This window comes from Oryza glaberrima, chromosome 6 (assembly GCF_000147395.1).
Source record: "Oryza glaberrima chromosome 6, OglaRS2, whole genome shotgun sequence".
Classification (NCBI taxonomy): Eukaryota; Viridiplantae; Streptophyta; class Magnoliopsida; order Poales; family Poaceae; genus Oryza; species Oryza glaberrima.
The window spans coordinates 16,555,449-16,624,597 of record NC_068331.1 but is presented as its reverse complement, the minus strand read 5'-3'; the positions used below and the strand labels follow the sequence as shown (position 1 = coordinate 16,624,597).

Genomic DNA, 69,149 nt, shown 5'->3' with positions numbered 1-69,149 from the left:
CATAGTATAGGAATCGTTGGTACTAGGATATATGCGAGGTTGTAGTAAAAAAGATGGAGACGAGTACTTTTATATACAGGTTCGGGCCCCTGAATTGTCAGGTAATAACCCTACTCCTGTTGGCCGAAGCCGGTCGTTGCTCTTATTCACCATAATCACACCAGTACAATATTTGGGGTAGCCTATATAACTGTTGTCGACTTGGCGGTCTGAAGTGTTGACTCGTAGTCGACAACAGGGTAGCCTTCCTCCTCGAATCCGCATCCGGCGAGATCAGAGATAGCGCTAGATTCCTCTCTTTGGTTCCCATAGGTACCATATGGGGTTTTCCTAGGCATATCTCAGATGTCGATATCTGGCAGCTTGTCTTGGCGTAGGCTTGTATTGGCTTGTGGCTTTGTGGCATCTATGTTGTCCATGTCCCTTCTCCTCCTAGGAGGTCTTATATTTATACCAATAGGTGTCCCCTTATCCAAGTAGAACTAGAAAAACCAATATGGATACAATCCGAGTAGTCCTTGTCGTTTCCACGTAGAACTCTGGTTGCCTTTCCTTATCCGAAACTCCCTCCATATCCGAGGTCAGTTTCCGTATAAAAAATGGTATGTGGTGGGTCCTGCCGAGATTTAGTCAACTACTATTAGGTATGTGGTATCCATAACCCTGATAGTATTATAGATCTGACGATCTAGTTGTGAATCATGCCCCTAGAGGGCCTCCTGCCCACCTTATATAGGATAGGGGGAAGGATTACAAGATAGAAACCTTAACCAATATGGTATCAGTTTCCTAAATCTACTTTACAATATTATCAAACCAGGACTTTAGGCCGTTCCATAATATACAAGGAAACGTAATACCCAAGTCATGATAACCAGTTGGATATAAGTTATCCCCTATAACCAGTCGGATAACCATGCCGTATGGGTATGGGGTACCCATAATCTCCACAATAGCCCCTGAGACCTTCACAGTCGAAAAGATAATCTTCACTCGAACTAGATTACTCCAAAGTCGAGTGCTACAATCATCTTCGCCATGACCTCCCGAGTATTTTTACCAAATCCGAAGACTGTGGAGGGCTGAAAAATAATTAAATGTAAACTTAGGTGCATCGACTAGATGCACCTAATAGGTGTAGCCCCCGACTATGTGGTTAGTTGAGCAAACTGAACATATAGTCAAGGAGTAAATAATCCAACCAATTGAGTGGTTTTGATAATTATAGTCACCACTATGGAATATTTAAATTTTTTAGATCATGGGTGGAATTATGATTTTAATATTATATGTGATTTTTTCTTTTACCTGAATATGCAGGGGAAAGAAGAATGAAGAATTAAAATATTTTATGTGACAACATGCTTCTAGCTGATGAATAAACGCTCAGCTACCTCACATGGGGCAATCAAAGAATTCTATCTATCCTTTAGATTCTTGCCAAGATTCATTTATTTATGAATCAACCAAATAAAAGCCTATAAATCATATTTGCTTTTTCGTTCTTTAATTCAGCTTGCCTTTCTCATCTTATGTGAGTGTGGATCAAAATTGTTTCATCCATTTTGCATATTGCTATTAGTCTATTAATTAATTTATTTTTTCATCTACTTGTGGTAATGTTTTATTTGTTATTCCCACACATCAAAACATAAGCATTCTTTATCACTAAGGTGTTCATTTAAGTTATGCTTACATGACCAGTATTTTTATTCCTGGTTATCTGCATCTAATATGTACAATTTGGTAATTTTTATCTGTGATGTACAATTTCGTTCTTCAGCAAATTGGATGGTTTATGTCGCAATATTTGTCCATATTTTCCATAGTGAGCATAACAAGATTACAATAGACTTATATATAAATATATCAGTTCTATTTTTGGCTACTTCCATGGTCCATGCTATATATATGATATATAACTGAATATTGCTCTTTAAATCACAAATATCAAAAGTCTTTTTTTTTCTCAATGAATACTCTGCAATCCCGCAGCAACGCGCAGGGTATCCATCTAGTTTAACGGCTTGTCCTAACTGCTTCCGATATTATCCAAAACCCATTACCAAAAGTCCACCTGGTGGCACGTAGGCTCCAATTCAAAATAACCACACTGCTATGGATTGGAAAAAGTCCATTTTAAATTCCTCAACTATCGGTCGTTGTGGAGATTATGGGTACCTCATACCCACATGGCATGGTTATCCGACTGGCTATAGGGGATAACTTATATCTATGGAATATGTAACAGATCATGACTTGGGTACTACGTTTCCTTGTATATTACGGAACGGACTAAAGTCCTAGTTTGATAATATTGTAAAGTAGATTTAGGAAACCGATACCGTATTGGTTAAGGTTTCTATCTTGTAATCCTGCCCCCCACCCTATATAAGATGGGCAGGAGGCCCTCTAGGGGGCATGAGACAACTAGATCGTCAGATCTATAATACACTCGGTGGATTCAAATCCCCAAACAGGAGTAGGGTATTACCTCTCATTGAGAGGGCCTGAACCTGTCTAAATCCTTGTCTCCGCATCCATCTACTTTTAGGTCTCGTGCGCTACCCTCTTTTATTTTTGCCGAATTCATGTTTCAACAGTCGTGTTTGAATCACATCCCTTGTCCACAAACCAGACACAGTGCGTCCCCCAACTATTGAAACTGAATTAATTACCTCCCTACATTGGGTTGCAGCACACGGTGTCACCCTCTCTCGCAGTCTCCCCTTCTCCCCTCCCCTTTTATTCCGGAGTAGTCGGACTTGGAAGATCCATGGCTAGCAGCGGCGGGCTGGGTGCTTAGGGGAGGGGGGGAGGGATTTAACTTTTTACCACTTTTAAGATGTGATGTGTCAATTAAGAATTTACCACCCACAGTTTATGACATGTGAGTCTTCACATGTCTACGACTTGTGGATCTATGACATGTTCCTCTGACTCACAGTCTTCCACTTGTAAGAATGGCAAATAGTTAAATATCATCGGGTGGGGAGGTTAGTGTTAGTGATATGCCCTAAAGGAAATTATAGAGATGATTGTATCACATACTATGTTTACATATTTATCCGACATTGTTCCTTAAAATAGATAACTCCTTATTGGTTAATGAATATGTGATTCTTTAATGAGACTCTTTATATTGTTTGTTACTATTTCTAAAGGATCCCTGATCAAATATCATATGTGGAAAAAATATGTTTATATGATCAGCACATGTATTAATTGATGATTATGTCTCATGGATCATGGTATAGAGATACCAAATTAATAATATGGACACATGTTGGTGAACATGTTGTTGGATAGACCCAACATGCGACACTGCAAGAGCCATATGTGTTGTGTCATCAGTAATCTTATAGAATGTTGGTGTTGAATCCTTAGACCAGAGATTATCATGGTTCTCAACATATGTAGTAGCTTACTTAGGGACTGCTAAACGCTACTCCATAATTGGGTAGTTATAAAAGTAGTTTTCGGGTATGCTATGAAACATGTAGTGAGATATGAATAATCAAGATGGGATTTGCACCTCCTATGGAGAGATATCTCTGGGCCCCTCGATGTTGTAGATTATGGAAGTGCATGGCCATGCCAAAGGTGATTGAGGAGTCAATCACAAGTTATATAATCTATCAACAGGTTCGAGTGAATGATTGAGCTATTAGAGGATGGCACATATCTAGCCTTGAGCTTAATCGATATCGTGAGGTAAAGGGGTTCATAAAAGTATACACTAGAGGTTCAGCCGATATGATCTTTATGTATGCCCGGTGGGTCAATACGTTCTGCTAGGGACCGCTGTTGACGCGTGGACCGAAAAGGAGTTTTCGGGTTACAGCCGAGTATATATGAACCTATAGGGTCACACGCTTAATGGGCTGGAATAAGGGGATTGGATGGAGATCCAATATGAGCTTACTTCGGATAGGGATCCGAATAGGAGTCCTACGGGCCTTGGAGGCCCGAATGATGGATCCTATATATTCGTGAGGGATGTGACCGGCGGAGGCATAACATCACGTGAGAAACCCTAGCCGTCACTTCCCTCCCCGAGCAAAACCCTAGCCGCGCGCGGGTGCTAGCACATCTGCGCGTGGCGTTCCGTCCCTATACGTGGAGATACCGGTAGAGGCGCCGCTGGTTTGCGGTGCTGATCGGCGTGGGAGTACGGCGAGGAGAACGCACGAGGAGGAGAAGGTCGAGCCGGTGCGATCGACTACTTCCTCTACATCGACGCGCACTACTTCGCGAGAGTTCCTTCGACTTCTCAGCGTCTTCTTCCGCTGCACAGCGCGTCGAGTGGTAACGATCTGTGATATAATACATGCATGGTTCCTGGTTTACGCGATAGAAAATTTTGATTTATGCTATCGTAGCCTACGCGTATCCCAACAGTTAGTGGGGTTGGAGAAATACCTGAAGGGAGGAGAGGGGTTGGAGAAAGTGGCGATGAACTATAGCGAGAATTCGAGAGAGAGCGAGAATGATGATCAATTGGGCAAACTGTACTGGGGTCGTGATAGGTGCAAACACACCTCATCCTATTGTGTGTTTATCCAAACCTTTACACAACATATAGTTATAAAAAAAGAAAATCATTAGTTGCACAAAATTATGTCATAAGTTACACATAATTAAAATGGCAACTACAATAGGTGAGGAGTGAAATTTGCATAGAAATACTTCTTTTGAAAGCAGTTTAATAAAGACCATTATTGGAAAGCCTGGATGCTTGTTGCCGTCTAACGCAATCTCACACCGTCATCATTTGTCATTTGAATCGAAATCGACGGAGATGGGGAATCATCGAATCAAAGAGATGGCGAGATAGGAAATTTCGAGTGTTTAGTCAACAAAGTCAATACGCCCAATGGGCCTATTATTCAGCAGCGGCAATTGGCCCAACAGCGAGCGCCCCTTGGCGGTTTTGCCTGTCGTTTGTCAAGCTGTTATCCTCCTATTTTGAACTAGGAGCAGGGAGGAGCTGGGAGATTAGGCGCCAGAGGAGGAGGGGGGCTAGCGGGCGACGCGAGGTATTGGCCAGACCACTTCGTACCGAGCCCTCCGCTACTGGCGGTGAGCGAGCTCGATCAAACGTGATTAAGAAAATCCGGTCAGGTTGATGCTTTGTCTCCCCTGGTTGATATCCTAAATCCGTTTAATTTGCAAGTCATAAATAAAGAAACTAGAAATGTGAAATGTATCGGTCCGGAAAGCATGATGCCCCGTACAATAATCAAGAGAAAACCAGAAATTAAAACGCGTACGTGGGGTAAGCCTACCTGGTGATTGAGCGTGAGCGAAGCAGCAGCACCCACTGCATGCAGTCAGCTACAGGGTTGTATTGTACCACCACGTATACGGGCGCTTGCTCGGAATCCAATGGAAACGAGATAGTAGCAGCAAGCCAAGCTGCAGAGCCAGCCGTACGTACGTGCGTGCCGCGGCATGTCACGGCCAGCGTCCAGCGACCCGTCGCGGCGAGGGAGCGAGCGTCGTGTGGCTATATCCGGAGACGTCGTGGTCGGCATCGAGCCCCCATCCACCGATATCGCAATCACGTGTCGCCGACCGATGCGTGCGTCGTCAGACGGTTTTGTACCAGCGGTTCTATTTATGAGCAGGAGCTGTTTGTCCCCGCTCGTGGCCGCGACGGCTCGCTCGCGCGCGCGGGGACCGCCTCCGCCCGCTCCCGCCTGTGTCCGCGACGGATACGCAGAGCAAACAAGTTGTGGCTGCCACGCCCCCGGTTAAATGCCAGAGAATCTCTCGTCAATTCCGCGCCCTACTAACCTTATTTCAGTACTCCTACTTTGGGCAGGGTATATGGCTGTCAAGATGACTCACTTTCCAAGTGTACTTTTCACTAATGTAATTTAGGTTACATTTATTTCTATATGGTTTGTACCTCCCTACTTGTTTTGATATATGTAGTCGGGAACAGCAGGTAGGTAGTTAAGGGCCGCTGTCAGTTGATATATTTCTAGCTCGCTTTATTCGTTTTCTTCCTCTTATATTTATTGCATCCCCTTTTATGTGTCTGTTTTAGTTTGAGCTTTGAACATTAAGGTAGCCTTCGATTATTGTCTAGCTTTTACAATCCTATAATTAGAAAAAAAAACTATTGTTTACTGATCTATCGATGTCATTTTCACATGTCAAATCCTAAAACTTGAACATATATATGTAAATATATAATTTACGATTTTATCTTAGTTGTTTCTACGATTGGCAAATCTCACGTTTACAAATGCTACTACTGTAAGTACTAGCTAGTAGTCCATGTATGTACAACTAGGATGGTAGATCCAGCCTTTCCAAGCAACCAGTAGATTCATACTTCGAAACCGCCCAGGCAATTTGCAGAACTAGCGGCGGCCGGCGGCTCGCAAGAAATATCTCGATTGATTGGCTGAAAAATTCTTGGCCAGACATCGTTAGGACCTTGTCTAGGTATGTAGGCCCGGTACATCCAAAGCTCTCGTTAAAGATAAGCCTGATGCTTTGTTATTCTTGGATCTTTGTGCTTTATTTCTTGCATATGGATCGTGCCTATGTAGCAGGTTGCAAGCAAATCTATTTTTACAATTGTCTGCACTGTTCACGGCATGCAGCAATACCCATGCATATCTCTCTTCTTCACCTGCTGTGCTGTATCATGTCATCTGTATGGTTGTTCTGCGCCAAGTTGCTGCTGTGCACACTTGCGTATATTTCAATTTAATTTAATTATTAAGTAATATAGCGCATACTTATTAAGATATCCTCATCCAAATGTTCTGGCAGTTCACTTAAACTAGCATTAATATTATTCTGACAAAAAAAAAAGCAGTTTTGGGTGTGCAGGAAACAATGGTAGCTAATAATGTTCTCAAGTCCTTTTTTTTTTAACTCAAAGACAGTGGGGGAAGCCCCCACGATTAAATTATATTAAAGAAGGAAAATAAAATACACACAAAAAAAACAAAAGAAGAAAGCTAAGATTACAGATTGTGATTCCATGATTGAACCATGGGTCTATAAACTTCTCTAAACCTAATTAAATGTAGGCTCAAATCCTCCTTCAAACCCTTCCTCTAATTGTGAACTGGTGGCTGAATACCTTGAAAAATAAGGCCATTTCTTTCCTTCCATATATTCCAGGCTGCCAGTAGAAATAGTTCCATAAAACTATGCTGAGAAAAGGAATTTCTTTGAACCTGCAACATTTGATGTTCTCAAGTCCTTGCTTGCCATGGTATTTAATTAGCTCTATGCATGTATATATGGAAATAAGAAAAACAAATATCTTCATTTATCCATTTCTATAGAACAAGTGGGAAATGGCAAATGTAATCTCACTACAAGAAAAAAAACGATTTTTCACTGCAAGGCTTATAAATTTTACAACGGACCATATTTTTAGCTGCGATTATCCGCTTGCGAAATTATGTAGAGGGACCCGATTTTTCCCCACCTATGAAAATAAATTTTTCCAGACGGACGATTTAAAGGAGCTGTCTACGATAATATTTTTATTTTTGTTGGCAGACCTTTTAAAAGGTCCGCCTCCAAAATTTAATTTTCGCATATGAACCACTAAGACCACCGTCTGCAAAAACCACGACCGAACAACACATAGAAAAATAAATTCCCACATCTGTTCTTATCACCATGTCTCCACAACCACTCCATATCTAACCTTATACCTCCCTCTCTGCCTCACCATCAAACCCTCTTCCTCTCCCTCTCCTCAGAGCTTACAAGGAGGAGGAGGGCAGTCGGTGGCTCGGCGAGGAGGGGCCGGCGGCGGTAGCGGCTCGATGAGGAGGAGGGCCGGCGGTAGCAGCGGCTCAGTAAGCCGGGAGGAGAGCCAACGAGGAGGAGCGCCGGCAGCGACAACGGCTCGGCGAGGAGGATGCGGAGGGCCCATGGAGGCAACGGCGCGGCGAGGAGGACGAGGGCCACGGCGGGGGATTCTCGACTCAGCGAGGAGAAGCGGCGGTGGCTCGGCGAGGAGCAGCGGCGGTGGCTCGACCGGCGAGGATGGCCAGCGATAAGGAGGAGGGCCGGCGGCAAATCGACTCTTCCCCTCCCCTCCAATCCCTTTGGCGATGGTGGCTCTATGACGAGGAAGAAGGGCGGCGGCTTGGTAGAGACAGCGACGAACACTGCACGCAGTAAGGGTGACGTACGGTGACGGCGATCATGCGGGGAGGGCGTACGTTGTCAGCAGTCTCTAGATATCCTCCGTTGTTTTTCTTCCTCTAAATCCATATCCATAATTCATTTTCTTTTCTCTTTATTTCTGTGGAATATGTGAATCTTGTTCTTCTTAGTTGTATGGTGATGTTTTATATGTGAATTTTGTTCTTCTCATTTGTGTAGTGACATTTGATTTTATTTGCATTGTGCTTAATCTGTGGAAATGGTAGCTGAATCGGGATATTTTCAAATGTATTTTAATTTTTTTTACCCAAATTTTTCTTCCTAGGTGGTCTGTTTTAGGTGCCTGCCTACGAAAATGTGATTTTTGCAGGTGGACCGCTTAACGGAGCTGCCTCCGAAAATGATTTCAAAGGCCTTTAGGTGCATGTGGAGGTTTTGCCGCCTGCAAAAATATGTTTTCCAGCACAATGAAGTATTGTCAGTATTAACCAATTTTATTGCCCAAAAGATATAGTTTTATAAAATGGTATATATCTGAAGAAATTCCAAGTGCTGAAATATCCTTTGTCCGAATGCACAATACATATGGAAATCAAAGCATTGCATTCAATAACACATTCTGTGATTTGAACTGATTTCCTGTGAAAGCGAACCTACTTTGTGGTGAAATACTGAGGTATAAGCTCATGGTTCCTAAACGTTAAAATTGGTGGATATGCAAGCAGTTCAAAGGAAGAGAAAACTGACCTTATTTTCTAACGAACCGACAAGAGAAGTGCCAATTATACTAACAAGATATATTAAAGAAAACAACAGAAAGGAAAATACCAGGAACAACAAGGAAAAAGCAAAATTATCTGCCTAGATCACTTTCGACAACTTTTGCAATATTGGTTGCAAAATGCATGAAAATGTAAGTGTGGTGATGGCGAAACATGAAAAAATAAGCACCATGCAATTTGTGGCAAATGAACTATACCTCTCCCATCACTGCAAATGGACAATTGAGGGCGGTGTCCCAACTTGCGTGTTATCGGATTGCCCCTCTCGTTCAAGACAGCAAACCTCCAGCTCTACTTGGATATGAATAAGGTACTAATTATGGTCAATGAAGTAACTAGGCAAGCTAAATTTTGCCTTGACCGGTTAGGAATCACTGGTGGAGAAACTATCTTTACTCCCAGTTGGGGACCCCCTTTAGTCTCGATTTTTCAACCGGGAGTAAGGATCCGGGACGGGTTGGTAACACTAACCAGGACTAAAGAGAGGGGATCTTTAGTCCCAGTTATTGTTACCAACCGGGACTAAAGAGACAATAACGGCGATAACAGATGGTTCCCTTTTATTTTTCTTTTTTTTTCCTTTTTATTTGCTCCCCTTTTCTTTTTCTTTTTTTCCTTTTTATTTTCTCTCGAATCAAGTAGGCAAATCCCCAAATCAAAAGTAAAATCCCAAATTCACATCATCAAATCCACATCACAAATCATAAAGTTACTTATACACACAAATCAAATATATCACAAAATCCTAAAAAAATTACACACAAATCAAATACATCACAGATCCAAACAATGAATCACAAATTTGTACATCTCAGTGAATCACAAATTTAAAAAAAAAGAAAAACAATGCCGCTGCCGCCGCTCGCCACGGCCGCCGGGCGCGGCCCCGCCGACCTTCGCCCCGCCACACGCTGCGCTGCCGCCGCCCACCGCCCGCTGCCGGGCGCCGCCCCGCCGGCCTTCACCCCGCCGCCCGCCGCCGGCCTTCACCCCGCCGCCCGCTGCCGCCAGCTGCTGCTCGCCACCCACCACGGCCGCCGCGACCCGCCCCCCGCCACGCGCAGTGGGAAGGGGAGGAGGAAGGGGGAGGAGAGGAGGAAGGGGAGGAGGTGGAGGAGAGGGGATGAGCAAGAGAGGATAGATCTGAGGAGAGGGGAGAGATTCGATATGTCTAAGTTGTAATGGTGGAGGAGAGGATAAGTGATAGGGATTATATACTACGCGTTCAATTTTAGTCCCGGTTGATAATACCAACCGTGATCTTTAGTCCCGGTTGGTAATACTAACCGTGACTAAAGTGGTGATCTTAGTCCCGGTTGGTAACACCAACTGGGACTAAAGATCAAAATTTTTGTAACCGGGACTAAAAACAATATTTAGTCCCGGTTCTTTTTGGAACCGGGACTATTGTAGATTTTGCCAAACCGACCAAAGATAGTTTCTCCACCAGTGAATGTTCAACCTTTGAGTCCATACCCACCTTCTTTTTATTTGACTAGGAAAACTGCCAGGGCTTTGCCCAGCAGTGTAATTTTATAAATAAAGAAAATATTTTCACGGTTACAGAGATTACATGCGGGTCATACAGAAAGACTATAAGGTTTGTACCCAATTAAAAACAGTTTGCTTTAAAGGATCATTCATTCTGCACATATGCAGAAGAACTTCTTTGACAAAAAGAGATCTCCATGCCTGGAAGGAGGGCTGAATGTTCTGAAATATGATGCCATTCCTTTGCTTCCAGATGTGCCAAGCTGCCAAAAAGAAAATTTCCAGGAAACCCTTCTGAGCAAATTTGAGTCTTGCTAGGGTGATCATTTGGAAAAATTCCAAATTATTATTCCACTCAATTCCTAGGTATTGCCAACACCTGATGCTGAAAGGACATAAGAAGAAGAGGTGTAGCCTTGTCTCTCTGTAGTTCGCATTGCACAAAACACATGTGAGATCATTATTTTCTTTGGCACAATGTCTTCTATCCAGCATATCTCTTGTATTGAGCCTATCACAGAACATTAGCCAGGCAAAGACTTTGATCTTCATGACACATTTTGTTTTCCATAGCCAAATCATGGGCCTGGGGGGTTGCAATGCAGAATAATTTAGCTTATAAAATTTCTTAGCTGTGTACTTATCTGAACCCCAGATAAAATTCCAAGCATCCCCCATCCTTGATTGTAAATTCAAACTGTCCAGAACCTCCTGAAGCTGCAAAAATTCAGAATAAGCCTCATCTGAGAGGGGTAGGGCAAAAGAATCTTCTAAGGGTCTTGAACACATGGCCTTGACTGAATCAGACTTATACATGGTCACAGCAAAGAGATTGGGGTAGCTGATGCATTTAAAATCATCATTCCATAGATCATTCCAGAAAAGGGCAGTTCTTCCTGTCCTGATTTCGCATTTTGCTATCCCCCTGAATATGTCTGCAAGAGATGTGATGTCCCTCCACCAAAACGAACCCTTATTCATCATCAAGTGTGGAACTTTAGAATCATAATATGATTGTGAGATTAATTTTACCCATGGTAAATCAGCACCATTATAAAACTTGACCATATGCTTTAGAAGAAGGGATGTGTTTTGAACTCTCAGATTGATAACTCCTAAGCCTCCTTTCTCCTTAGGCATGCACACCCTATACCAGGAAGCTAGAGATTTCCTTGTAGAAGAAGGGTTATTCCCTCTCCACAGACAATTCTTACAAGCTGTGTCAATGGCCTTGATGACTGTAACTGGTAGCTACAATGAGGACATGTAGTAGGTTGGGATAGAAGACAGGACTGAGTTGATCAAAGTTAATCTTCCTCCTTGAGGCAAAAAAATGGAGCTTGCTGTCAGCCTCCTTTCAACCCTGTCTACCAACGGAGCAAAGTCTACCACTCTAGACCTGGTGGTTCCCAAAGGTAGCCCCAAATAAGTGAAAGGAAGAGAACCGATCTTACATCCCAAAATGCCAGCTAGTAAATCAGCTTTGTCCTGAGACATATTAAGTGGGTATAGACTTGATTTATTATAGTTTACCTTGAGGCCTGTGGATTGAGCAAACATATTCAAAATAGCCTTGAAACAGAAGACTTCTTTCTGAGATGTTTTTAGCAAGATCAAGGTGTCATCAGCATACTGTATGATTGGGAAACCCTCCCCACTGCTTTCATTAATTGGTTTTGACAGAAGGCCTTGATGAAAAGCTTTGTTGATTATTCTTTGCAACAGCTCTGCCCCCAACACAAAAAGCAGAGGTGAGAGAGGAACTCCTTGTCTGACCCCTCTTCTGCATTTGAAAGAATTCCCTGGCACCCCATTCAATAGCACAGCAGAAGAAGCAGTAGAGAAAACCATCTGTACCCACTCAATCCATTTTAGAGGAAAACCCATATGCTGCATAACTGAAAGAATTGCAGAATGCTCAATGGTATCAAAGGCTTTTTCAAAGTCTAACTTCAAGAGGACGATTTCTCTTTTTGATTGCTGACACTGGTGAATATATTCAAAAGGCCAGGTAGGACAATCCTGTATGGTTTTTCCTTTGATGAAACCATAATGATTATCACTCACTAGTTTAAGAATTACCCCTTGAAGTCTGCCAGCTAGCAATTTAGTTAAGATTTTCAGACTTATACCCATAAGGGAAATGGGTCTGAAATCATTAACAGTCTCTGGGGAAGTTTTCTTTGGAACCAGGGTTATAAAAGAGCTATTAAGGATTTCCAAATCAACATTTCCAGCATGAAAATGAGCTGCCAGTCTATAATAGTCCTGAGCTATAATATGCCAACACTTTTTCATGAAAAAGCCATTGAAACCATCCGGCCCTGGTGCTTTGTCAGCTGGAATAATGGAGATGAGACTATCTATTTCCTGAGTTGAGAACATGTCAACCAAGCTGCTCAAATCTATATGTCTGTCAAAAAGAGAATCCAAGTCAAAAGCCATCTGTGGGGAATTAGATACACCCATCCTGTTCTTAAAGCTGTGATGAAACAGAGAAGCTTTCTGCTCACTAAGATGTATAATCTGTCCATCATGATCTAGCACTTGTGAGACAGTGTTGATTCTGAACCTTTCAGTGGCTATTGACTGAAAGAATTTTGTATTCTCCCCCCCCCCCCCCAACATCATCCATCTATTGGTTCACCTTTTTGTTTCCAATAAATCTTCCTGAATTCCAATAATTTCAAAATCTATACCTTAACTGTTTCTCTAAAATTCCACTCATAGATTGAGAGCATTCTGTTTTCTTCGACTAAATCCAGAAAGTCCACCACTTTGTTGCAGTTTTTTAGCAATCCCATCAACTTAGACAGATTCTTACTCCAAGCAAGGAGCTTTTTCCTAAGCACTTTCAATTTGAAAGAAATGCACTTGGCAGGATCATCGAAACCAGGATCTAAAGACCAAACTACCTGAACAATATCGAAAAACCCATCCATCTCTACCCAATAATTTTCAAATCTGAAAATAGGGGATTTGGGGATTTTTGTGTCAATTTTCACTACACATGGCACATGATAAGAGATGTTTCTGGTTAGAGGCAGCACTAATGTGTTTGGATAGTCCATTGTCCATGAGGCTGAAGTGAAAATCCGATCTAATCTCTCAAGAAGTGGATTTTGCTGCATATTACTCCAGGTGAATTTTCTGCCTTTAAGAGGGATTTCCAGAAGGCCAAGGATGCTAATGATATCATTGAAGATGAAAATGTCATTCATATCTGCACCATCTTTCTTTCTGTCTTGCACAGATCTATAGAAATTAAAATCACCCAAGAAAAGCCAATTTTGCTGATTAGCAATTTGCACAGTTCTGAACCAAGAAACAAAATTTGCTCTTTCAGGGCCACTACAAGGGCCATAGACACAAGTCAAGGTCCATTTCTAGGCACAGTGTCTTGAGGTGAAGTCAATGGTGACTGAAAAGAGGTTAACCTCTACCACTGTCCCCACAAAAACTCGAGATGACCAAATAATCAGGATACCTCCTAAAGCTCCACTGCAAGGGGCAAAAGCAAAACTATCTAAATTCTTTGGGGAAAATTTCCTGATATCAAATAAATCAAAGTGATCTTTTTTAGTTTCTTGAATGCAACAGACCTGACAACCACTATCCTCAATTTTCTGCCTCAAAGAGAGCAACTTGGATTCAGCATTCATTCCTCGAATATTTCAACAGAGCACATTCCAAGATTTAAAGTTATTCATGATAAACTGGATAAAGGAGACTGGAATAAACAGAACTAGCACAACCAGTCCGTAATAAAGGAGCATCCCAAGTATTCAAAATGTACATAACTGAAACATTTAACTGATATGACACAAAAGTTTTTGCCCAAATACAGACCATTACATGTTCGATAAAAATCTGATTAAGGTCTGCAGAAACACACAAAAGGTCTAAATTCATTTTTCCTCCATATCAGGCCTGGGCATCTTCTTCCTTCTCTGGCCTCCCAGGCTAGACTCAACTACCTCCTCAGGAGCTAGCTCGCACATGTCCACTCCCATCTTTTGCAATAGAGAAATTGAGCAATCAGATGGTGAGGAATCAGAATGGATATCATCATAGACATTAGCATTAAAATCAGTTTCCTTTATGCAAGTATCATCAAATATTTTTGCTATACCTGCCAATTCTTTGAGTTTTCTTGCAGACTTTCCCCTTGGCTTACCAATGCCCATTCTAGGATCTACCTTTAGTTCAGAATCTCCTTTGATATGCTGAAGTCCTGTATGGATTATATAAAAGAGTTTTGCCATCCCTTTTCTTAACTGGGGCTTTTGGAAGCATCAAACGAGTAGCTGTTTGGCAGACTGGACTGGAGGGTGGGTGAACCGCCAAAGGCAAGACTTCAAGAATTTCCATGTCTTCATGGGCCTGTGGCTGGGGAGGACAATTAGACTTATGAAAGTCCAAGGCCCAGGTAGCATCCACCTTATTCACTTGGGGAGAGAAATCGAACATAGTCTTCTTTGGCAGGACTAGAGTTTTAAAGGGGCTTGTGTCATAAAGAGCAGCAGGAATAGGGTGACTAGCCAAGAACTGATGCATAGAATTCCTTTCTTTGCACAGGAGGTCAATCTTCTCATTCATGCCTTTCATGGGGTAGAAATAGGGAACCCTGGGGTACTCATTTTTAGCAATTTTCTCCAATCTTGCTAAAAACCTCTAAATCTGTGCATCCTGATCAGATTGTTGCACCTTTTTCCCCTTGTCTGCAGCAGGAACAAAGGGGACCACTACATTTTCATGTCCAGGGTTAGTAGCAGCCAAATCAATTAGTCCATCAGGGTTTGCTTCCATGATCTGGCCCATAGGGTGATCTTGGCCCCAAGCATCTTCTACCTGCTCATTTGCTGCATTTTGCTGTTGGACTAAATCATCCCAATCACCCGGACCTACTTAGGGTTGACCCATTTGCCAGATGTGGCCACCATCAGGATCTTCATCATCAACAGCAGCAGGATTAGGCTGTGGGCCAGCAGGGGGAAGATTCTCATCTAGCGGCATATTGATGAAGTCACCTTCCAAAAGAAAAACAGAAACTGTCCAAGATTCACCACCACCACCCATTCTCACTGGGTTATGCAGCACAATTTTCCTGGGCACAGAGTCATTGTCTTTGAACTTAGCTCTAATGAGCACCCTCCCCTTCATTTGATCTCTTTCAAGTCAGTAAGAGAGTTGACCAAAGGAAGCTGTGGATAGGTTGAGATGGTACCCACCTTCTTTTGTTATAGTTTTTGAAGTGTGACAAAAACCTATATCGGTGCGGTACAAACAAGTATATCTTTCAATTGTATTTTGGAATGTGACAAAATTATTATGAACTTCACTTGAAAATATGCGCCATATTGCTGGAGTAGTATTGCCTATCTGATGCATAGTTTTATTTCTTCCATTTCAAAATAATTGTGTATTTTCTTCTCCATGATAAAACAATACCTCTCTACTGCTTTCCATTCCAATTGTACATGCTTAATTATGGAACATAACATAAATTATAGTTACCGAGGCCATATTGGTGCTCCATAAGAGCGATCACTACTGGTTTTAGAACCGGCACTATTTTGCCGATATTGAATACACATTAAAAATAAAGTCTTATAGAGACATAGTTTTAATAGCACTTAGAATAATATATAAGCATCTTAAAATGCCTTATATGCGTCCATAGTGAATTGTCTTTAAAAATAAAGAGATACTTTATAAAACTATCTCTATACCTTGTGGTATTTTTGTAGACTCGTTTTTTAGGTGTACAAGAAAGTAGGGACACTTTCTAAAGGCACTAACAATTATAGCGAATCAATGTGAAAAAGGAGATATATAAAATATATTAACCCTTGTTGTTACCAATCCTTGAACTCACAACTTTTGTAGTAAATCATTTTGAAGTAAATTGCACTGACGATACACAAACTTACAAGATGTGTGTAATTTGATACACAAACTTGCAAAACGGTTGTTTTAGTGCATGAACTTGTCTGGTATGTGCGAACCAAAGCCAAATGAGTATGCTCGAATGTTTATTAGGATGACATGTTGGCACACATCTAGACATGCATGGGTTCAGTCAAATGTATCATAAGGATGGCAATTATACAAACAATTATAGATGAAGGATGCAATTAATTGAAAAGGTGGAAGAACAATAATAAATACCAAGTAGTGGTTTTTTGCACGTGTAGTATGCCTCATGACCCCTTACGTGTGTGTCTGCCATTATAATTAAGTAGGTTCTAACTCAACATTATTAGTCACGGCCAGCCATTTCGACCTTTTTCTCACACGCATTAAACCAATTTGTGATCTGAAACGAGTGTTTTGTAAGTTTGTGTACTGGGTTGCACCCACATGTCAAGTTTACTTATCATTTTTTTCTTCAATGCACTAATTAACCATATCAACCTCCCATATCATGGATGTAAATAGGTGCCTTGCATTTTTTACATTTAGTTACTAAAATATATTTATATTAAAACTGTCGATGATATGGGCCCGGGGATATCACGTTTAGAGGGAGGAGGCCGCCCCCAAGCCCACGTGGCTCCCCCCGAGGGGGGTCGAGCCCGGGGTGGAGCGGCGGCTGCCCCCACCTAGCTTGGGGTCGGGGCCGTCCCCAAGCGTACGTGGCTTCCCTCAAGGGGGGTCGAGCCCAGGGTGGAGCGGCGGCTACCCCCTCCACATATCAGCCCACGTCTATAGAGTTAGGTGGGCACGCCCGACACCCACCTAACCGCATTTAAAGCGGTCCTTGCAGCCTTAATGAGGCGTGTTGCGCATCTGACAGGTTTGTGACCGATCTGTGACCGGTCCGTGACCGGTCGAATGACCGATGGGGCGGCGGCTGTGTAACCCCACCCTGTCAGTGTGCTAGGCGGCGTGCGGCGTGCTCTGTCCCGTCACATCATAATGAGAGGCTTTTTAGTCTCTCATCATAGCCGGAGTCGGTTTATCCGCTCTGGTCAAACAGGAGCCCAGAAGTCTTCATCCCTTAAATGGCGATTGACAGGGGCACCCCCCGTGTCAGGCGGCAAGATTTGACGGGCCCCATCATCAAGACGACGTGCGTTTGGCTTCCCAAGTCAAGAGACAAGATATGCATTTAATGCAAAGATTATAATACTTCTCCACTAAGTTAGGTTGTTGGCCCCATGTGGTAACCCCTTATGGTATAAAAGGAGGTCCAGGCCTACTTCAGGAGAGGGATGGACGGATTGAGGTGGGGACGAGCCATTTTAGACTCTAGAGCAGCTTCTGCCCCTCACGATCAACACAACACCTTCTACTCCAACAAGGAGATCTTGTAATTTCTCCCACAATCAGCATAGCACAAGAGTAGGGTATTACGCTTCTCAGCGGCCTGAACCTGTATAAGCCCCTTTTGTCTCATCGTCTTGTAGGGGCCTAACCCCCTCAAGATCACACAGTTTCGCTCTCCGAGCCCTCGAATCTCACCCGCTGCCCTCGGCCGAACCAAAAAAGGGGGGCCTCACGGTTCCCTGGTGGAGGAGTTCACCCTCCGACAAAAACAAACTTATGTACAAAGGATAAAATTCCGTAAGACTTTAAAGAACCAAAATGACGCGTCTATGAGATAAATTTAACATAATGCGCTAAAAATATCTCTAGAGCAAAAGTATCATATGAGATTTTGAATGTGGCACTAAAAAGGTATCTAGACTATCATTCATCTGTACTGTCTTATTGTCTAATGGAGATGTCGTTTGTCAACTTGTGATTTATCATGTGAATTATGGAGAATTGAAGATGTGAACTTTACCTAGTTTTTGCATCTCGATATTTTGGTCCCTTTTTGTTACTGCTTACAATTTATATCTGGGGATTTGCTTTGACTAGCAAGCCAACTTGAGCCCGGAAATAATCTGAGCTCATGTTTTACCTCTTTTCCCTAACTAAGCTAAGCTCATGTTCTTGTGAGCTCTTGTTTCTACCGGTACTTCTAGATAGGCATTAGTCTCAGTTTTCATGCAAAACCTACTATTATGCCTCTCCAAACAAATCAACAATTTCACAGCTCCACAATTTTATACATATGATTCGCCATGCACAAATGAATACACACTTGCAACTATGCACACGATTTGCATCCAGTGACACACATACAGTACATGGTACATATCCATACACAAATCCAGTGATACTTGCATTAACAGTAGAAATTAAATCCATATTCTAATTTGATAATAGGCAAATCAACGAGCAATCTTCTATCTATCTATTATATACTAAAAGTCCATTAAACTTCATACAAACGCTCTCAAGCCGCCACGTAGTAATGTCTAATCTCACCGTCGATTTTCACTTAAATCGGTGGACCCGACAATTTGGACCATTAGATTAGATTAGATGTTTTTAAAGAAACTAATACCCTACTGTTGCTGAAAAGAAACATAAGAATTCCATAAGTACGTACGTACGGCTAAAAACAATAAAACTCAAATATTATTCATCGGTTCCGGTTCGCTGGGAAAATAAATATAAGTATGTAAGATCGGGAAAGAGCAGTCGAGCTTATGCTGCTCACCTACGAGGCTACGATTCGTCAGGAAGGAAAAAAACATGCCAGCATATTTACAATCGAAATAAAGCTAAAAATTAAATGTATGTAGTACCATCGAAATAAATCGAAAATATAATTTTCTACATATAAAAATAAAATTATTATTCCACAAATATACATCAACTAGACCTGTCATAAAAAAATCAAATATCAAATTAACGTTATGTAAACAATCATATTTTAAAATATTTTTAAATTATATATTCGATTTTGTGATCCTATTGTATTCCTTTAAAAAACATACGTGCGTAGCACCATTGAAAAAAAAAATCGAAGGTCTTTAAAATAAAATTTTTCTACTATTTAAAGATAAAATATATTACTCTATAATTTTAAGCAAATATCACCGTCGATTTTCACTTAAATTGGTGAACCCAATATTTTAGACCATTAGATTATATATGTTTTATATAAGAAACTAATACTTTACTCTATCTACATATACGGAAGAACTGTATAACTGTTGGCCGGAAAAAGAAGAAAAAAGTAGTCAGTACGTACGTATTGGAAAAGAAATGAAACTTACCTACTGTCGTCCATCGGAAGAAAGAAAAATCTACATACAGACGACTTACTATAAAAACAATAAAACAAAAAAAATATGCGTATCATTAGAAAAGATCGATGGTCTTTTGAAACAGTATTTTCTATTATTTATTGTTTCTATTATTTAAAGATAAATATATTATTTTACAAATTTCGTAAATATAAGTAGTTAAACTAGATTTATTAAATATGAAATATCCAATCAATGGTCTTTAAAAGTTCTATCTGAACATAAGATGAAGACATATATAGTAATTTAATTAATGATATGATAATTTCTTATTTCACATTATATTTTAGGGTGACAAGTATCACTTGATGATATACAACGCTAATTTAAATCTACATACGTAAAAATTAAACAACACAATTTAGTTGTTTTATTTTACACAATTAGATTAGATTTATTATTTAAAAATAATATATTTCTCCTATACAAGTTTACATGAGAAATATGAAACTGTTGACCGGAAATCGTACGAACATATGATTGGAAAATCAACAATTCTCATGTATCGTTTGTCCGAAGAACAGGAAACCATATGCGCGTACTTATGATAAAGTCAAAAAATTGATAGTCATTAAAATAAATTTTCTACAATTTAAAGATAAGATATAATAATCTTCAAATTTACGCAAATACAAATACAAAATATACGATCAATGATTTTTAAGTGTTCTATCTTTTACATTATTTTAAAATTATATATCCAATTTGTGGTCACATTTTATTCCTTTAAATAAATAAACAATTAATGTCTATAGCCCTAAATACATCTCAACATATGGAGCCGATATGTAATAATTAATGTTATGATAATAATTTCACATCATATTTTAGTTGTAAAAAACACTTGATAAATATACAACACTAATTTAAATAAAAATTTACAAATGTATTCTCCAAGTTACTAAAGGTGTATAATGTGATTAAAAACAATAGGTGTTGAAAACAAACCAGACATTGAAATAACATGCACTACACTATAGATATTTGTCAAAATATAATATGGTACTTTGAAGATTATCGTGGTAGTATTTAAAAAAAATCACTTTGTCTCGGTTACATATAAATTCTTCTGTTGTTTTGGGATAAACTTTAACTCCTTCTATTCATGTGACGGAGGGGGTATAAGTAATATAAGTTTATATTTGGTTAGATGAAGGAGTAGAATTAGCTATATTTTTAATAGGAAATTTATTTCGTTAATATATAATAAAATTAAAATGTTACTTAAAGTCATCTATAGCATATAAAATAGAAAATGTTATACAAAGTTTGGAAACTTCAAAAATATTAAAAAAGAATCACATATTAGATATGAACCAACTCCATTATTGCGACACATTTTTTCTAATAAATTTGAGGATGTACGGTTTGTAGTAATATGCCCAAACCAGTTATTAACGAACACATGTTTAAAATAGAGTAAAAATATTTTAAAAATATCATCCACACATAAACATTCGTAACAAAAATTCAAATAACATTAAACAACATGCCCGCGTGTATGCGCGGGCTACCTTCCTAATTTTTTTAAAAAGAAAAACTCACACATCAGATCCAGCTGACCAAGCACGCACATGCATGTGGTTGCTACCTCCATCGACCAGATCTGCTCAACCGCCTTCGGAGCAGACAAAATCATCAGCGGGGGAGTTGGAGAAGAAGCCATCACCATGGTGATAAGGCCAGATTCGGTTGGCGTCCTAGACTTCCCGCCCTTCGCTACTACTAGATCTAGATTCCTACCAGTGGAGGTGCTGATAACAAGTAGGGTAGGAGTAGGAGGAGCTCTCCCCACCTCCTTGTGAGTAGGGTGGCGGACTTCAGCCTCCCTACTTCGAATCCCTCGACAAGAGTGGAGAGAGACAACGAGATCAAGGCCCTAGGGAGAGAAGGAGCTCACGACAGCATAGAGCCCTGATCTGGCAACTCGATCAAATCTCTCGAGAGGAGGAGGTGTTTGGGAGAATAGAACTCGCGAGCTAATTTTTATATGACTTATCAACCAAGATTGATGTTGGGATGGGGGATAGGTATCCCTGACAGTTTGAGGCACAAAGCAGGCACTCCCAATGCACCCACACATAAGTTTTGATTTGTCCTCTGAGCCCGCAGTGATGTAAGAGTCATTGGTGCCGGTTTTTTCTCAGCTGGAGTATGTATGGGTCCGGTGGGCAGAAGATTCATGTTCATGCCAGTATAATAATAAGATTCACATTTAACAATTTCTATAATAGTGGTAGTCATTTCTCCATTATATATGAATTTGGAAGACATGTATTCATTTATAAATATAAACTGAAAAACTAGTACATTGTGTGACAAATGAATATGATCACTAGGTTATCAGAGATATATTAATATAATCGATAGAAATAGAAAAATAATAAAGAAAATATAGGTTCGAGAAATTTGACGGGTACAAATACTTACATCTGTAGCCATTTTTTTAAGAAACGGAGAAAATGTCCTTTTATTTGGCACTGTGCATATATATCCACGTATATCAACTTCAAGTTGACAGGGATTTTATAATTATCTATTATATACTAAAAGTTCATTAAATTTCCTACAAACGCTCTTAAGTCATCACGTGGAACTTCTACAAACGCTCCTAGATCACCATGGCACTATATAATCTTACCGTTAATTTTCATTTAAATTGGTGGCCCCAATATTTTTGACCATTAGATTAGATCTGTTATTAAAAAAATAATACCTTCCTTCCACACGAGAAATATATAACTATTGAAAAAAATATTAATACTCTATACTTACGATTCAAAGGAAAAAAAAAGCTTACCTACCATGCCGCAAAAAAAAAAAAGACCATATGCATGTACTTATACGATATATAGAATAAAGCCAAAGAAACATATGTACGTACTACCACCATTGGAAAGAAAATCGACGGGATTTCATACAATTTAAAAAATTAATATATTTAAAAATAAAATATATCTATCTATTATATATTAAAAGTCCACTAAACTTTTTACAAACGCTCTCAAGGTATCACGTGGCGCTATAATAAATTAGAGAAAATACTAGAAATTCTAAGAAAAAACAAAAAAAATACTATGGGGTCCCACCTCTCCTCTTCTCCCGGGCATGTGTAGGTATAATAGAAGTCCATTAAACTTACTGCAAACACTCTCAAACCGCCATGTGATGCTCTAATAAATTAGAGAAAATCCTAGAAATTGTAAGAAAAAACAAACCAAATACTATGGGGTCCCACCTCTCCCCTTCTCGCGCGCATGGGTAGGTATACGTACGTACGCTTCCTTCCCTTCTTTTTTTCCTTTTTTTTTTCTTCTTTTTCCATTTATATAATGGATATATCATTTTTAAATAATCATAATTTTACAAACAAACAATTTACCGCCATACAACTCACAGGTAACTAAATTAGCTTTACAATTATTGAAAATTGTCAGGGTTACGGATAAGGCATACCCTCCATCTTACGACTTATAGAATATACCGATAAGGTATATCTTCACGTATACGATTGGTTTTTTATACGCCGTTAGGAATTTGCCTCAAGTTAAGAAATATCTCCACGAGATTAAGGAATTGCTGTAGTCCTACTCGGAAATCTCCAAGCCTTACTTGGGGGTCAAGGTATCCCACGGTATAAAAGAGACCCCTAGGGAGAGGCTAAGGGCATCGCATCTCATCGCCAACACACCCACCAAAGTTTACAAAGTCGGAGTCCACGGAGTCAACTCGCCGGGAGATCTCGTCGAATCTCTCGACCACGATCTCGTCGGTATCACTTGTTCGGTTACTTTCTTTGTAATCTGTTCTCATCATCATCAATCCCATATAAACTGGACTAGGGCTATTACCTGATAAAGGGCCTGAACCAGTATAATCCTGTCTTTTGTCTGTTTTAATGTCGTACTACGTAGATCCCTGTTCCAACATACCCCAATACCCTATTCTTCCGGTCCGCGAGTATCACTCGTCGACAAAAATAAAATTTACACCATTATATGTTACCCATTAAATTAATAATGTACTCTCTCCGATTCTACAATAATTGACCTTTTGGATAAGGTTAAGATCAAATTTTTATAACTTTGACCATCAATAACTTTAAAAATATTTAGTTTAAAGGAACTAGAACAACATATATATAGATTTATCTTTCAAAACAATATAATGAAAGTAAACATATATTTATTTATCATATATATTATAATAAAAAATAAGGTCAAAGATATATTTTGTAAACCGTGTTATTGTCCAAAACGTCAATTAAAATAAAACCGGAGGGAGTAAGATAATTTCCACTTAAACCGGTGTACTCATTAATTACTTTCTACTATTATTTTCAAATAATACACTATTTTAAAATAAAGTTTACACAAATATATTGTGTACCTATCAAATATCAAATAAACAATTTAAGATTGATATTAACTAATTTATACGTGCACTTAAACCAATGAACCCATTATTTAAATCATCGGATCAATTTTTTATTACATTGGACTATTATTCTCAAATAATGCACTATTTTAAAATAAAGTCTACACCATTATATTATGTACCCATTAAATTAACAATTAAAAATCTATATCAACTAATTTTCACTTACATTATAACCGGTGGACCCATTATTTAAATCATCGAATCTATTGTTTGCTAATAAATAAAGCATCTGAAGCCAGCTGTACAATGCACGTCTGCACATTTGCCTTTTGCACGCGTGACAAAGCATCGTGTGTGAGGCATCTTAGATGATCACGACTGCCACAGCACTACCGCTTTGCCACATATCGAATCATATACATACATACATACATATACATACATACACACACACACATATATATATATATACATACATACATACATACATACATACATACATACATACATATATATATATATATATATATATATATATATATATATATATATACATATAGATATATATATATATGATAAATTTTGTTAATAACATTAAGATAAAATTAAAGGTGTGATGTAGTGAGAGAAGAATTAAGCACCGTGGGTTGTGTTTTTGCAACACTTAGCTCCATTTAAGCTGAATCGAGAGTTGATTACATAATAATTATAATGTATTGTGTTATATCGTATTTAGATTTTGTACTATTTGTTCGCACAGGTGAAAGAAATCGATATGTTATAAATGTGAGCACAATATTAACTAATATGAATAGAACTCTTCTAAGACAAGAGAGTTTAAGACCCTCTTTTTTTTCCTGATTCCATAGTATGGATTTTTGTTTGCACGCTGTCCAAGTTTGTAAGTGGTGTCTTTTTTAAACAACATTTTAACTTTCAGAAGTCAATTCATTCGTTTATACCCTCAAATAGCTATCATATAAATAAGATAATTCATCAATTTCAGCAGTCTTAGACCCCAAGTAGTACTTTTTTTTTCATACGAGTCATGGTGAATAGTAAATTGGGGATTCATTTATACCCTCAAATAGCTATCATCTAAATCAGATAATTCATCAATTTCAGCTATTCTAAACCCTAAGTAGTACAATTTTTTCATACGAGTCATGGTGAACAGTAAATTACGGATCAACGAATAATCAAAGTCGTAAGATGAATATGTAAGCGCTACTATGAACAACTATAAATAGGTGTCAAAATTAATTGTTGTTAATTAGACATCTAATGGCTTGTTAGCCACATAATTAATTTCTTTCTACATGTATATAAACATAGACGAAGCTGGAACAAATATTACCATATGCCCCATACATATATATTACACGGTTAATATTCTAATTAAATTGATCTTAGAACAAACTAGATACTATAAGGTCCCACCTCTCCTTCCACGGCATAGATACACACCTACTTACATGGGTAAGTATGCTTCCCCTCCATTTTTTTTCATTTTTCCCTTTCTTCTTTTTCTTTCCGTGCATACGCTTCCCTCCTTTCTTACTATATCATGCGCCTTCATCAGACGATTTAATCACAATAATTTTGAATATCTTGCTCGCATTTTTCATTTGTGGACATAATACACTATATGTATATGTATGGATTGTATGATAATTACCTAGCAATAGTTTCTTATTTACTCGAGACAAAAAAACATGATTCAAAAAGGGTAAGTACTTAATCCATCTCCTACTCAAAAGTTTATGAATGGTTTTTTAACATACCTTAAGACAAATAGAACACTTAAATTATTATAAAATACCATTACCCCAATTTTAGTTTGCTCTTAATCTATTTGACAAAACTTTTGAACAAACAATAATCTTATCTTTCAATAATATAAGTGCTTGCGCATGTGCGCGGGCCACCTTCCTAGTTTAATGCAAAAAAGGACTGATATATATGTGGTCATATGGGTAGCTGTACTGGTTAATTATAGCTACATTGAGGGCCTGTTTGGTACAGCTCCAACTCTTAAATATAACTCCAGGAGTTGTCTGTAGTGGAGTTGTGGAGCTGCCTAAACCCAGCTCCACAACTCTAGTATATTTTGTGAGAGAGCTCCACCCAACTCCACTCCCAGTTTTAGTGGAGCTGAAACTGTTTAGCTGAGCTCCAGCTCCAAGAGGGGTGGAGTTAGAGCTGTGCTAAACAGGCCCTGAAAGGAGTTGCTATAGAGATCCGTATCATTTTGACTGTATCCATCATCATCATAATGGGCGAGTTCGATTCAATGAATATAATCTATAGTTGATGCAGGACTAAGTTTCTGTCGTGATCATGCAACAGAGAGCTCAATGTTGATTTTATATACTTCCTCCGTTTCACAATATAAGTCATTCTACTATTTTCTACATTCATATTGATGTTAATATCTAGATTCATTAACATCAATATGAATATAGAAAATGCTAGAATGACTTACATTGTGAAACGGAGGGAGTACTTTGATTAAATTATACTAACGGTATATGAGCTTCTGTGATGGATGGAAATAAGTACAACCAATTGTAAATTGCTCATTTTAATTTGGTTAAAAAAAATCGATGCAAACCCAGGTCGAAATAATTCACCACAAGTTAAATTATTGATATAGTGTGGTCCACCCCGAGGACACTTGTGCATTTGTAGTTTTACAGACATGTTTACACAGGCTCAATTTCAGTTTTTCAAAACATTATCAATCATAATAATAATTATGTTGCAAATATTTTTTAGCAACACACTTAAATGTGCTCGATTTCAGTTTTTCAAAACATATATCAACCAGTAATAACAATTATGTTGCAAATCTTTTTTTAGCGACTCACTGGAAAAGGTGCATCCTTGAGCAGTACAAGAGTCATGACAGATTATTTGGCACTGTAAATGACATCAAATAAAAAAGTCATCAACTAAAAGGTTGTAGATCTCTTTGATCTCTGTAACTTTGATATGGAATATGGAATGTAGACGATTATATAGGTCACCCACACCCTCCCCTGAAAAGAAAGAACCTATAAAAATTATCTTTTTGCGGATTTATTAGCACTCCGCATCTAAAAACAGAAAAATCGCATACCAAAATAGGCCTATTTCTATGGGTGGTTTTTTAACCTATATCCATACAAATATATTTTCACAGGCATATTCTGTGATCTTGAAGTGACCTCAATCATCTCAATAGATGGTTTTACTTTTACTAGCTAAGGTCGCATGTGAAATGAAGAGCCCAGTGCCAGAGAAAATATTTTTATGTACAACTGGTGCATTTAGCCTCTCCCTTCTAACGTAGTTTGCACACATGGATACACAAAATGGTCTTCAACTCTCTTATGGTTAATTATTTTTTTCATGTACTGGTAGATATAGAAAAATACATGGAATGAAAAAGAGGAATATATTTTTTTATCTGAAACTTGATAAAATTGCTCAAGTAAAAAATTATCTAGTTTCTTCTCACTAGATAATACTCCTCTCACTTGAGCAATGTTATCTATTTTCAGATAACAAAGCAATTATATATATGCATGGTATCAAAATGAGGGATATATATAAATTATTCATCTGAAACTATATAGCATTGTTTAATTATATGTTCCTGCATAGATCCATAGAATACTAAATATTTTTCATATATAGATTCATATATTATTGTTTCCCAAAGAAGTAATTTTGAAATATTGCACTGATGTAATTTTGAGAGGACTACTTTGTGTAGATAAAAAGACAGTGGAAAGTGATAGGGGAACATATAATTGCTGGCAACACCATAAGTTATATTTGTCACAAATAAGAAATTGTTGTCGCCATTGCCCACTGGAGATATTGGCCACCAGCCACTTATAATAGAAGATACATACTAGATGTATCTTGATATAGCAGAACCAAGGATGGTTTGCAGCACAACCATTGGGAAGTTACTAACTTTTAGGGGTTGAGTCATATATATAAACCATAAAAATTAAACAACTTACCGAGATTTATTTTAATTAATTAGTATTCTAATTACTAGTTTTAACATAATTGTTAATAAATACACCTGGAATACTGTAGGAAAATCTTTTGGCTATATCATAGGTGAGTTTGAGCTCCTGAACCAAGTAAACCTTATCTCATCCTCTAAAAAAAAAAGTTGACAAGACGCGCGTACTTCCTAATTATGCCAAACAACTCATGCCCCGCACGCTGTTTTTTTTTTTTTTTTGCCGCTGAGTAATTGAATTGTCTACTTACAAATCCTCTGCAGTTTGAACGCGTTGCTATACTCACAGCCCCTATATCTCTCCCTTTTTTTAAAAAAAAAAACACAGCAGGCATAATCAGCTAAGATGCAGGACAGTCTCCAGCCGATATACATGCAGCCGCTGTCATCTTTTGTTCTCTTCTCCCTCGGCTTTGTCTCACGAGAGTCCACCCTACCATCTCTCTCTGATCTATATGTGTTTCTGTTCTTCGCATCGGGAGGAAAAAAAATATAGAGGTCTCACCGAAAAAAAGGCTCATCCACACACTGCCCTGCAATAATTTTGCAGAAGCGACCAAGCTGCACTTGCGCTCGCGGACAAGGCAACCCATCAAACGAATCGGAGAAATCTTTGCGAGCTTGTGGTCGACATGCCTCTTCCCGTTTCCCCTAATACTCCCCGGAGATTGCACACTTCTCCTCGCAACTAACAATACCTCGCACCTAGTCACCACCGCACCAACCGCGCGCGACCGGCCCCCCGTCAGTCGCAAGCTGAGCCTGAGCGAGCAACTGATGCCGCTAGCTATAGCTGCTGCCTGCAGCACGCAGCGCCCGTAACATAACGTATCATTTACTTCCATTGCACTGCACATCCTGTGAGTTCGTTGTCTGAGTGAGAGCTGGACGTGCTGCACCGAGCTCCTGGCCGAGATGCTTGCCGTGTCGCCGGCGATGTGCCCCGACATTGAGGACCGCGCCGCGGTGGCCGGCGATGCTGGCATGGAGGTCGTCGGGATGTCGTCGGACGACATGGATCAGTTCGACTTCTCCGTCGATGACATAGACTTCGGGGACTTCTTCCTGAGGCTGGAGGACGGTGATGTGCTCCCGGACCTCGAGGTCGACCCGGCCGAGATCTTCACCGACTTCGAGGCAATCGCGACGAGTGGAGGCGAAGGTGTGCAGGACCAGGAGGTGCCCACCGTCGAGCTCTTGGCGCCTGCGGACGACGTCGGTGTGCTGGATCCGTGCGGCGATGTCGTCGTCGGGGAGGAGAACGCGGCGTTTGCCGGGGTTGGAGAGGAGAAGGGAGGGTGCAACCAGGACGATGATGCGGGGGAAGCGAATGCCGACGATGGAGCCGCGGCGGTTGAGGCCAAGTCTTCGTCGCCGTCATCGACGACGTCGTCGTCGCAGGAGGCTGAGAGCCGGCACAAGTCATCCAGCAAGAGCTCCCATGGGAAGAAGAAAGCGAAGGTGCAACCCTCAAGGGGCATGCACACAATTTAGCTCCACCTGTGGCATTACAAGCCGTTGCTCATGCTCATGCTGCATGGTTCTGCAGGTGGACTGGACGCCTGAGCTTCACCGGAGGTTCGTGCAGGCGGTGGAGCAGCTCGGCATCGACAAGGCCGTGCCGTCGAGGATACTTGAGATCATGGGGATCGACTCGCTCACCCGGCACAACATAGCCAGCCATCTTCAGGTGCGTGCATGGTGGAATCTCCTGTCTCACACTCTCACTTTACGTGGGGAAATATTTTTTATTTCCTAATTGTACCGTCCTTCGTTGGACTATAAAATACTTCAAACCAAACATTTATTTAAATCATGGCTATGCACGACGTTGGTTCCAGTTTTCAAATTCTAATCGTGTTATTTTTTTATAATATGAGTATTATTCTTACAGCAAGACGCGTGTGTATATATTATATATATGAAACCTTATTCCTACTAGCTTCATTTTGTAGGTTACCTGGTTTCTCAGTGTAGATCGATGATAAATGAACTATCTAATAATTTTATTTGAGCTCCGATAAAGATATGTAGGTTTGGCCCGTTGGTTTGTTATTTACTTTAGTTTCTATGTAGATTTCTTTTTGTTCCATGTAAAAGTAGATATATGATGTAGATCCCAGGTTTTAATTCATATATTTTCTAAAAGAAACTACAAACTTAATTGGGGGAAAAACTCCCAGTGATAACTTCATACAATACGGAAATTGGTATTATTGGCTTAAAAACTAACGTTACGTCATCAGATAAAGAATGCCTTTTTTTAAAAAAATGGACAGCAATCCATCTATGTAAGGTTTTACCCTTAGTTAATTGTAGAACTTCAATTCCCAGCTAGATAAGCTGCAGATTTCAGTCTCCAAATCTTTTTGAATTTTAAAGTTTGACTTTGAGAATAATTTTAGGTACAATTTTTATTTATGTTCTTAACAACCATGAAAGGACAACCAGGGAAACATAAGTGATAAGGAAACCTCTAATAACAAGTTGTAGGATTTAAAATCATCTTTGGAAAACATTTTTGCCATAACTCAATATATGTGGTAAACTGAGTACTATCAAACGAACATATGTACACGAAGAACTTCAACTCACATGGCATGTCCTGCAGTAGAACAAAAATTTGAACCTGGAGCACATGGATATCATAAATTACAAAAATCCAAAGTTGAGACACTGTTACAGAGCGTGACAGTGAAGATTTTCATCACTCTGTCCAGTGTCCACCCTTTCTCGCTTCCCACAGTACCGGTCATCTGCTGATCATCTGTGAGCTGTAAGTTCACGGATTGAACTGTAAGTTTGTAGCCTATTGTTTGGACTTTCAGTTCTGTGTAGTACTCTAGTGGGACCTGTTTTCACCGCATAAAGTGTGATATATTTTGGTCCACATAACAGTACATATGGTATTTGCTTTCTACATCCAGCAGAACAACCATATTACTCCCTTCGTCCTTAAATATAAGTATTTCTAACTATGAATCTGGACAACTGTGTGTCCAGATTCATAGCTAAAAGTTGTTATATTTTAGGATGGATGTAGTATTTATAATAATAAGATGTGTTACATGTTATTTATTTTGCAATGGAGGGAGTAAGTCAGAATTGTGACTTCTATTTACAAGACATCTTCAAATTGCTCAAACGAATATAGTATAGACCTTGTTATTTTGGGATCGTCCTGGCCCACTAATTGACTTATCACTTCATGTAAATTATTTGCAGAAGTACCGGTCACACAGAAAACACATGATTGCGAGAGAGGCGGAGGCAGCGAGTTGGACCCAACGGCGGCAGATTTACGCCGCCGGTGGAGGTGCTGTTGCGAAGAGGCCGGAGTCCAACGCGTGGGACGTGCCAACCATTGGCTTCCCTCCTCCGCCACCACCACCATCACCGGCTCCGATGCAACATTTTGCTCGCCCGTTGCATGTTTGGGGCCACCCGACGATGGACCCGTCCCGAGTTCCAGTGTGGCCACCGCGGCACCTCGTTCCCCGTGGCCCGGCGCCACCATGGGTTCCACCGCCGCCGCCGTCGGACCCTGCTTTCTGGCACCACCCTTACATGAGGGTAAGTATGTGTATATACACTATAATGATATTGTCAAGTGCAATGCTTAGATACCAGAGAGCATATACGTTAGTTTTCAATTGGTTCTTAGGATGTATATTTGTTTGATGTTTCTGTAGGGGTCAGCACATGTGCCAACTCAAGGGACACCTTGCATGGCGATGCCCATGCCAGCTGCGGTAAGATATTATGTAATTACTTACATGGAAATGTCACCTCTGCTTGACATATAGTTTCAGTTAGGTGACATTTCATCACTATAGCTAGTCTGCAGAATTTTGATGGGCTGGATGGTATCTCATGTTTCAGAGATTTCCTGTTCCACCGGTGCCAGGAGTTGTCCCGTGTCCAATGTATAGGCCATTGACTCCACCAGCACTGGCGAGCAAGAATCAGCAGGACGCACAGCTTCAACTCCAGGTTCAACCAGTAAGTATATATCAAACATTTGTAACTATAACTTCATCAGAAGGAACATAAATATTGAAGATCCATACTGGCAATGTTTAGCTGAAACTATCATATCTCTAACCATATAACTTCATCACAAGGAAGATTCAGAAGTTTCTTCATGAATTAAACTGCTTCATTTTCATTGTTTTAATTTTTTTCCCAGTCAAGCGAGAGCATCGACGCAGCTATCGGTGATGTTTTATCGAAACCGTGGTTGCCTTTGCCTCTTGGACTGAAGCCACCTTCAGTGGACAGTGTGATGGGCGAGCTGCAGAGGCAAGGCGTAGCAAACGTTCCTCCAGCGTGTGGATGATATTTGCATGATAGATTGATGGTTCCGTTACTGACTGATTGCTTATCTGGTCAGTTCACCAAAAAATGGGAAAATTCGCCGACATGTCCTTTTATTTTTCTTTTGGCCCTAGCGTTTCTTGGACATCTCGTTTAATTTTTAACTTGTGCAGAGTTCGAAAGACATCTTTGTTTCGACTCCGGGAGAAATTAACCTGCGTATTGTAAATGTAAAACATGCCCAGGGAACGGAAGTCTACCGTGTGCCTAAACAACTCGGTAACAGGGCTAAAACTCACGGTAACGTCGTTCCTGTGAGCAAACTCTCGGGAAGGTGTACTCGGCAGCCTTTCTCCTTTACCGTGTCACTCTACCCGTGAGAAACTGCTTGCGAACTCAGGATGTGCTGAAAGCTTACCGTGTGAAAACACCCTGCCGGTAACTTTCCAGTTAACGGCACGTCATGCACGGAACGGAGTGAAACGGGGTGGTTGGAACTCACGGGAAGAAATCCATAAAACACGGGAACATGAAACACCTTACCGAGAGTTTTTAGTGACCCGGGAATGTTGAAATTCTTCCCGTGAGATTTAGCACACGGTGACATTTGAGATGGATACACGGTAAGATTATGTAGCTCATTCTACAGGGTTTCACACATTCACGATTGTACTGCACTGATACAGTAGGCAGGCAACTAACATGTATGCATATATATATCATCCAAACATGACAGACAAGCATCACATATGGAACCACACAAATGTCAGGTGAACATTAGCTGTATATTATCCCAGTATTAATTTTTGAATACAATGATACAAAAACACAATATCAATGGTTGTCTGAAGTGGCTATAATGCAATAGTAACAAGGTGAGTCTCAGTTCTTGCAACCTCTCCAAGGGAGGCAATAGAGAAATGTTAGAGGCTAGTGAGTAACCAACTCCAAATGTGTGTATTGACAGCACCAATCAACTGCAATCCTTTGCAATGATCCAATTGTATGCCTGAAATTTTACGAAAGTAAGATGACTGCCAAATATTATTACAGCACGCAACCAGTTTATGAAAGGTTAATTCTTGTGCATAGTTGACAAAGGAAATATTCATTTGGGGAGGCACAGGATATAAAAAATTGGCATTATAGTCTCCATCAAAAAAAAAGAACAATGTACCTTAGAAATATTCGTCAAATAAGATATCCCTACTAGTGGGAACTTCATCATCTTCAGCAGATGAGGAAGTGCAATAAGATTCATCATCCTCGTCATCATCATCTTCATCTTGAATAGATGATCCATTGAGAAGCTTCAAGTCCTTGTCATTGCAAATATCTTCAGTATCCCTGCTGATGGCAACTTGCTCAGGATCATTGTTGACCAAGATCGATTACAAAACTGCCAGACAGACCATCTTCTTGGAAATAGTGGACAACATTGCTATTAGGAACAGAATTGTAATCTTGATCATTGGGTACTTGTAGTCTACCAATTGGCTGCACCTTATACACAACCCACCAATTAGTGAGGTCTTGCACAGATTTACATGGGTACGGCATGTAATACACCTGTGTCGCTTGATGAGACAAAACAAATGGTTCGAATTTTGGAAGGATTGACGCATGAGCAACCTCAACCAGACCATATCTTGGTGTAGACCTCACTTTGCTTGGGTCAAACCAATGGCAATTGAAGAGCACAAGTGTGAGAGGTTTTCTGCCATCAAAGCTGATTTCTACTATTTCTTTGATGTAACCATAATACTCAGTTGTGTCACTATTTTCTCCCTGTCCTATAGTCACCAAACCACTATTTATTGTAGTTGCATTTGGCCTCTCATATTCATATTTGTGTGTTCGGAATCGATACCCATTCACATCATACATATTATATTGCAAGACTCGAGTGTGGCATCCTTTAGCTACTTGTCTCAAATCATCACTCATAGTTTCGTCTAACATACTCTAGCAGTGAAATGAAAGGAAATAATGTGTCAATAAATTGTGGCATAATGTTCTATTATGGCAATATTGAAGGTTATGTTATAGAAAAACATAAGTATTATTAGGTTATTGACACAAATGCAATTAACAGGTGTTAAACTGCAAACTAATGAAAACAAAAAGAAAATGGAAGAAGGCACTATTGATTATTAAGGTATCGAATTTCAAAACTGAAGTTATCAAGTTATTAATTGGCTAGGTTCTTTTTGTTAGTAGAAATTGGCAATGATTTTATTCTTTCCAGATTTCCGACCTAACAGATGATCAATTGAGAAGTGTCTCCATATTAATGACGTACATACATGTTCAGTACTATTTTCATAATGCTTGTAAAAAAATTAACTCGGATTGTACTATGAAAAAGGCAGATGCATACTAGGAACTTGCACTAATCCAAATGTGCTTTACTATTGTAGGACCAAATTTATAGCACTGATATAAGAAGTCACCAAATTTAGAGTTTTAGCAGTAATACTTTATTGGTTTGATGGGGATTACCTAGGTTGCAGGAACATTCATGAAAGAACTTAATGTTCAACAGTTAGGAAAGTATGTATACACATGCAAGATATTACATCGAACTAAGCTAGATAGATTTCCTAATCTGATCTGACAGGATATGCATAGCTAAGCGTATAATATAAGTAAAGTCTGGGCTAAAGAAATTACTTGTTGATAGAACCAAGATACGAAATTAGGACGATCTCTCCCAGCACCATTCCGTAAGATATTCTCTTGTTGTTGCCTTGTTGGGACACCTCGTCTAGTCCATTCCTCATCTATGAATTTCCTACAAGATAAAAATGCACACAACGATTTAAAGTAAAATTATATGCAGCTATGAACTAGAAGTAACTCATATCAATTTCATAGTTCATACCCAATGTAGTCATCCACTTCAGTAAGGTTTGTAAGCACATACAACATGGCAGCATTCCACTCTTCACGAGTTAGGTGTCGAGGGACTCCACGGCTAGTAGAATCCCCCCTAATAGAGAATAGATTTAGGGAACAATCAATAGACTGAGTAGCAACATTGTATCGAGGAACAGGATTGTGAATTGTCTGCACTTGATCAGCAAAGTATATGGATGTGAAGTTTGAGATTTCATCTAGTATGTAAGCCTCTGCTATGGATGCTTCAACACGTCTTCGGTTTCTAACCTTGCTCTTAAGATACTTTTGGCCTCTTTCAATGGGGTAATTCCATCTAAATTGCACAGGTCCACCCATGCTAGCTTCATATGGTAAGTGGATCATTAAGTGTTGCATTGGATTAAAAAATCCAGGTGGAAAGATCTTTTCTAATTTGCAAACCAAAACAATTACTTGAGACTGCATGTTTGCCATCTCTATAGGATCAAACTGTTTTGCGCAAAGTTTGCGATAAAAGAAGCTCACCTCTGCTAACACTTCCCACACATGAGTTGGCAAGTATCCACGGAACATGACTGGAAAGATACGTTCCATCATTATGTGGTAATCATGGCTTTTTAACCCATTGATCCGCATGGTTTTCAAATTCACTCCTCTCCTTAGGTTCGACCCATAGCCATCAGGGAATTTCAATGTTTGAAACCATTCTAATACTTCCTTCTTCTGAGCTCTACTCAAGCAAAAGTCAGCTCTTGGCTTTACCCACTGACTAGATGCATGTTTTTGGACGAGGTTCAATTCAGGTCTGTTACAAAGTGCTGCTTGATCAAGGCGAGCCTTGACATTGTCCTTCGTTTGGTCTGGAATGTCAAAGCAAGTATTGAAAATTGCCTCAGCAACATTCTTTTCATTGTGCATGACATCGATGTTATGAGGAAGTACTAGTTTGTGAAAGTACGGGAGTCTCCACAAACTAGATATATGTGTCCAATGGTGATCCTTGCCATAGCCTACAAACTTATCTCCATTAGCAGCAGGGACAAGGTTATCTAACCGGGCACGGATCTCTTGACCTGAGAGACGAAGAGGTGGTTCATTGCTAACTGTAGTGTTTGATAGAAAAGAATTTGAATCACTTCTAAAGCTATGATCAATTGGGAGGAACTGGCGATGACAATCAAAGAATGAGTACTTTCCACCAAACTTCAACCTTTTTCCTTGGAGTGCCTCCATACATGTTGGGCATGGCATCTTTCCATGCACACACCAACCGTAAAATATACCATATGCTGGAAGGTCATGGATAGAATAAAGAAATGAGACTCGCATGATGAAATTCGTCTTGGTGGCACGATCATATGTCAACACACCTTGCTGCCAAGCATGTATAAGTTCATCAACTAAGGGTTCCATGAATACACTAATGTGTTTGCCAGGATAATTTGGCCCAGGAATTATCAAGGTAAGGAACATGTTGTGCTGGCGCATGCAAACACCAGGTGGAAGGTTTAAAGGAATGACAAACATAGGCCAGCAAGTGTACGAAGAAGAACCCATACCAAATGGACAGAACCCGTCTGTTGCTATTGCTATTCTAACATTGCGGGCTTCCATTGAAAAGCCTGTGAAGTCCCTATCAAATTTCTTCCAGGCCTCACCATCAGCTGGGTGTACAATCTTGTCAGTATGGTACCGATGACCATTCTTGTGCCATGTCATTTGCTTGGCCTGCGATTCAGACATGTACAGCCGCTGAATTCTTGGGATGAATGGAAGATAACGAAGTACCTTCTTGGCAACAGTTTATTGTTTCTTGTGACCATTACTGTCTTCAACCTCCACATACCTACTCTCTCCACTATTATCACAGTGTGTCTTCTGCGTATTCTCTTTCCTAAAGAGCATGCAATTTTTAGGGCATGCATCTATCTTCTCATATGGCATGTTCAATGCACTAAGAACTTTCTTTGCCTCATACAAGTTTGCTGGTAGTTTGTGCCCTTGTGGGAGGAGAGCACATATCACATTTAAAAGTGCATCAAATCCAGCAATTGATATAGCATATTGAGACTTGACAGCTAGTAGTCGTGTGATAGCATCAAGTTGTGATACCTGTGTGTGTTCGTGGAGAGGTTGAGTTGCTGCAGACAGCATTTGAAAAAAAGCTTGCGCTGTAGGCTCTGGATCTTCCTCCTCAACTGAGACATAAGCATCATGGACATCATCTATCATCTCATCCATCCGATCAATCTCTGCCACCCTATCTTCATCTTCAGTGCTTTGGCATATATCGCTTTCACGTGCAGGATATGTCTCAACATGATACACCCACACAGTATATGCTGGCCTGAAACCAAATTTGCAAAGGTGTTTCATCATCATATCTCTTGTTTGAGGACGTGTGTTGTTGCAGTAGTTACATGGACACAACACACCAGCACGTCCTGTCTCCCTCCTGAATGCCTTGTCAAGAAATTCTGTAGTCTTCGATATCCACTCAGCGGTAACCTCGCCACGCTTTCGACGGCCCTTGTACATCCAACTGCGATCAGTTTCCATTGTACCTAGTTATGACAAAGTGACAGAATAAATTTATGTTAGGAAATGTCCTTCTATTCATGAAAGGTTCAAGAATAAGAAAGGCCTAGTTTAGTTTGTATGACTGAGAAATAAAATATCAAACATTAGTTCAGATCATCAATCACACAAACTTTCACATGGCATAACAACCTAGTTCTGCAATCCCTTAGTACAACCGCAACCTGACTAGTAAATTCTAGAACTGGTCATTAATCAAAAAGATGATGAAACTTGAAGGCCGAATGAGGATTCCGGGAGCAAGACAACAGCACCTGAGACGAATCAGTCCTAGGGAGGGTTGCTGGAAGAGCAGCCAATCCTCTGCCGTGCGTGGCGACTGGTGGCGCCGGCACGGTGGTGCGCATGCGGGCTGGGGTCTCGTACTCGACCGACAGCAAATGGATGGGCGCGGGGCGACGTCGTGGGCTTGGATGGGGTGTGCGGTGGCGGCGGCCTGGACTGGCTGCGGCACGGCGGTTTCGCCTTGACGGGACGTGGCGCGGCGGCGGCGGCCTGGACTGGACGCGGCGCGGCGGCGGTGGCCTTGGACGGGACGCGGCGCGGCGGCGGCGGCCTTGGACGGCGGCGCGATGTGGTGGGTTGATTGGGATGAGAGGTGGACAGAGAGATTGGGGATTTTGGTGACCTAGCCACACCCACCAGATTTTTGGCGACCTTGCCGCGCGCTTGCGAGAATTTTGCCGCGATGTATTTCTGACATGTGGACCACGAGCGTTACTGTATTGTTTTCTAACCAAAACACACGATAAGATTAGGAATGCAAACTACCCTGTTCGTCCTTTTTTCTCAACAAATCTGTATTTGGTGTGGAATTCTAAACTAAATATATTTGCCTTTGATAAACCAAAATTTTGAACTAAATTTCGAACTGAACTATTTACGTGTGGATTGCAAACTGAAATTTTGTACTAAATTTCGTTTGGTCCCAATACAATGTGAAATAGCTAAACAACAATACTCACTACGTTTTATATTACTCGTCTTGACTTTTTGTTGGTCAATTTTTTTAAACTAGCAAAATGAACATGCTTTCATCTAAATTCCATGATTTTCGCTTCCACTCATATTCTAAAGAAGAGGAACGGACGTAGTCGGGAATGCGAACGTCGCCATTTTTTCATGTCAAAAATGCCTTGCCGTCGGCCGCCGACGGCCGACTGCCCTCCGCGCGCAGCAGCCGGCGGCGGCGGAGCAGTCGGTGAACACCATCCGGTTCCTCGCCGTGGACGCCGTGGACGCAAGCTCTGCCCTCGCCGCGCAACCCATCTCCCTCGCCGCGGCACCCCGTCCACCTGTCTGACGCCCGTCCCGTCCTCGCGTTCACCACCTGGCGCACCGTAAGGACCGCGTCACGCAGGACGACCCGTGTGACAATGAGAAAAATATGAGGTGATTAAAAAAAGTAGTTAAGTTTTGAATAAGATTATAAAAAACATAGCAACATTTTTTTACATAAAACCAACATATTATCAAACAAATTTGTTTTTGTAGATGTAGCTAAATTTTTCTACAAACTTATTCAACACCTAAAAAATTTTGACTACAAAATAGTCAAAGCGAGATATAATATGAATCGGAGGGAGTGCGTGTTATTAAAATTAGTTAACAATTCCTTTGATTCTGTTATGATTTGTTGAACTTTTGAACTAAATTTTGATTGATCCTTGCATTAAGTGCCTTTGCTAAACAAAAACTATTTCCTTTTTAACTTCGTTAAGAATTAAACTTTGGTTTGTTGTATATAATAAGAATTTATTTCTTCAATTAATTTACTCAAATTTATTCAAATTTATAATTTTGATTAAAAGTGTTGTTCAGAGGTCTATCTCAGAATTTATTTGCGTACATTTCAAGAGAAAACTTTCGTTTATCTTTAATTTTTCTAAAAGCTATCTAAATATTCAAACCTGTTTTTCTTAGGAAATGTTCAGCTTTATGTCTTAAAATGTTTTTAAACAATGAACATTTCTAACTTTCAACTAAAAAAGATATCAGCTTGTTGTCATTCTGTTGAGATTGGGACTCCTATTTAAAAAAATTTCATATGGCATTAATTTGAAAGCATTCATAATATATAAACATCGTTGAGTGATAATTTGGTTGACAATGAACAAACACAATTAGTTTGTTACTAATTTGTGCGACCCTTCCATAAGTTGCCAGACATTCACTCCAAAATATGAAATAATATCAGTCATCAGTTTTGCTGAACGCGTGAGTTATATCTGGACAGTGGCCACTGCCACACCACATAAGTTCCAAGTTGATAAGTTCCACTGAATGCCAACATTTCCAACCAAAAGTACCAAACTTCCAGTTCACAAACTCCAGAGCACAGTAACATCTATGACCAAAAGTACCTAAGGCAACATGCACACCGAAATAGCTACTAGAGTCCGAATATGGACTCAGGTTCATGCAACCCCTTAGGAAAGTAAACGTATATAACTAAGAACAAAAGACTAAAGGCAACAGCCACAACCAACAGCTACTCAGGTTCATGGCCATGACCATCTAGGTCAGTTTAATTACAAAACACATCCACATGTTCCAGGCATGTAGAACTAGTCCATTCTTTCCAGCAGTAGCAAAGTCATAATTATCTTCAGATTGCGCTCGCTGCGTCAAGCTGAACCATCTAAATTGCACCAGAAACAATAGCAGCCCCTCCATGGTCAGCACAGAATGAGTTTCCATTCAGAGCCGAAGATATGGACAAAGCCTGTTTTATGTTACAAACAAAATGGTTAATATTAGTCCTCATAAGTTATATGGGGAACAATTACTTCATGCACACCTACACTACCATGTATCAAATACTTACTGGGTTAGTCAACATGACAGGCAAGGGAGGAGGACCTGAGACTGAAGGTAAGTCAATGTTCAGCTTAAGTTGTATAGCCTGCAATCCATTTCACATGTACACTAGTTAGTGCGACCATCACAGAATTCAAGCCCTCAAATAATGAAAACACTACTAGATGGATCCCATAACCACTTACTCTTAAAGCAACTTCAAAGAACGATGATTTCTGTTCAAACGCTATCTTTTCCAACTCCCTTTCCTTGCGCTCCAGCTCCCTCTCCTTTCTATCCTGCTCCTTCTCCCGTGCCCTCTCTTCACACTCACGCTCCTTCTCCTGCTCCCGCTCCTGCCGCTCCCTCTCCTTCTCACGCTCCCTTTCTTCACGCTCTCGTTCCCTTGCCTCGCGCTCCTCTTGTAGTTGCCGCTCAAGGTCTTCAATTTGGTTTGTGTTGTCAGGATTTGTTCGCAGTCTTCTGCGAGGACGTGGATCATCAAGTGAACTGTCACCAAAGATTGCTGATGAGTCAATGAGCCCATCACCGATCATGAATCGACCATGTTTCTTTCCACCACCAGCCATGTGCACAGCCATTGGATCAATGGGAGAATTGCGCCAATCACTTCCTGCTCCATGCAGCTGAACATAAGCTTCATTATAGGCCTCCTACAGTCAGATCAAATAGTGTATTAGTACTCATGCACAAATGATAAACTACCACTAAATATTCAGCACTTACAAGCTTCCCAGTTACATGTGTGTTACATCTGAATCGTCCATCCTCTCCATATTCCCCCCTTCCTTCTGTGTAGGCCTCCATTTGAGACACTACCCGCCTTTTCTTCTTCTCCTAAAACAGAACATGGGTACCATATATATTATACCATGATCTGCTGTGCATGATCTGCTACATGTTTCAACATAGATGCACATACCAAATTTTTTTGGAAACGACTCAAGTTAGCACTGCCTTGGCGGTGAGATGGCCATGTCATTTTCTCCCTCCATATCCTATGAGCATGTGAGCTAGCCTGCCATTCAGGATTACACCACTTCAATCGTATCAACTCCCGCCACGCATTTTTTGCCTTTAGGAACCACCATGGTTCTACCTATAGGAGAAGCACAGATTTATTAATTACTAATATGATCAGTAGATGACAACAAATTATCAATGAACAACCATAGCACCTGTAGGTACTCTTCCTCTGTTAGATATGTCTTGCAAGCAATATCCCGAGAAGTTTCTACCTTTAAGATCTTCCTTTGGTAATTGAGCACAGCCAGGATACGAGTTTCATAAATCAGGTCCGAAAAAAGGCGCTTGATACAATTGCGGACAACCTTTCTAGCAGCTTGTTCCGTTCCCTCTGCCCACCTGAAGTAAAGCTGCAACTACAAAAAGTTAGCCTGCTTGACATTGAAAAGTGTGGTATTAAGATACTTTACTATTGTACAGTACAAATTGGCCGTAAACTATGAAAACTGAAGACACAATAAAATGCATAGTGTACTTCATATTGGAGAAGGTAATGCTCTAAAACAAACCCAGAAATCTTCCTCAACACGATGGAGACGGCTTGGCAAGTGATTCAGTACAGCGCTTTCTGGATCGTCCGGTGCAATCCTGTAATGTTTCCAACTCCATGCTGGTTCATCTCTTCCTTTAAACTTGACAATGCCAGGGAAAAAATGCTTAATAAGCACGGTCAGGATGCCAGTGGGGACCCGAATGTTGCCCCCAAAATCATTAGCTTGCCATTGCCTGTGCAAATCAATGAACAAACAGATCAAGCCTTCATATTTCGACTAATGAAACATACCAAAATTACCCTATTTACCTATCTCCTTTTGGAGTCAGCACAGGTTTGTGCTCATCTCGGGTAGGTCGCGGTGGCATCCTTGTGGGACCACGAAAAAACATTTCCTCGTCTGTTTCTTCGTCAGCCAATATCTCATCCAAATCAGAAGAATTATCAGGTTGTTGGGAACCTGAGGACCTTGTTCTACATCTCGGCAAGGTAGCAGCGCTCACAGCCTGATCTGAAGGATTGGAATCCTCCCTGCAGCCCAAGCTCAATCGCCGCATATTGCTACAAAATTAAGATATGCAGTATTATATTAAACAGGTCAAAAACTACATAGTAGCAACATGGTATAATAATGCCTATTATAAAATGTCGATACAAAGATGTAGTACACCATAGCATTGCAGATCATCACACAACATGGTGCTGTCATTCCAACCCGATTCAACCATTCAATAACGATCTAAACAAGTAGGGCTGTGGCAAACACTCACACTCACCATTATGTCTTCTGAAAAGAGGGCAAGTTTTTCCTAACCAATATGTATCCATCAACAAGTACACAAATATGAAAACACATTATTCTGACTGTGCAAGGACTCTCACCCACATCATTTTGTAGTCTAATATTGTTTTTATTTACAAAGCACAACAACTTATTCATATGGTACTTGTGGTATTACAAGAAATTAAAATGAGATACAGTTCCTAGAAATCATACACCGAACTATTTCTAGATCCTGGGAGAAAATGGATGGGTTTTCTAGAACCAAGACCCAACTTTACATACGATTCAAGAAAAAACTCAACATATACATACCACCAGCTGGATGGAAGATGAGGTGTGCTCAAGCTGGACAACGAAGGGGAGCCTAGCAGATGGACGTGGACATGCAGGGAGCGCGTACGGCCAGGAATGCACAGCGTTGCTCGGCGGCCGTGCGGTGGACTGACGCTGGAGTGCACAGCTATCCTGCCATGTGCGAAGAAGAGAGGGGAAAAATCAGAAAGGGGAAAAGTGGCGAGGAGAATGAGGCGGCAGGGGGTGGGGAAGTGAGGGGATCGATTAAAAGGGCTAGGGTTTTGTTGGTCTCTATTTTGGGCTGACATGTGGGCCTTCGGCTGTAATTCGCGCGGGATTCTCCTGTTACTCGCGCGGCAACGAAAATCAGGCGCGCCAGCCGGCCGCGCCAACGGAAATCTTGGCGCGCCATCCGCTTGCGCCAATGGCGATCCCGCGCGCCAGACCAATTATTCCGCGCGCGTAACGGCAGAAACTGTGGGTCCCACGCTTTACCGTGTTTCTCGATTCGTCACACGGCATTTTTAGCCACTTCCCGAGTTTTTCCTTGTTCACACACGGTATACTTTAAATGTTACCGTGTTCCATATAACACTCTCGGTAACCAACTGAGGTACACGGTAGTCTCCCACTCTCTGGTAGTGAAATGTATTGGCCGTGAGTTCTCAGCAGCTAAGAATAAATTAAATAATGGTCCTCCGAGTAGGGTTTACATGATTTTGCATGTTGGTGTTGGTTCAAACGCTCTAATATCTAAATTCCGCATTGTACTATTTTCACAAAGGAAAGTAGCCCCCGCAATTGCACAGGCATCTTATTTATGCTATCCGTCTCTCTTCAGGAATAATTGAACAAAAACCTAACATCCCTCTCTCTTCTTCATTCCTTCCATCTTCTAATTTTCTAGATAACAAATTGATTATGTAAAAAATAATTAGATAACTAAATAATTATTTTTAACAACATATTCAATATATCATTATTGGCCATGTGTTTTGATATATTAGAAATACTAATATGCATAGGTAAATTAGACTTACATTTTCAAGTTATATACGATTGATTAAATATATATCATTATTTTTATAATTTTATAATTTCTTAAATGACACGTAAAAGTCCGAAAATGTTGACCCAATTAATGTGACATATTTCTCTTCAGTGTTGAATTAAAGTGGATATGATTTTTTAAATGTTAAATATCTAAAAATACAAGCGGATCAAATATTAGTATTATGATTCAGATGTTATATTTGTTCAATTGTTTGACATAAAATTTTTCCTTTTCTAAAAGCTTGAAAATAGGTGAAAAAAGAAAAAGAATTAGGCTCAACCACTCATATCACAAAATATAAAGCTCAACCACTCAAGTACTCCCTCCATCCCAAAATATAAGGCTCAACCACTCATATCACAAAGACCAAGAAAACATTTAATCACCTTTTTGGTTGGATCACCTTGATCCATGCAAGCAATGTGATTGGGAGTTTGATATTATAGGATTTAAAAGAAATCAATTCCATTGGACCAAGAGGTGCTAGTTAATTTTTGTATGTGTGCACGCCTTATACTATGAGACATGAGAAAAAAGTGGTTGTGCCTTATATTTTGGGATGGAGAGAGTACTTGCCAAGAGGCCGAGGTGGGCCTAGGGATAAGGAGATGTTTTTTTTTCTAATAAATCTAATGGTTACAAATAATGGGTCCACCAAATTTAATAAAAATCAATGGCTAGATGTTGTGTGTCCTTTTAAGAATTTCTCTAATTTATTAGAGTGCCATGTGGCGGCTTAGGAGCATTTATAGGATGCTACATGGCGGTTTATGAGCATTTGTAGGAAGTTTAATGGATTTTTAGTATATAATAGATGGTGCATCGGATCACGCTTGTATAACTAATGTACCCCTCATTACAATCTGTGGTTTGTCAGCATGCAGGGATCAATTTCAGGAATACCTAGACCGTATACCGTACTTGCCCCATGATCAATGGCTAGTACACGGATCCGTGACATTGTTTTCATATTCATACAACATACACAACATATAAATGGAAAAAAAATGGTTCTCGTAAGTTAATGGTGCAAGAGTCATACATAATAGTTGGGCCGATCGCTAAATAACAGAGTTTAGATGCAGCGGAAAAGATAAACATGCATGTATGTCCATCTATCAAACCAAATAGGCAACCGAGTAGAAATCACCTTAGAAAGAACCATCCTCAAAAACTTCAGTACCCGGTACAAAGTAATTGTCACTAGGCACCTCACACCCTGCATCTAACTTAAAAAAACAACAAGAGATGTGTAATACATTAGGTATTGGCAAGCTCTACTCAAACCTTTGGAATTCTACGACTATTACAAGTCGAGATCAAAGATGACCAAATTTGTGGCTTATTTTTAGCATAAAACGAATTTTGTTTCACAATAGTAAATAATAATATTAGATTGCAATGAAAATTTTAAATCATAAATATCATCATAGTATCATCCTTGTGCCCTCCATGGCAGCAAGTAAACAATTTACTCTTAGCCAACACCCGGCAAAGTCATCACCAATATTCACCATACCTGTTTCACAAAAACGTTTTAATAAATCATCAATATTGTACTTGTATCATTTCATCCAGTCGCTCAGGACCATGAGCACGGCTAGTCGATTTGTTTTAGACTCTGCAAAGTTTGTGCACCTTTATCCACATGATATGAATACTCTTGTTTGTTTCGTGCTCGCGAAGAACTACCACACTCTACATATTGAATGTGGTCTAGAGGTCATAACGGAACTGTTATATCATTAAGCGTGGCCTTGCATCAGTGACGGCAAGTGAAAATCTACACTAGACATATGACCTAGAGCCGTTAGGTTGCGAGCCCACGCCTTAAACCTAACGCCGTGGCGGCAACCCATCCGTATCCCCCAGAGGTACTTAACCATTATATTAGATAAACTTAGACGCCCATATCATATCCCGACACATGGGTAGCTCCTCTGAGTTAAAGTTAACACAACATAATTAGGAAAAAAATCCAAATACCCCCCCCCCCAAAACTTTGGATGAAAGTCCATCTATCACCCTAAACATTAAAACCGGACTTCTAACCCCCTGAACTTTGTAAAATCGTTCATATAAATCAATTGTAGAGTTTGGTTCATCTCAATCTTGCACTGGTCATGCAGTCCATTATGGCCCATAGTGGAGAAAATATCTCATGTACTCTCATCTCTCTAATTTTTTGTTATCATGTCCCTAAATTCTACATACATTTAAGTGTTTCTCCAATTTTTTTCTTGCATTTTTTCATTTTGTTCTTCTTTCGGCAAAATCATCTTAGGTTACCGCACAAATACCACGGTAACCGCCTCAAACCACACGGTAACCGCACGAAAACCGGAATACCACGGTTTTTTGAATTCAAATTTTCAAAACCGAGATTTGTGTGGTTTTTCACGGTCACTGCGTGGTTACCACGGTAACCGACTTACCGCAGGGGTCAGTAACCACCCCGAAACGGTAAGGGGAACCTGGGCCAGTAGCAGGTGGGATCCAGGGTGCTTGGGCCCACTTATCAGAGGGATGTAGGGAGAGGAGGAGAGGTGAGGAACTTTTTGCAGGGATTTTAGGAGACTGAGTGTATGACGAATTTTTTCAGAATAGCTACATTTCTCATAAGCTTATGCAAAAATACTGGAAGTTAGTTTGGTCGTGAACTCCATTTCGGGAGTTTCTAGGATTTGTCCCACGTACAGTTTATTTTCGAAAATTTAGACATGTTTATTGTTTTTGTTTATATTAAATGTTCATTAATTTACAAGTTAAGTTAATTATGGGAAATAAAATTTTCTAAATATAAGGCATGGCTGGATTTAATTTTTATTAAATTCTCCATGATTAATTATACTCTCTGGAATTTTCTCGGATTTTTCGGAGCTCAACTCCTAATTTTAATAATACAAAGAACATTTCAGTAATTAGTTAATCAATAAACTAATCATTAAATGATCTATCTGTAATTTTATAAAGTGCTTTGCTTGTTTAAAAATCCTTAAATTATAAGTTGAATTATTATAATTGATCTTAAAAGCCTAAAAGAAAAGGCCAAAGATTAGTTTAATAAATCTCAATATAAAATGGGCTAGATAAAATTTTGGTAAATACTTCTATAGTTCCTATATTTTTTTGGATTTATTTGAGCCAAGAAAGTATTTTTAATAAAAGGCACAGCATTTCATGAATTATTTAAATAAGAAAAAGTTTTAAAACCATTCTCTAGGCTGTGGGCCATTTTCGGCCCACAAAGCTCCTCTCGGGTCGCCGGCCATGCCAGCCCGCTGCCCATCCTTTTCCTTTTCTCAAAGAAAGACTACTATAGGTCCCCCTGCTCTTTTCTTTCTTTGTGTCTTTCTCAGCAGCTCAGACAGAAAGTCTAGTTTTACTCCCTCTACTGTTCATCTTCAACCTCAGTACAGCCTAACTGAGACCAAATTGGCTCGGTTTTTCTCATTCAAATCCGGCCTTTTTCTCTTGTGTATTCCTAAAATTAGTTGAGGAGAAATATTTCCCTTATCTCCCTCTTTCGTTTTCCCAAGAACTTTGGAACCCAATTCCTTCTACTCCCTCCGTCCCATAATATAAGGGATTTTGAGTTTTTGCTTGCACTGTTTGACCACTCGTCTTATTCAAAAAATTTGTGCAAATATAAAAAACAAAAAGTTATGCTTAAAGTACTTTGGATAATAAAGCAAGTCACAAAAAAATAATACTAATTTTTTTGTGAATAAGATGAGTGATCAAAGAGTGCAAATAAAAACTCAAAATCCCTTATATTATGGGACGGAGGAAGTATTTTATCCGAATGAAACTCGTTTAGAGTTCATCTCTCCAACTAAAACATCGGATTTTCCGGCTCAAATCCACTCGTTTGGAGCCCAATATCTCGCATCCGAGCCTATAAATAGCATCCCCTAGTTGCCTCTACCGTTCCCCTCAAGTCCCGAGCCTTGCTGTTGCTTGTAGAGCCGTTACCGCGCAAACCCTAGCTCTACCGCCGCCGTAGCCGCTTCAGCTAACTCGTGCCGTCGCCATGGTGGTCGCCGCCGGTCGCCGTCGCTACCATCGGGTTCGCGAGGAGGACCTCGTCCACCCCTCCATTGCTGACAAAGCCCACTGAAGCACCGCTGACGCCATCAAGCCGAGACCGCCGCCTTTGGAAGCTCGTCGCCGGCTGTCTCCCATCGTCGTTCGTCGTCGTGTCGCCCACCGGTGAGTTCCTCTCGTCGTTCTCATCTGTCACGCCCAGAAATTCCCAAATAGAATTCCAAGCAGAATGTGCATTAAAATCCCCGTCCAGGACCGGCCGGGGTACACAATCGACAAAGTTGACATACAGATCCACGTCTTACAAACATTATAAAAGTCTTACATAAATGCAGCGGAAAACTTAAAGGATAACTAGAGCTAAGCCTTGACTTGGACTGCAGCGGGAACACCACTCCACAGGCATCCTCGACGGCACGGACGAAGCCTACTCCTCGGAGAAACCACCATCTGACGCATACTCGAATTCTGGGGTTTGGGGAAAATAGAGCAAGGCTGAGTACTACCCACTGTACTCAGCAAGTCATACCGGAATGGGGGTATGATGCAGGGAATTATCAAGGGATAGCTATAATGGTTCGTTTGCATAAAGTGAGCATTTATAAACAGAAGTTGAAAGCAGTAAAACAGTTGTAATAATTAAACAATATTAGCCATCCACTGTCCAATACTAAACCACGTTGCAACAGGCCCAACCATCCACCTATATTATTCAATTCCATTAGACTAATCTAGAGTGAGTCTAATCACGGTGAATCTAGTTGATCGCCCATAACCGCGGGCACGGCTATTCGAATAGTTTTACTCTGATCAGAGATGTATAACCGTACCTACAAGACACAGCCCCACGAAACGTTTCCGTGCGCCGACATGCCACCACGACATACCGGAAAGAGGCCGTGACAGGACCCTTCGCATAACCCCCTCTAACCAAGCACGCCACACCTCAGGTTTCACTCCCACTCCTCGCAAGGCAGCGGGCAGTCCCCTCTCGTGCCTAGGTGAATCCGGAAGCAGCATAGGCCGTCGCAGGGCCCATCCAAACTCCATCACGTGCACCCTTGCCTGGATGCGTCGGCTAGAGAAAAGCTACACTACAAGCCCAGCCGTTGCCCACGCTGGCTTGTGGTAAGTACGAGGAATTCTTCCAGGGTTTCCCGCGAACCGGTCCTTAATTGCCATGGGTGCGACCATCAAAACCATGCACCCACGGCCCACCATTTAGTATATTTTAATTAACCAACACTGGAGCGATGAGCATTAACCAACATCATAACTAGAATCTGATTAATGTAGTCCCTCATTGTGTGCTAGTTGAACTAAACAAAGCTAAGCATTCCCAAGTCCAATCTCTAGTCATGTTACATCCCAAGTTAACAAAGGAACATGGTACAAGATGGCATGGCTATGATAGTAGGTAAACATCCCATAGTAATATTATAAAACAATGCAGAATTTGAAGGGAAATAATAGAGCATTTGCAATATAGGATCAACATGTTCAAGTGACAAGCATGACTTGCCTTGCTCTGCAGCTGGAGGAACTTCGGCGACTATTTCAAGGTATACCGGAGCATCGGAAGAACCGGAATCTAAGCGACAAACAAAGCAAACAATACAAACAGGCTATAAGACTGCTGAAATAGAGAACAAAACCATTTTTAATGGATTCTACACATTTTTCTTGATTTACTGAGACTTGAATGGGCTTAAACGGAGCTCGGATGAATTAGTTATGAATTTTAGAAGATTCACTGTGTTTTTACTATAAACGGAAAAATCCTTAATTGAATTATTGCGCAATAAATGAATCCCGAGGAGAGAGAGGGGGCGGCGCCGACATGCGGGCCCCACATGGCGGTGACACGGGTGGCGGTCCGCGGTGGACCAAGTCCACGGACCGGGGAAAGGACGGCGCACCACGTGGCGCAGACGTGGCGCCGACGCGGCGGCCACGCGGCAGCCACGTGGGTGGCCGAACGGATGGCCCCGATCTACCTGGGTAGATCGGACGGCAGGGGTGGCTCACCGCCGGCGCGCGCGGGCATGGCTCAAGCCGGCCCGGCGGCCATGGCGCACGGCGGCGCGAGACGGCGACCGGCGGCGACTGACCGGCAGCGGAAAGCGGTGGCGTGGGCGGCTAAGCGGCGGCTAGGCAGCGGCTAGGCGGCGGCTAACCGGCGGCTAAGCGGCAGCGCAGCGGCTAGCGGTGCAGGAGAGAGAGAGGGAGGGGAAGAGGAGGCCTCACCGACGGCGACCGACGACGGCGAGCAACGGAGGGCGGCGGCGACGACGGGACGATCTCCGGAATCACCTAAGAAATCGAAAGGGAGGGATTAGAGGGAGAGAGGCAAAAGGGAGAGGGCGAGGGCGCCGGCCGAAGGCGGCGGCCATGGCGATGCTCACCGGCGCACGGCGCGGAGTGGATTCCGACGGCGGATTTCGGCGGGCAAGGGGTGGACGGGACGGCCTGCACAACGGCAAATGCGACGGTGTCGACGGCGCAGCTTGGCACGGCGGCTAGCGGCGACCGGAGCGGCGGCGGCGACGGCGGAGAGCGGCGGCGCGGCGCTAGGGCGTTAGGGGCACGGGAGAACTCGGCGAGATAGGGAAAAAGAGAGAGGGGGTGACGGTGGAGCTTAAATAGGGGAGGGGGAGCTCGGACGTGGCCGGTAGAGGCGGGAATCGCCGGCCGATGTGGGGAGTGGGGGAGGAGAGAGAAGCGGGATTCGAAATTCGAATCCCGGCCATCTCGGGCGCGGGCGCGAGGGGGAGAGAGGGGGAAGTGGGTGCGGGGAACGCGGGCGCGGCTGGAGGTAGGGGATGGGCCCGACAAGTAGGCCCCACCTGTTGACGACCCCAGGGGAGAGGAGGCGGGCGGCCCGCTCGGCACGGCTCAGCTGGGCCTCGGCCTTCAGCCGGCCCAGCGGGAAGAGGGGGGGGGGGGGCGGAAAGGAGAATGGGCCGGCGGCCCATTCGAAGGAAAAAGAGAAAAAGAAAGAAAGAAAAAGGAAAATGGATTTTCCAGGGATTAAATATTGCTTGTGCTCAATTTTAATTGGTTAAAATTATTTCTAGAGCTGTGAAAATTCCACTAAAAATCTTGGTAGCATATTTCGACATGTAGAACTCCAGAAAAATCCCACATGCCAAATCCGATTATTATTTGGATTAATTTATTAGGGTTTTCTCTTGCTTTTACACCGGTATTTTCTCTGGTGGATTATAAATTCAATTTAGGCTTGGGAAAGAACTTCAGGGTGTGACATCATCATAGTAGTGCCCTCGGTTTGCGCTGTCGTGCTCTAGTTCGTCGGCGGCCAAAGGAGCCTGAGCCGCCGGTGATGATGTCATCGATGATGTCATAAGGCCCTTTGTCCCTTTTAAAATAAATAAGTTGAAGACGTTTGGCTTATACCCCAGTTGAGCTGCCTGTGGGAGTGGAGCTGGAGCTTCGCTAGATTTTATTTTCCGCTGTAGTTTTCTTCGTTGTGAGGACTAAGTGCCTCTTCAGTAAGTATTATTCCCTTTAGTTATTGTGATGGATTTGTATATTAATTTGTCAGTTTGTGTACCTCGGCTGATTCATGGACGAGGATTTTATGCACAAATAAGTTCGGAAATTACTTATGAATTTCCGGATGTGACATCACCCCATCAGTATCACGCAAAACGTGTCACCCGACTCGCAATGCAGATCACGACTCCCTCCCTCTCTCAATCAGATCGAGCTCGCCCCTCCCAGATGCGCGCCTCGCGCTCGCCTTGCATCGCAGCCACCACCGCCGCTGATCCGGTCTCCCCACCGTGCCGCCGCCCCTTGCCTCTCCACTGTGCCGGTCTCCTCTGCGAGCGCTGCCCACGATTCACCGCCGTCGCTCACACGTATCTCTCCCTCCCACTCCCGCAGCACTGTTTTCGCGCACGACGCCTCCTGGACGCAATCCTCTCTCCCCCCTCGCACACGGCGAACTCTAGAACTTTGCCCCTTCGCCCCACGCCCCCGCCGATTCTCCTCGGACCGTGAAACACCCCATCCATTCCGCCAACCCACCCCGTGGCCCCTTCACTCTCTCCCATAGCACTAATCCCGTGTCTTGCTCGAGTCCATCCGGCCGCCAGTTCGCCGTCGCACGACGCGTCACCCGGATCGGCGTCGCCGTCCCCGCCGACGATCTCGCTCCCCCGTGTCACTGTCGCCGCCGACGATTCCCTTTCGCCAGGTCATTGCCGCCGCCAATGATCTGATTTCCCAGATCTTCGTCGACGCCGCCTATAATACCGCTTCTCTGTGTTTCTGTCGTCCGTCTCCGGTCGGCCGCGGCTGTCACACCAGCACTGGAAGGCGCAAACCCTACCGTCCCGGCAAAGCATCACAGCCATCATCTAGAGTTCAAGGTTCCAACAACAACTACCAGGCCACTAGGTCATGTTTCTCCTCAGCTCTCATCACATTTATATGTTTTCTTATCCAATTCCATACAAAAAATTTTACTAAGGCTGAACCTTTAATTTTGGTACGGATGATGTGAATTTTGAAGAGTGAGTGTTCAGTTATTAGCTCTCCATCGAGGATTGAGTGTTCTGATAGATGAAGCTGTGGTTTTAGTTTTTAGCTCTCTATTTTGTGGGTTTAGGGTTCTAACAAGTGGAATTTCTCTCCGGTTGCCACAGAGCATGCAAGCCTAGATGACTACATGGAGAACTGGTTTGGACTGGATCAATACTAATGGGCGTGCAACAACTACTGCGATAGCACGGGCAAAGGTTAATTAAGCTTGCCTTGCGTTCTTTACTGAATGGTTTAAGATTACAATTTTGATTTTGCAAATGTTTCAGTAGTTTTACTCGATGCCCTGTAACCCAATCCTGTATTCGATCCAATTTAGTAATTTACACAATTGAGTTTAGAATAGTTTCACAAATCAATTCGGAGTCAAACTATCAATTGTTTCACTACAAGAAATATGACCTTCTGTGACGAATTCTTTGTAACATCGGAGCTATTCGTCATTAGCACATTCCATTTTATGACTATTAGTATGAGATGTACTGAAAAAAAAAGGTGTTCGTCATTAATACCAACTAGAAATTGTCATAAAGTATTTGAATGGGACATTGTGACGAATATTAATTTGTCATAAGCGGCAAAAAGCAAACGTCACAAATTTATATAATGCATTTCTAGTAAAATATATTAAAAGGTGAAGCAATTTAATCAAGTGAATTAATAAGGAAACTAAAATTTTCCTTTAAAAATCATCTCCAGAAATATTTTTGTAATATTCTACATGTTCTAAATTATCCTCTGAAATTTTCTGTGAATTTCCAAGCTCAATAACTAATTTTAATGCCACAAGTTCATTTAACCTATTAAAATAAATGGAAAACAGATTAAAATCACTCTCTCTCCTTGGGCCTTTTTCGGCCCAAGTGTTACTTTCTCCCTTCTCAGCCCATAGCCTCTCTCTCCCTCCTCGGGCCAGCATCTCCTTCCCCTCCTCCCTCTTTGGGCCGGTGGCCCAACTCTTTTGCTCCTACCTCGCTGAGAAGTCCATTTTATTTCCCTCCTCTCAATTCAAATAAATTTTCGGGTAATAAATAATTTCAAATGAAAAAAATTCTCACCAACAAATTTGTATAACTTATCAAGATCTACAACTTTTGTTTTGGTCATTTTACTATATGACTTTGTTTTAATAATTTGAATTTGAATTTCAAATTATGACAACTTCAAACAACATTTTTAAATACTAAATGATTTCAACTGAAAAGGTCATCAACAACAAAGTTGTATAACTCATCAATATCTACAACTTTCATTTTGGTCATTTTGCTACATGACTTTGTTTCAATAATTTGAATTTGAATTTCAAATTATGACAACTTCAAACAACATTTTCAAATACTAAATGTTTTCAACTGAAAAAGTCATCCACAACAACAAATTTGTATAACATATCAATATCTATAACTTTATTTTGGTCATTGCTTCATCCGACAAAGTGATAGTAATATTGTTTACAAAATTTGCATATCTCTCCTATAGTTTATAAACTATATAAGAGATATGTACATTTTGTGAACAATGTTACAAATCACTCTGTCGGATGAAGAAATGACCCAAATAAAAGCTATAGATCTTGATTAGTTATACCACTTTGTTATTGATGACTTTTTCAGTTGAAATCATTTAATACTTGTAAATGTTTTTTGAAGCTGTCATAATTTGAAATTCAAATTCAAACTGTTCAAATAAAGTAATATAGAAAAATGACCAAAACAAAATTTGTAGATCTTTGTAAGTTATACAACTTTGTTATTGACAAATTTCTCATTTGAAATCATTTGAAAAATTATTTGGATTTCTCATATTTTAAAATTCAAATTTTATATAGTTCAATCAAACTCGAATAGAGAAATGACCAAAAGAAAATTGGTAGATCTCAATGAGTTCTACAACTTTGTTTTTGATAAATTTTTACATGAGTTCATTTAGTATGATAAAATTTGTTTTGAAGTTTTAATATTTTGAAATTAATTTTTTTCCCTCCTCCTCCCTTGAAATCGAAAGTCAGTAACGTCTCTAACCGTACGAATTTTCTCCTTTTTTCTGAAGAAAAACCACATATATCCCCACCCAAACCCTAACCTAGCCATTCACCACCTCCTCCCCACCGCGCCCCACCCGCGCCGCCGTCATCCCTAGGGCAGCCGCCGCAGGCCCACCGTCATCAGCCCTCCCCCAGTGTGCTCGCTATGGGCCATGGCGGCCACGTTCTTCTGGCGCTCTACCACCTCCACCTCTGGCCGCTGGTGGATGACCGGGAGGTTGAGCAAGGTATTTGTCTTCAGTCCTTGTCTCCACAATTTCTAGACATCCACGTTAAATTTGGAGTGAGTAGCACCTTTTTCAACTCTTGAAATAACTAAACCAAAATGCAACTTTTTTATCAATCAACTTTTTCATTGGTTCATAAGTTCTGAAGTTGGATATAACTAAACCAAAAATGCATTTTGTATCAGTTAAATTTTTCATAGGTTGGCCAAAATTGGCTTTCCTGGATTTCCGCAATCTTAAGGAGCTCCTCATCCAAAATAATTCTAAATGGCAGGGCGGGTAATAGCTTCCTCCATGGGCGGGGTCTATGACAAGGTGATCCCCTCTCCCCGATGTTGTTCATTCTAGCGATTGATCCACTCCAACAACTACTCGCAGCAGCTCAGGAAGAAGGCCTCTTGAAACCAATTCATAAGAGGACGGCCCGCTTCAACATGGCCTTATATGCAGACGATGCAGTAATTTTTACTAGGCCGGATAAACAGGAATTGCAGACAGTATAGAGCATTCTCTAGTTCTTTTGTCAAGCCACAGGGATGATAACGAACTTAGCCAAAAGTGAGATCTTTGCGATTAGATGTGAAAACTTGGACCTACAGGACATCTTATCCCCCTTCCCAGCGCAGCAAAAATCCTTCCCTTGCACCTACCTGGGCCTTCCACTACACATCAGGAAATTGAAAAAATTGGATGTCCAACCTCTAATTGACAGGTTCTCGGCCAGACTTCCGAAATGGAAGGGGAAACTTTTGAACAAATCAGGCCGTACTATCCTTGTCAAATCAACTTTTTCTGCGCTGCCAACATACCATCTTACGGTCTTCCCGCTTAAAAGATGGGCGGAAAAAAAAGATGGACAAAATCCGTAGAAGCTTCCTATGGACAGGATTTGAGCAAGCTCATGGGGGACATTGCTTAGTTAACTGGAAGAAGGTATGCAGACCAAAAGACCTAGGTGGGCTAGGTGTGACAAACCTTGAAATCTTTGGTCGCTCGCTTCGCCTTCGATGGCTCTGGCAGGAATGGATGGATGAAGATAAACCATGGAAGGGCTCAAATCTACCATGTGACGAGACCGATAAGCAACTCTTCAGGGCCTCAACGATCATATCCTTAGGGAATGGAGGAAAAGCCAAATTCTGGCATGACAGGTGGCTACAGGGATCCTCACCAAAGGAATTAACGCCTTCCCTCTACCAATTGGTGACTAGAAAAAACAGAACAGTAGCACAGGAGTTACAAGATAACAGATGGCTTAGACCTATGAGGAGGATGAACTCGACTACCCAAGTAAGAGAGTTCATTCTCCTTTGGGGTTTAATCCAACAAGTCCACCTGGATGAAAGCGCAACAGACTCCATCACCTGGAAATGGACGCCGAATGGGGCATACTCAGCTAGCTCGGCATACAGAATCCAATTCCTAGGTAGCATACAGGACAACAGAGCAAATTTCTTCTGGAAGGCAAAGACAGAAAACAAATGTAGGTTTTTCGCTTGGCTTATGGTACATAAAAAAATCCTAACCTCTGACAAACTCCAGCTAAGGGGATGGGAGCCCAATATGCTCCCTATGCGGCATTGAACTCGAGATGGCTAGGCACCTTATCATGGAATGTGCTTTCGCAAAGCAAGTTTGGAGCTCAATTTGGTCCAAGCTGGGCCTACAGATGCCGACCACAAGCCTCTTCAATGGAGATATCTTGGCATGGTGGGATTCTTGCAGGAAGAGAATTGTCAAAGAGCAAAGGCGAAACCTAGATGGCCTCATCATTTACACGACATGGGGAATTTCGTGTTGGTAACTTTTTTGACAAGTCGACAAGCACGATCGCAACACCTAAACGCCTTGCGGTGATATGAAGTCGCCAACCACCTCGATCTAGCCAAAGGGCTAAATCAAGATGGGTTTTGCAAAAAGAAAAGCTAAACCGGCTAGCGGAGCCGATTTAGAGATCAAAATCAACCTCTAGGCCGATTTAGATCGATATGAGGATAACTACCCGTCTCGTGGGCAAAACGGAAGGTTTTCAGGACAAACCTACAAAGAGGTGTCGCACTCTCATAGCGGCGGCGGACGGTTTACGGCGCAAACCGACAAAGATGGACTAAAACTAGGGTACAATAGAAAACATAGTAAAAGAACGATTCAAGTAGATTGTATTCGGGGGTTTTACAATGAATCGGCCTTGTCCCTTAAATAGGGGTTGGTCTTGCCCTCTACAGGCCCTTCTCCACGTCCAACTCGGGATAGAAACTAAAGGAAACACGAAACATGCCTTCCCGAGCAAGGAAACCCGAGACCCGACGAAAACAGAGTCGGACTCGGACCCTGACGGTCTGACCGCCCACATACCTGCAGTCAGACCGGCCCTACCAGCCGGTCAGAGCACCCACATACCTGTGGTCTGACCGGCCCTAGTGAAGGAAACCCGGCACTTTCCAAACTTTGGCAATTTTTCCCTATTTCGTCCATAGGTGCCACATTTGGGTGTAAACACATGCTCCCCTGCCTTTTTGGTGAACATACGTGAACCTAAAAGCATAGAACATGTTATCTCAGGGCGATAATCCAATTACCGGCCATAGGACTTCCTAAGCATCTTACCAAATGCTCGGGAAGTATTTCTTCAAGCTATCTCCCATTAATTGCTCTCTAAAAACACCGTCTTGAAGTGTCTTCATCTCCTTCAAAGTCTTCAAACGCTTGTCGATGGCGTCTTCAAAATTGCTTCCCATCAAGGTCTTGTAATCTTCAACCGACAAGGCGTCTTGCTTGAAATACCGAAGAGAGCCAAGATTTACCTCAACTGGCAAAACGGCAATTTCAACAATGTTTTATTACTCGACTCGGCTTATCAATTAGCCTGAGTGTAGTAAAGAGAAGAACTCAACAACTTAATATCATAAGATTCGACAAAACTTCTCACTTCTTTGAACATAAAAGAAGCTCCTTCAACGTTTGAGGAATACCGAATCTATGAACAATATGCTTCAAAATAAAGTCAATTACTTCCGTACAAGTAATATTCTCGAGCAGCACGGCTTTGGTCACTTAGTGAAGTAATCCATTGCAACTAGCACGAACCAATGCCCTTTTGATGACGAAGAATAAATTTGACCAATGAAATCCAAAGCCCAACCCCGGAACAGCCATAGTTTAATGATAGGATTCAACATAGCGGTAGGCGCTAATTGAACATTGCCGATCCGTTAACAAGCTTCACTCCCTCTATAGCATTTGAAACAATCATCAATTATTTTCGGCCAATAAAACCCCACTCTCCTAAGCAACCAATTTATCTTACGGGCCGATTGATGAATTTCACGAATCCCTTCATGTACTACTCTCCTAGCAACTTTAGATTGATCATTATCTAAGTAATACTCCATCTATCTTTCGGCGATATAATATTTGAGCGCTTGCCGCCGAATCTTCTGATCAACCTTAAGTGTAGGATCTTTCAAATATCTAATCAAAGGAATTCTCCAAGCTATTTCTAACTCATGGGCACAAATGTCCGAACACAATTAATTCGGCCTTTTAATCAATTGTAACGTGCCCCCCAGCTCTCTGCCCGAGATCGGTCAGACCGGCCACGCAATGCCGATTAGACCGCCCCTGGTCTATGACTTTGCCAATTTCGTCCAAACTTCTGAAATCAAGCATCGGCTTTTAGTATATAAATTTTTCTTCACATAATAGCTAGATGCTTGGTGTATCAAATTATTGAACCAAAACTCCTTCTCTCTACACATATGAAAAATCATAATACCCAACTAATATGTCTAGATGAATACTAATTCAATTGGCTTTTGAAACAATAATCATCATGGCATCACAACACTTAGGCAATTGAAGTATGATCAATAATGAATCACCAAAATCATATGTGTCGCATGCATAGATTTCAATAAACTAAAAATGTAAGTAATCGGCTTGAGCATGTATGCAAAATATTAACAATACCAATGTTCCTAAAGAAAACCACTCTAGAGCAAATCATCACATTGACCATTGACATTAGCCGAATTACTAGTAAGCAAAACTTTCATGGTGCAATAAATATGAAATCTATATCTTATATGGTGATCCATAAAAACACATATGATTTGGCTTTAAATAAATATCAAAGAGTCATGAGCCAAATCATACTTCAAACAAATTATATGCCAACCTACCAATTCTACTACCTAGAACTGGCATTTGCAACATGTATGTATAATTTCAATTTGATAAGCAAAAATACACATGTGCTAGATAGCAAGCAATGTTCTAATAACATGGCATAGGCATATAATATAATGGTAAACACAATAAACTCATACCTTGCCTTAGCATCCAACAAACGGCGGCTCAAAGATGTGATGTTGTATCCATCGCCGTTCATCTTCTCTTGGTTCCCTCATGAGCATATTAATGTCTTGCCCCCCAAGTAAAATCGACTTTCTAGATTGCGCGATTTCGAAGACAAGAAGGATACCACACTAACACCCATAGCATCATGTGAAGGAGACTTATCTCTAATGACCGATGATTCTTCTCTCATCAAATTGGATTTATCTCTACTATGGGAAATCACCAGTCTCTTAACTTTTACCTCTTTGGATCTCCACACTTGCCTAGGTGCTTTTCTAGGCTCTAAATTATTACATGTTTTGTTCTCCACATCTTCGGCCTCCTTTTTCTTTTGACCTATGGCCCGAAGACGTTGTAGCCTCCTCTTTTGAGAGCGAGATAAGCCGGAAGGTATCCACTTCGGCTGTGGTTGTTTTCCAGGAGCTAAACAATGATTCTTCATATTTTTTGTCAAAGTGGAAGCTCCTATGTTGCTCTCAATCTTTCCACTCTTCTACAATACCCCCCGGTCAGACCGGCCTCTGGGCCCGGTCAGACCGGCCACAAGCCGTCGGTCAGACTGGTCAGTAAGGTCGGTCAGACCGGCCGTAGACTGGCGGTTAGACCGGCCAGCTGTCTCGGTTAGACCCCCAATGTTGGCAGTCACGGCATCGGTTTCCATCTCCTTTGCCTGCGTGGTTTCCACCGTATCTCCAGTAGGTACATGAACATCTTGAGACTCCTCTTTGGCAGCAACGACCTCCGGAGCTTTGGCTTCTTTTCTCACCCACACCTTCTTCACCTTTTTCACCTTAGATCTACCGGACCGATTCTTTTGTGGGAAATGGTCTTGTCTTGAGTCAGATGAATGATTTGGCACTATCCTAGGTGATTCCTTCCACTCCTGATAATGCGGCATAGGTGGTTGAGACATCCATGGCATATAATACATAAAAGGATAACCATATAGTGACATTGGATATGGATACCATGGCATCACAACTGGAGGTTTGTATGGAGTTGGTATAGTTGATGGCTCCGATTGCTTTGATGTTTGACCAAATCTCTTCCTCCCCCTGAACCCAGCAAACATCAAAGTCTTCTCATCCCGATTCTCTGGAAAAGCTTCCGAGAACTAAAAGCTGGGAGAGACTAGGTGATCAATCCTCTAGATTATCACTCAACTTGAATTGCTACTCACCTCACCTCGCCTCAGGAGTCTGTGAGGTAGCCCACTTGTATTTGGTGTCGGTCAATAAAGACAGATCTTATTATGACAGGACCTTAGAAACAGGTCTAAGTGATCATCATCGAGTCAATGCCCCGAGCATACTCTAAGACATTTCAATAGCACATACTCCCCCTGATGACAACTATTGTCACAGACCATGTTCCCATAGCATTAAACTTCTCTCAGATGTATGCGTAGGCAAGAATCCTTCAGATCCTCAAACCATTAGTCTTAAAAGACTTGTCTCATTTCACCGCTAAAACGAGAATAGGGAACATAGAGAGTAATGCATTCCATCACTATCATATACCACAATACCATACTGTTGTGCAACGCAATCTGTTTCATCCTTCAGAAGGATTATGGGGATAAATAAGTCGTAACGGCACGCACCTTCTGGTCATGACCCCATCAAGCACTTGGCCTGATCATTGCAACTTTCTCTGACTGTGTCAACAACAATTAGGGATCCACAAGATCAACCACAAGCCTTCCAAAGACATGTTGTAACGATCAGAGTAACTAGCTAGTCTGAAAATTTAAGCACTGTGGGGGATAACACATAGCCAACAACACCAACCACCGTTCCTACCATCGGGTAGAACAGATATCATGAGTGTACACACTCTAGTGATAATCGCGAGATGCACATGTGCTTACAGACCCCGTCTGTTTGATCTCATCAGGTTCCTCATTTCAATCTTACCGGGTCATAAATGGGCTATCATCCCTCCAAGGGATTATGCAATATGGTGTGTTCAGACTTACTAATTATTTTGTATCTCAGAGGAAAATTCATCAATAAGGTCTCCCCCTCAGAGAAAATTCCTTCAATGAGATTTTCTCCCAACGGGAGATGGTACTCTTACCGGAATACCTATTGGTATGAGATTTGCATGCCGCAATTTCACTTCGGAGTCTATTCAAGATCTCCTCGTGGATTTCCCAAATCCCTTAACTGCATATTTAATTTCATGCTATTTTGCCAATACCTTTGTTTAGTGGAACATTCAACTCATGTGGGAGAGGTCTTATCAAGGACCTAATTGAACCATCGCACATCACCACCTCATTATCTCAATAATGACCCGTAAAAATCCAAACAACATTCGCGACTTTTACTTAGCGATTCGGTTCAGCCTCAATTGCATTTCCATTTGACCCGATTTGAGCACCGTATGCTCATGCCATGGACTTGTTCCGGATCTGGGTTCTCTCTAAGAGAATCATTAGCAAGAGGCGACATAGTGTCAACACATTTGTTCCCACTTACACGTTTAACCAGATCTTCGTCATTTCCCAAAACGATCGATCCATGGTTGTTCCGTATTCCTAGCACCATAATATGCACGCATTGCTAGGAATGTCATCTCCACGACGAACATCATTATGAGGTATATCACCTTCCAAAGGTGAATTCTCCACCAGGAGAATCAGAGGAGTATGCTCACATCCGGTGAGAACTCTTATGCTCTGAGTAAGGCCTACGGATAGTGTTAGCAGGCGTCCCCGCACAACATGATCAAATGCCATAAGTCTTATGTGGATACGATGTTATTCCCGGGTTTATCCACATTTACCACAATTGGGAGCATTACTCTTTTTAACAACTATCTAGTTGTTCCTCATATGGTTTTGTTGGCAAAAACTCCGTGCACCAAGCAACCAGGAGTATGAACTAAACATACAAGTTCAGCTCATTTAGTGCGTTCACTCAAGAAATCTCCAGGCATTCCAAAATGGGCAATTCTCTCCCCCTAATGCCGAGATATCTTACAATAGCATAATACAAATCCCCATATCGTGGCATAGGATTAAGGAATTTCACCTCGATCACAAATGTTCTTCCACAAATATATGCTACGGTGGTGATATATTTGGGAAATATTACGCACTTTAATAGGAGAGATTTTTCCATTTTATGCGGTGAGCCTGGACATATACCAATACAGTGGCATGAATACTGTATTCTTCCTTCTTCCGAAGGGTTATCCTCAACCTCCTAGTTAGGATATACAGGTCTGCAAAAACCACCATTGCTACCAAATGTATATGCAACCAACATGCAAATACTTTAGCCAAATGCACTCTCCATGGATTAATGCTCACCTAGTGCCATTCAAACTCACAATCGGTTCCGGATCGACGTGTATTAGACATCGCATGTCATATGCTTAAGAAGGCAACCTATGGTGGCAAAACGCATTCCGATGCGCTCAACAAGGAGTATGATAGCAAAATGCGCGGCCACTAGCCTACGCTGCCAAGAAAATTTTTGTGGTGCAGAGTTGTTTTAAAGTCCAGCTCGTTTAATGCCCAAGTTTGACCCCAATTACTCATACCAAACTCTAGAATTGGGTCATAGTTAAGCAGCATGTTTTAGGTACGATCCACGAGCGAATTATCAAACCACATTTGCTAATGTCCCCTGGACATAGCCATCAGGAGATAATCAATACCTCCGACAATGGTAATATTCACAATAAAACCATTATATTCAGACATATCGACAAAAATAGTGGAATGTGTCGGTGCAACCGTCGTTGGCATAACGAGCTCAACGCATGCAACACGACGAACCTTTGCATGGCTTGCACATGTCCACACACGAAAAACGCCAGTGTGCGACAAGCATGGTCATCAACCCGTAGATGATCAACCAACACAACCAGGGAGTAGTCATCGACTACGAGAGCGCGATAAAACGCAATAGTGCATAGCCAACATTTGTCTAAAATACAAGTACGTCGAACTGTGTGAGTGGTTGTAACTCCTCGGATTATATACACTAATTGTTCTTCTAAACTAAAGCATTTTATCAATTCCAGCATGAAGATAAGCTTTAGAATAGAATAGGAAAGACCAAGAACTTTATTTATCTGAGAAATATCGATCTAATGCAAAGTTCCAAACTAAGCAAAAGGTAAACTGCTTGCCAACAGTATAGTCGACCAATGTCCTCCTAGGACATGCTCTAAACTAGCCATACAACTCCCATTGTCAAAGCAACTTATTAGACAGACACTACAAACCATTGGTCATCAACCAAAGGTCGCCATTTAGCACTGGATCCATCCGAGGAGACGAGGACCTAGACCGGGTCAACACCCTAGTCAAGCTATTGGCGTTGTAGTGAAGTGGGAATCGTGCCTATTCACAGCATCTACCCTCGGGCTTATTCCGCTAGATTTGCCTCCAATTTTCCGGTGTCCTCGCAAGACAGCAGGTTCCAAATAATATTGAGAAGATATGTGCACACCAAAGGCAACCATATAAACAGTGTCGTTCCACCACATGGAAAACACTTCACATCTTTCACTGGGCCAGGTGAAAAATATCTCAAATTATTGAACCTTGCAACTCCACGTTGCCAGAAAATTGAGGTATAATCATTTATCACCAAATCAAAAAAGCGTGCTCTCAACCATTGGGAAAGCAAAAAATATCGACCGTAGTCCAACCATACTCTGATTGAGATGTTAAGCCACTAGGGGGAAGGTACAATGAATCCCAAACACATTGTCTAATTCCACACATTTCAACGACTTGGAATCCCATTCTTGAGTGTGATCATAGGGATAGAGTGGTCTACATTAATGCCCAAAGCCATACAATAGTCATTGAAGGCTTTTAAGTTAAATCACCCACACTATTATCTGAATCGTTTCATGCGGTTCTCAGAGAACGCAACACGCAAACGGACGATATGCGCAGTGAATTCGGCAAAAGCATGGATCTCGTACAACAAGTATACATGACTCCATCTTGTAGACACATCGATATCACCATTTATGTATGGAGGAGTGTACCAGTAAAGAGTGGTTTTACCCATAGCCATGGATATTTAATTTCCCAGAATTTTCATGCATTAGGTGATTTTCTGTTGTTTACTTGGTCTTATTTGGCATTATATTCCCAATATTTATGCCACACAGAAAAACATCACACATAAATGCAGGAAAATAAACCCATCATAAAGCTTCCAAGGGGGGTATTCTAAACTATGTGAACACAATTTATGGAAGCATCATAACCTAGAAAACCATCTCTAGATTATTTAGTTGGAATTGCATCAATTTTAAAAGCAAAGCAATGCTTAAAAAACACCATTACATGGTTATTTATGAGTCGGGAGACCCACATGCAAAACCAAACTATATAGGGCCTAAGCAACAAGACATAGCCACACAAACACAATTAACATAATTGGGCTATAGCGTAAAATCCCAACACTCCGGAGGCTTAAACGCAAGTTGTCAATAAACCAAAATTAATCGGGCCGAATTACCATTGAGGCCACGATCTTATTTGGGCTAGCAAGTACAGTGTAGCCCAAAATGCCTAATGGGTCGAATTTCCGAAAACTCTAAACCCATGAGGATTTCCAGGTTTATTATTTTTATCAATTTGTTTGGGCTGTCTCGTTACTATTGGGTTTTATTCGGTCGGGTGGAGGCAGACCGGCCCAGCCGGTTCGCCTAAATGACCGAGAAAGATGAGGGGGAATTAGGGTTTCCCCTTTCCTATTCATTGTCCGCAACGGCGTCCACCGCCCGGCACACTGGCCCTCGGGCACGGCGGCGGCGTTGGAGGCTGTCGACTGTCGACTTTGAAGCGATTTAGGGCGGCGCACGGCGAGGAGGTCATCGACGACCCATCCACTACCCCGATTGGCAGGACGGCGGTGACGACAATACTCCCGTGTGGCAATTTGGTGCGGCGGCGGCTCGGTGGCACACGACGGAGCTCCGCGTCGACCCGCGCATCCTCATGACGGCGGCGAGGCGAACTCAACGATGGCAATTGAGACCCCAACAACGGCAACCAAATTGCATCGGGCCATATCGTCTCGGCGGAGGTTATGCGGTAGCAGACAACCGACGACCCATCATCCTCCTACCACGGCTCGACGGCAGCGTCGATGGGAGGTCAACGGCGGTGGCGCCTCGCTTCAGCATTAACTCCGGCAGCAACGGCGACATGGGTTTAGGGCTTTTTCTGAGATGGCGGTTTCCCACGACGGCATCGACGCAAGGCCGACGGCGTACCCAACAGCGACAGCGAATGATGGCCAACATGTCTCTAAGTCCGACTACACAGACTGAGAATATGTCACCACGTTCCCGGCGTGGTGTCATCAGAGAAAGAGAGAAACAGAGTATCCCATCAATTCGGCCAATTCGGCCCAGCCGAATTAGGCACGTCTCCAGTCCAGGGTATCTCATCAATTTTAGTGATTTCTCTTACACGGTTTTCTCCAGTTTTTATCAAATAAAATAGATGCATATAGATCAAAAGCAGGAAATTAATCTACCGCTAGATCAAGGGCAGGATCAAATCTACTGCAAGTAAAGCATCTATAATATGATAAAAACGAGAAAATATAATCAATCTATAAAAACATATATATATAGATCGCATACCTTAATTCATGTATCTATGAATTAGTAAATTAGTTTAGGAACTAATCCTACTAATTACCGTGATGAAGATCAGTGCATAATGCGTGATCTCCTGATTAGTCTGGTGTTGTTCCAGTGAGGCGACCTATGCGCGCGGCGAGCAGATGCACGACTAGGGTGCACGGATTGCTCCTGCATCTCTTCGCGAGCAAACATCCATCTGTATCTGTCGCGTGCTTGACCATCGCAGGCACCATGCGCATCTCAGACAGTACGTGCAAACAAATTAACAACAAGAAAACGATCTCGTTAGTAAACCTGCATGCATATATATCGACATACGCATGCATGCATGTTGCTTGCTCCTGTGCCCAATCCACACGAGCCATGCACGCATATGCCTGCTGCTGGTTCCAGCACGCATGGCCGAGGCGCCCATGCGCATTGCGAAGCCTGTTGCGCTGGGGCGCTCCCGCGCGTGCAGCACCTCGTGCGCCGTCGCGCGAGGCCACGCCAGCAGCCACCCGTCATGTGGATGCGAGGATCTGCCGAGCAGGATCGAGCCCGCCGCGATGTCCCGGCAGCCGGTCGGCCTTTCGCGGACGATGTACTCCTCGAGCGTGGGCGATCGCGCGTCTCGGTGGTACATGCAAATGACACAGCAGTCGCAGGAGAGATCAATCTGTAATTAGAAATTAATCTAATAACAATAACAGATTGAAACGACAAACCGGTGAACGGAGACCTGCTGATAACGTGTTGTAAACCAACACGCCTATTAGCGGATCACCGGATCTGTTCCCTGTCCCTCCCACAGCAGTAGAGGCGTGAGATGATGTAGAACACTCGCGCCTATCCCTTTGACCTCAAGAACATTGCAGAAGTAGACAATGAACACAGATATAGAGTGGAGCTCTCTCTTCATTATAGATCTCATCTGGAGTACAAGCCAACCATTAGCCATAGATGTCACATCCTGCCCCTGTATATATAGGGGTCTTAGAAGGAGATAGATCTTATCTCTACTCTGGTTCGGATTGGCCCACAAGAAACTTATCTCCTAGAGATTTGTTTCACAACAATTGCAATGTAAGATAGCAACTGATATATGGAGACAATATATAATGCATATATAAAATTAGATTTTTTGCGTTTGTATTGGATCATAAGCTAGCTTCTATATATTTCAGCTATTTGGTACTTGACATCTGATGCTTTCGTTTGGAAAAAAAAGAGAAAGATTAACTATAACTGCCAACTAATCAATATGGCATTCTTCCTTAAAAAATCACAAAAGCAAACCTGAATTAAATAAACTGAATATGTTTTAATGAAATGAATACTTTTATAATAACAAGGTTCTACTATATATCGCCGTAGTGTTAGCACAGACAAATTACAGTGAATTGAAATACAAAAACAACTAAAATAAATTTTCACCATAATAAATATGAAGTGGTATTTAGATTATATTAATTTTTTCCAAGTCTTTACGAATTCAGATTTGTTTCATGCTCTATCCATGTTTTATGTAATACTGCTAACTTTTCAGATATACACCTAACCATTCATATATCTATATCTATATATACCTAATTAAAAAATACGCACGATTTCAGAAAAAAATTTTCGTCCGTCTCTTTTTTTTTTTTTTTTTGCCCGATTCAGTTTATCCCGTGATTGTTCGCTGTTTTTCCTTTTTTTTTCCCGATTCGTTTTTTTCGTGTTTGTTTTGTCCGTCTCTTTTTTCTTTTTTTGCCCGATTCAGTTTTTCCCGTGATTTTTCGCTCCCTTTTTTACACTGTTTTTCTTTTTTTTTTCCGATTCGATTTTTCGTGTTTTCTTCTGTTGTTTTTTTCATCCGGTTATTATCTCATCCAATCTGTTGCACACTTGCACTTCAATCTATTTCCTCCTCTTGTGTTTTCTCCTCCCATTGGTTGCAAAAATCGATTCCCCACTCCACTCTTATCATTTATCTCACGATTTTCCCCTTTTAATTCACTGGATTTAATCTCATTTGTTAATGATGGTCGGCCGGCTGTTTTTATCCTAAATTTTGTGGACTCGTTCCGATTCTGGAAAAAAAAAGGAAAGAGTAGATCGAGTAGATAAAAACCCTCAACCGATCAAAAAAGATTTGATGAAGAGGATCGGCTCCAGCATACGGGCAAGGTGCTATCTGTGGAGGAGCTGAGCCTGTAGCCCTACTTCTGGGCTGGATCGAAGACAGGACTAGACCCAAAACCAAGGAACAATTGCCATTAATTTTTTCAATTATACTGTATAGCGATCTTAATATTTCAATTCATTGCACGTTTTTATCCGTTGCAACGTACGAGTATTTTTTCTAGTATTATTAAAAAAATGTTAGGTTCCGGCCAAACTTGTCAATGAACAACGTACTACCAACGTAGCATATTTTTCATTCCATCGATCAGTGTCACACCCTGAAGTTCTTTTCCCCAGCCTAAATTGAATTTATAAATGGCCTCAAGAAAATACTGGTGTAAAAGCAAGAGCGAAACCCTAATAAATTAATGCAAATAATAATCGGAATTGGCATGTGGAATTTTTCTTAAGTTCTGCATGTCGAAATGTGCTAACAACATTTTTAGTGGAATTTTCAGAGCTCTAGAAATAATTTTAATCATTTAAAAATGAGCACAAGCAATATTTAATCCCAGGAAATTCATTTCCTTCTTTTTCTTTTTCTTTTCCCTCCTTTTCCTTTTCGAATGGGCCGCCGGCCCATTCTCTTGCCCTCCCCTTCCCTGCTGGGCCGGCCAAAGGCCAAGGCCCAGCAGCCGGCCACCTCCTCACTCCTCCATTCGTGTCGCCGACAGGTGGGGCCCACCTGTCGGGCCAGTCTCCCACCTCTAGCCGGCGCCGGCCGCCCCGCTCGCTCCCGCACCTCCTGAGCCACGTCGCCCACGTCGCCGCCTTCCCCCGTCTTCCCCACGCCCACTCCCTCTCTCTCCCGCCCGCGCCCGCACTCGAGACGGCCGGGATTCGAATTCCGAATCCCGCCTCTCTCTCCTCCCC

At 41.4% G+C, this 69,149-nt stretch overlaps 2 protein-coding genes across 4 annotated transcripts; one reads left to right on the top strand and one right to left on the bottom strand.

Annotated features, from left to right (window-relative positions):
* Positions 1–28,525: 28,525 nt before the first annotated feature.
* LOC127775881 (probable transcription factor GLK1) lies at positions 28,526–32,551 on the top strand. The gene is made up of 6 exons (XM_052302192.1): positions 28,526–29,441; positions 29,530–29,670; positions 31,206–31,553; positions 31,673–31,732; positions 31,863–31,982; positions 32,170–32,551. The coding sequence occupies exons 1-6, from the start codon at positions 28,896–28,898 to the stop codon at positions 32,317–32,319; spliced, it is 1,365 nt and encodes a 454-aa protein (XP_052158152.1). The 5' UTR covers positions 28,526–28,895; the 3' UTR covers positions 32,320–32,551.
* Positions 32,552–32,922: 371 nt separating this feature from the next.
* Positions 32,923–38,403, bottom strand: LOC127775880 (uncharacterized). Of its 3 annotated transcripts, none has more exons than XM_052302189.1 (4): positions 35,182–36,966; positions 34,971–35,091; positions 33,475–33,644; positions 32,923–33,306 (listed from the first exon to the last, which is right to left on the bottom strand). In XM_052302189.1, exons 1-3 carry the CDS (start codon positions 36,918–36,920, stop codon positions 33,636–33,638), a joined length of 1,869 nt encoding a protein of 622 aa, XP_052158149.1. In that variant the 5' UTR covers positions 36,921–36,966; the 3' UTR covers positions 32,923–33,306; positions 33,475–33,635. The 3 variants fall into 3 exon arrangements, with proteins under 3 accessions (XP_052158149.1, XP_052158151.1, XP_052158150.1); XM_052302191.1 differs by lacking the exons at positions 32,923–33,306; positions 33,475–33,644 and adding exons at positions 34,040–34,262; positions 38,030–38,403 and having other exon boundaries at positions 35,182–37,741; XM_052302190.1 differs by lacking the exons at positions 32,923–33,306; positions 33,475–33,644 and adding an exon at positions 34,040–34,262 and having other exon boundaries at positions 35,182–35,289; positions 35,703–36,966.
* Positions 38,404–69,149: the final 30,746 nt, after the last annotated feature.

Bases quoted from the DNA above. Each gene is read 5' to 3' on its own strand.
- LOC127775880 (XM_052302189.1), bottom strand. From the start codon at position 36,920: ATGTCTGAATCGCAGGCCAAGCAAATGACATGGCACAAGAATGGTCAT. The intron at 35,092-35,181 runs GTATGAACTATG...TTTATCTTGTAG, and splicing joins GAAGTGGATGACTACATTGG to GAAATTCATAGATGAGGAAT.
- LOC127775881 (XM_052302192.1), top strand. From the start codon at position 28,896: ATGCTTGCCGTGTCGCCGGCGATGTGCCCCGACATTGAGGACCGCGCC. The intron at 29,442-29,529 runs GTGCAACCCTCA...ATGGTTCTGCAG, and splicing joins ATGGGAAGAAGAAAGCGAAG to GTGGACTGGACGCCTGAGCT. The intron at 31,983-32,169 runs GTAAGTATATAT...TTTTTTTCCCAG, and splicing joins TTCAACTCCAGGTTCAACCA to TCAAGCGAGAGCATCGACGC.